This window comes from Neoarius graeffei, chromosome 13 (genome assembly GCF_027579695.1).
Source record: "Neoarius graeffei isolate fNeoGra1 chromosome 13, fNeoGra1.pri, whole genome shotgun sequence".
Lineage (NCBI taxonomy): Eukaryota > Metazoa > Chordata > Actinopteri > Siluriformes > Ariidae > Neoarius > Neoarius graeffei.
Genome location: NC_083581.1, coordinates 75,795,169 through 75,860,256, shown reverse-complemented (window position 1 = coordinate 75,860,256; position 65,088 = coordinate 75,795,169). Strand labels below are relative to the sequence as shown.

Genomic DNA, 65,088 nt, shown 5'->3' with positions numbered 1-65,088 from the left:
CATTTTGTTTTTCTTCTACTCGCGGTATATGAGCTGATATCCTAGTAGTAGAGTAGCCAATCAGAGCATGCGATTGCTCATATCCAGTGAATGTGGATAGAATAATACTGAATATTTTAGCTAATTTCATAAATGTATTTCTGTATAACAGAAAAAGTACATATCAGTAGAAGCTTAAAATTAATAATAATAATAATGATGGCCATAAATTGGCTCAATTATCTTATTTGTTTTATTCTAATCTTTTAATGAGAAATATTTGATACATTCAAAGATATTTAAGAAATATTCACCTTTTTGCAGTGGGTTTACTTTATACAGACTAAAGGACTGATGATTAGATATTTATACTCGCTGTGCCACTACTGTATCTCCACTGCACTTCTTCTAATTTAAGTGCACACTGCCAGATGTCATGATTTAGATTTAACTACAACTGTGAAAATAAAGGAGTCGAACACAATCCTGACATTTTAAATGAATTTGATGGTGAAATGGAAGGAATGGTGTGGGATCATGTGTAGTGTACTGGATATGGCTATGAGAGTGTGGTAGAGTATTGTAATAATAAAAATGTTCAAAGTACGACCTTTTAAACACAGAGAAATGTCTTTGCATCAGTGTGTGTGTGTGTGTATGGGGGGGGGATTTAGGACTCCAGTTGATCTTTCTGGAAACTTAAAGGTAGACTGCCTTTCAGATTTTTCAAGTGTAAGTCATACAAAGAATTTTCCCGACGCCTAATTAGTTTTGTTTAGTGGACCAAAAGCTACTGAATTCGAGTCACAGGCTTCTAATTTTATTTGTTTTTTTTTTTAAATAGAACAATTAATGAATTTCAGGCCACATGGCCCTAAATCTCCGCTATTTTTTCCTGCTTCACCATGACTCAATTCAAGATACTACATCATGTATTATGTGGTGGGCTTTCCCTGTTCACGCAAGGCATTGTGGGATACAAATTTGAAACCGGAGAGAAAAATGGAGGACGTGAGTGTGCGAATGAAACGTGAAAGACTGACTACAGTAACGGAAAGAAAGCGAGAAGAAAAGATGTTATGTTATATACGAAGGAAAGGAAACACAGGACCAAACTAATAAATATGGGCGCTCGGCGAGCACCTCGGTGTGATCAGCTGTTCGTTTAGCGACAGAATGATGGAACTGTCAGTGCACGCTCAAAGGGAAACCTGTAGATGGCAGTAATGCAACACTGTGGATGAAGAAGGTAAACCTGCGCATGCGCACACGGACTTCCTCTGTCTGCTTGACTGCGTGAAGCGAGCGATTTCCTGCACATTATTTGCTTTAATCGCCTCAAATTAAATAACTTCCCAGCCGCAGAATGGCCTGATATTTTGTGAGATATTACAGAAATAAACAGATATCACAATCACCACATTTCAGACGGAACTAAATTTCACTAATTTTATGAAATTGAAAGGCTGTCTAGCTTTAAGGATTTTCTCAGACTTGGAGAGATGTCTCTTTTTCTTCTTCTTTCAAACAGGTCCTTTATTCATTCATCACATCTTTTTCTGTTTCACAACAGATGATATTCGATGCTCTTTTAATCCTTGAGCACGTAGCTGTCCCTCTCGTTTTCTAGGCAGGCTGGATTACACTTGGATTTTCTGAGAAATTGCACAACACATGATTTCAACATTCACTCTGGTAATATAATCTCAGGCAGTGTGTGGCAGGTGCGAGTGCTGGATCAAGTGGTCGGTCTTAGAAACTGATCATCAAAGAAATAACATTTATGACTTTATTTATGTGGCTCGACACCACTTTCATTTCAAGGAGTCAGTCAGGTTATTTGTATCGCGCGTTTAACAACAGACGTTGTCACAAAGCAGCTTTACAGAAAAATAAAGACTTTAAACATATGAGCTAATTTTATCCCGAATAAATGTATTTATCCCCAGTGAGCAAGCGAAGGTGGGAAGGAAAAACTCCCTCAAACGGCATGACGAACAACAGGAACCAGACTCAAAAGGGAACCCATCCTCATCGGAGTGATCAGATAGCGTGATTTATAAATAACTCACTTCTATAACTGTGTCCCACAAAGTATAACTGTGAAACCAGGAAATTCATTGTAGTTAGAGCCCGAGCACCAGAGGTGCATGGCCTTCGGTGTCCACCAGAGGGCGCTGCACCAAGATACAAGGCCCTATTGTTCTAAGGATCTTCTTTTTCTTCAAGACTTGGCCGTAAAAGAAGAGTAAGAAGAGAATCTTTAGGAAAAGAATAGGGCAGGGCTTTTCAAAGTGTGGGGCGCGCCTCCCCTGGGGGGCGCCAGAGTTCTTCAGGGGGGGTGCAACGTGAGGAAAATAAACCAGAATAAGTTACTATTGCGGACATTTAGTGAACTTCAGCTAGCCTTTACCAGAGACAAAATGGATCGATTTTTAGTACCTAAAGCTACAGTGAGTGAGGAGACAGAGTCTGGGCCAAGCAAAAAAACAGACCCTCCAGGATTTCGCGATGTTGCGATTTGCAACTTCAACACAAATTCAACCAATCCCCGTGAATTCAGGGCGGTGTTGCAATTCTATCCAATCACCGCAACTTCCCCGCAAATTTGACCAATCGTTGGCGTCGTCTTGAGGTGACGTCGACAAACTACCTTCCGCCTTACTTCCGTGTATACGTTCAAGAGAAGCAGCATGTGCGAGTCAGTGTTTATGTAGGCTTAAATTCTGTTACTGAAAGTGTGTTATGTTTACAGTGAAGGACTGTGTGCACTTTATTTTTTTTTACTTAATACAAGAAATTAATGGATGCCAACATTTTTGCCAAAATGGTATTTTATTTTCCATTGTTTAGGCAGCTTCAGCATCATACTGTGAGATTCTGTTCAAGTTGTTTTTTTTTCTTCTCTGAAGCCTGAGCCATTTATTTTATTAGTTTATAATTATTGTTTAATTTAGTCTTCAGGAGAGACTGCCTGCACACAGTACTAGTATTAATAGTGTTTTTTCTTACATGAAAGCTGAGGCATTTATATTATATTTTAAGGTAACTTCATGTTGTGCTGTGAGGTTCTCTGCACTTTAACTTTTGAACCAACAGGTGCATTTGGATAAGTAAAGCCTAATTTTCTGCATTTCTGTAGTCCTGGTAATCTTTTATATTGGTAAAGTTGTTTATAGGACCATTTCTCAGTGTCTTTGTTTTTTAATCAATAGTTTTTCAGTAATAACTTAATATTTAACATACTCAATTTTAATCACAAAAAGAGAAAATCGCAACAATTTCTCGCAACTTTCACTTCCTCCCGCAATGTAATCGCAACAAAAACCTAAAAAACAACGCAACTTTCATCGCAATTTTTTGGAAAATCCCCGCAACATCAGACATTTTAGCCCGCAACAATCACAAAAAAGGCCCGCGGAATCCTGGGGGGACTGAAAAAAGAAGGAAGTATGACCACGATTATTTAAAGTTTGGATTTTCATGGACTGGATCTGAAGATGCTCCACTGCCACAGTGTGTTGTCTGCCAAGAAGTGCTAGCTAACGATGCTATGAGATGTTTAAAATGTGTAAAACAAGATGTTTTAAAAAAGCACAGATGTTTAAAATCTCATCTCATCTCATTATCTGTAGCCGCTTTATCCTGTTCTACAGGGTCGCAGGCAAGCTGGAGCCTATCCCAGCTGACTACGGGCGAAAGGCGGGGTACACCCTGGACAAGTCGCCAGGTCATCACAGGGCTGACACATAGACACAGACAACCATTCACACTCACATTCACACCTACGCTCAATTTAGAGTCACCAGTTAACCTAACCTGCATGTCTTTGGACTGTGGGGGAAACCGGAGCACCCGGAGGAAACCCACGCGGACACGGGGAGAACATGCAAACTCCGCACAGAAAGGCCCTCGCCGGCCACGGGGCTCGAACCCGGACCTTCTTGTTGTGAGGCGACAGCGCTAACCACTACACCACCGTGCTGCCCCGATGTTTAAAATATGAAAAAGAAAAAAATGTGTACAACAACCATTTTTTTAAAAATACGAATGGAACATTAAGTATAGCAACAACAAAATTTGTAAAGGGGGGGGGCGCTGTTGTTTATTTGCTCTCCGAGGGGGGGCTGACTCTCCCACACTTTGAAAACCCCTGGAATAGGGCCTTGCACCTTGGTGCAGTGCCCTCCGGTGGACACTGGAAGCTGCGCACCTCCAGTGCTCAGGCCCTGATTATTATTCGTTAGCAAGACTTGGCCATTTTTGAGGTGGTTCCCATGGGCAAAAACTCATGAAATTTGGTACACACATCAGTCCTGGCCACCGCTACTCACAGACAGAGGCTTGGCCCTGGGTGTGTCCATGGGACTCCATAGCACCCCCACATCAATGAGACTTTTGCCTGGTATATAGTTTCACCTATCCGTGCCAAATTTGGTAGGTGTGTGTGGTGCCCCAAGACGAACAAAATTGTAATGTACATTGTATACTCAACAGGAAGCGAGATATTTTTGGTTTTGTGCGTTTTGACGTGTTACTCATGTTTTGACGTTCTCCTCCTCAGCAGTTTGTTGGATTCATGCCGGATTTGGTATACCGGAGGTGCTCGGGCCCTTCATCGCTGCTTGCGGCAATATTTTAAACATGAACTCTATTCATGTTAAAGCACAAATTTGACACCCGTTTCGATCCTGGCTGTATTTATTCTTGATCGTGTACACTGATCGAAGAAAGAGAGATGCAGCATGATGATTATTTTATTCAGTCTTTATTATAAAATACAAAATGGGAACATATTACATAAACACGTAATCTGCACACTGCCTCATAAAACAGTGTTCTTGTTCAACAGAATGCAGCAGGTAAATATTACATCACATCCTGTTTAGTGCGTCTGCTGTCGTTTTAATGTCCGTCCTCGGTGTCGCTCTACTAAAGCCAGCTTCAGTTTTCGGTAAAACTCCAACATTTCTGAAAATAGCAACAGCTTTTCATTGACTTTGGTGTCCATGCACTAAAATAACGTTTGATTAAAATGTTCAGTTACTACACGACAATGAGGCCGACAGTTTAATGTCTTACAACACATTCACTTATAAGGTGCTTCTTCAGTTTTTCCAGACTCTGTGTGTGTGTGTGTGTGTGTGTGTGTGTGTGTGTGTGTGTTACGCCAGTTTTTTCCGACACTCGAACAGTAGAGGGTATATCTGTTCCACAGCCGTGGCAACACTCTGAACATTTGGTCCTGGGAAGAGAGAAAGAGGTTAAAGACATGAGGGACAACTCCTCCAGAACATGTCTACAGATCTTATACGTTTAAAATGGTCCATTTTGATGGATAGAAGAAGTGTGTAAAGTGGTGTGATGAAGTGGTGCGGCTCAGACTACATGGTGTTTAGAATATTGAGTGATTTTGGGTGTGAGAGCCTCAAGAGTGTCAGTGAAAAAAACCTCGCTCTACTTAGAAAAGAAAAGATTTATTTAATACCAAGCCAATACAAAGTTCTTCGACCTGATTACGTTTATGCTATGAGGAAACACGTCTATCCTGATGGGGGTGTGGCTTGTTCCAGGATGGCTCCACCCTCATTTACAGTGTATGAGGGCTTACTGAATTTTATTACTGCTTAGTAATAAGCAGCTCCTTTACTCTTACTATAAAAAATGGACCACAGCTCCGCCTTCTTGCTTTCTATTGGCTCACAAACCCGAGGCTTGTGAATTCACAGGTCAAAGTTCACCACTGTAAAGTCACAAGGAGCAGATGTATCTCTTTTACATCTCGTTTCCTTTGTGCTTCAGTAAAGCCCCGGTCCCACAACACCTATAACTACAACTATAATGATAACTATACATAAATGGATCCCCTGCGGTTTATGTGGTCGGTGCTCACACCAGACCGATAACGAGCCCTATAGCCCAGGCCTGAGTTTATCCGTATTGGTGAAATTACTTCTGGAGCCATTTTTACAGGCCTGGACCTGATCCGATAAAACATCTGACCAATCAGGTAACAACCACGTACATTTATTTCCCTGAGTGTCAGGACCAAGCGATATTATAGCAGGGATTATAGTTGTGGTGTTTCTGCTCCAGACTGGAACTAAATTCAGGCAGAGGGATCATCAGAGTTGGTTATTACACGAAATCGAATCGTACATGAGCTGATCGCCAACTCAGTGCTGTGTGCCTCATTAGCTGTAAGCCATGTACGATGAGATTAAGTGGAATAACTCTTTTATTCTGTCCACATTCACTGGATTTTGAGAAACAGAGTATTTTTGTTTTTATTTTTTGCAAATTCGATAAAAACCAAGAGTGTTAAAGGGATAGTTCGGGATTTTTGACATGAATCTGTATGGCATCCCCATCAATAGTGTCGTGCAAATACACTGACTTACCCCCTGACAGCATCCTGTGAGTCCAGTTCTTGTCCAGTTTTGGTCCAGACGAAAGTAGTCCGGCAAGTTTGTTGGGGTCACGAAAGTAAAACGTTTTTCTTCTCAAAACAGTATGTGTTCAAAAGAGTGATATATTTGCATCACAAAACCGTTGCCAAATAAAAAGTCAGACCTCGAAATCGCTTGGCACTATTTTCCTGCGCGCTGCCGGCTTCATCCAGCTGCGGCTCCAGCTTCAAGGATAAGCTGGAGCCGCATAAGTAGGAGTCCCGGCGGGTGGTTTGTATTCGATTCGTTTATATCCCGACCTTGTTAGCTGTCAGATTTATGTTCATGGACCCGGTAAGCTGGTAAATAATATTTATTTTTTTTTTTTTTCTTTACCAAATTCTAACAGAAAACGAGAGCGCCCGAAAGGGAAAGCTGAGCAGGAGCCGCCTCAGGGCTGTAATGCAAATTGCTTTCCTCCTCAGTATACAAGTGCGCTTCCATGGCAGGGAAAAAGAAACTACCACTGCTGCCTATGTAGTGCCCTATTTATACAAATAGGAGTCATTCAGGATTCAGCCATGTTTTTGCTCCGTGTCATGGCTGAATCCTGAATGACTCCTATTTGTATAAATAGGGCACTACATAGGCAGCAGTGGTAGTTTCTTTTTCCCTGCCATGGAAGCGCACTTGTATACTGAGGAGGAAAGCAATTTGCATTACAGCCCTGAGGCGGCTCCTGCTCAGCTTTCCCTTTCGGGCGCTCTCGTTTTCTGTTAGAATTTGGTAAAGAAAAAAAATAATAATAAATATTATTTACCAGCTTACCGGGTCCATGAACATAAATCTGACAGCTAACAAGGTCGGGATATAAACGAATCGAATACAAACCACCCGCCGGGACTCCTACTTATGCGGCTCCAGCTTATCCTTGAAGCTGGAGCCGCAGCTGGATGAAGCCGGCAGCGCGCAGGAAAATAGTGCCAAGCGATTTCGAGGTCTGACTTTTTATTTGGCAACGGTTTTGTGATGCAAATATATCACTCTTTTGAACACATACTGTTTTGAGAAGAAAAACGTTTTACTTTCGTGACCCCAACAAACTTGCCGGACTACTTTCGTCTGGACCAAAACTGGACAAGAACTGGACTCACAGGATGCTGTCAGGGGGTAAGTCAGTGTATTTGCACGACACTATTGATGGGGATGTCATACAGATTCATGTCAAAAATCCCGAACTATCCCTTTAATATCCCCTGCTGGTGACTCGGCCATAACTCTGGTAAAATGTGACAGAATTGAACAAAATTGCAATATGCGTATTACTGACATACAACAAAGAATACTGTCAAGTTTTGTGAAATTCCTCCAAAAATTGAGAGAGGAGTCGAGTTCAGAAGGTGAGTACCCTTCCCAGGACGGACGGACGGACATCGCCACGACATAATCCCCCTTCGGGCCTCTCAGCCAGCGGGGGATAAAAATTGTGAGGGAAGTTGATTTCAGAAAGTAAGCACACCTTGCTGAAATTGCCAAAGTACAAGTTTGTTAATAATCAAGGGCATAACTCTGGGAAAATTGGCCCAAATTTAACAAAATTTCAATCTGTGTATAACTGTCATATAACAAAGCCTTCTGCCAAGTTTGGTGAAATTCCTCCACAAATCGTGAGAGGAGTTGATTTCAGAAGAACGTCCACCCTCATGAAATTGTCAACATACAAGTTATTTAATCAAGGGTCAAAACTCTGGTAAAATTTTCACAAATGAAATTAAATTGCAATCTGCATATTACCGTCATATAACAAGGCTTTTTGCCAAGCTTTGAGAAATTCGTCCAAAAATTGTGAGAGGAGTTGATGTGAGAAGGCGAGCACACCTTCATGAAACTGTGAAAGTACAAGGTTGTTAATCAAGGGCCGGAACTCTGGTAAAATGCGACCGAATTGAACAAAAATAACAATATGCGTACTACCGACATATAACAAGGCCTTTTGCCAAGTTTCGTGAAATTCCTCCAAAAATTGTGAGGGGAGTTGATTTCAGACAGTGAGCACCCTTCCCGGGATGGACGGACAGACATCGCCACGACAATCACCCTTTGGGCCCTTCAGCCAACGGGGGATAAAAACTTTTTATACAAAACATCTGACAAAATCATTTCTGCTTAGAATGTAAACAAACCTGCGAAATGACAGGAGCAATTTGTGAAAAATGCAATAATAATATAATTAATAATTATTATTATTGGAAAAAAAAGATGTTTTATCATGAAATACTTTTATTCTATATTTTGTTGCTTTTTTTGTGTGTATTTTTGGGGGTTTTCTTTTTCTTCTTTAGGGATTTTTGTCGGTTGGCAAACCAACTTTACCGCCACCGACTGGGCTGGAGTGTGGAACAGGAGCTATTGGGGCGGGGGGTGGTGGGACAGCACCGTATTCTTTTAGCCATTTCTGTTTCTTTTAAATACTTTACAATTTTGGGGGTTTAATTATAGTTACCGGTGTTGTGGGACCGGGCCCGAACTCACCATTTCTGCTGAATTTTATTTGCATTTTGTTTGACTGCTGCTTTATCCAAGAGATCAGAACAGCCTCCTTTTCCACTCCTGTGGATCAGCGCTGTTCGTCCATCCGGTAGAGTCGACTTTGCTCTGATGGAATTCTGAGGTCTGCTGAAGCTGCTCAGACAGCTCACGTTGCCCCAGCACCTCACTAAAACACTTTTTAATTTATCACCTATCCACCATTTCCTTGGCACTGCTGTAGGATGACGGCCTGCATGCTGCTTCCAACTCAGTAAATCTCTCGGGAAGTCTTTAAGCCATGTGCTTAATGCTCCAAGTGGTTTATTTCTCCATTAATACATCACAGGCCAAATCCTGAGATGGATATTTTCTATATATTTTAAAGTATTCATAAGATCTCTGTTACGTTATATAAAGGTCATGAGTTCATACACGGCACAGCTGTGTAGTTCTCATTCCTTCCTTTGAGTATCACTAAAGGTTCTGGAGGAACCCTGGTGGAAACCTGGAGGATCTTTCTACAGGAAATTGTAGTGTGGTGCGGTGCGGTGTGGTGTGTACCTGTAACGGTGATGTTGCCTGTGGAGAACACCTGCACTGTGGTCCGAAGGGTTTTAATTCTGTATGAAGCAGCTGGGTGGATCTCGGGCTCGTAGCTGAAGGACAAAATCCATGTAAAGTACCAGTTAAAAGTTTGTACACCCCTACTCACTCATTCATAAGTTTGTCTGTATTTTGCATTTTCGACATTGTAGAACGATACTGAAGACATCACAACTACGAAATAACATCTGGAACATGTATGGAATTATGTGGTAAACAAAAAAGTGAAATATATGAAATATATTGTTTTTTAGATTCTTCAAAGTAGCCACCATTTACCTTGACACTTTACACACTATCGTCATTCTCTTAACCAGCTTCATGAGGTCGTCACCTGGAATGCTTTTCAATTAACAGCTGTGCCTTTTCTTAAAAAGTTAATTAGTGGACAAGTTTCTTGCCTTCTTAATGTGCTTGAGAGCAAACACTAAATACAACTCCGATTCCAAAAAAGTTGGGACAAAGTACAAATTGTAAATAAAAACGGAATGCAATGATGTGGAAGTTTCAAAATTCCATATTTTATTCAGAACATAGATGACATATCAAATGTTTAAACTGAGAAAATGTATCATTTAAAGAGAAAAATTAGGTGATTTTAAGGGCCCGTTTACACGAGGACGCTGTCGGGTAAAAACGACTAAATATTTTATCGGAAGTGCCTTTCGTCTACACGGGGACGGCGTTTCCGAGGCTGAAAAACGGAAAAAATTGAAAACGCCTTCCAGAGTGGATAAGTTAAAAACAGCCCCTGTTGCATATCCGTCTAAACTACCCAATACGCGAAACTCTGCTCGGATCTGCTCACGTCGGGTACGCGTTTACGTCATACATATGTCATATACTGTACATGCCGGCCCGGGAAGTAAGAAAGTAAGTAAAAAAGTAAGAGCATGTCTGATTACATCGATCCAACGGACCTTCAAGCTGCTCTGGCAGCTTTAATAAACGTCCAGGAGTCCTTCGAACATCTATACCGAATCTGCACACATACCGTTAATGAACAGAGGCGGGTATAGCATGCTCTTACTTTTTTACTTACCATAGCCAGAGTAGTCAAAGTTTTCGTGGCACAGATGTGCAGATCAGAAAAGACGGAAGACGTTGCGCATGCGTGCAGACATAGCGGAGGTCTTTCACAGCACCACCTAGCCGTCTGGCATGCACATCCAATTGAAATCCACACATTTATGCGTCACTGTATAGACGCAGATTTCCTCCTTGAAAACGGTCGTGTAGACGCGGAAAAAAGTGAGAACGAAAACGGACTTTTGCGTTTTTGTTTCAGACCGTCCCCGTGTAAAGTGGGCCTAAATGTCATGACAACAACACATCTCAAAAAAGTTGGGACAAGGCCATGTTTCCCACTGTGAGACATCCCCTTTTCTCTTTACAACAGTCTGTAAACGTCTGGGGACTGAGGAGACAAGTTGCTCAAGTTTAGGGATAGGAATGTTAACCCATTCTTGTCTAATGTAGGATTCTAGTTGCTCAACTGTCTTAGGTCTTTTTTGTCGTATCTTCCGTTTTATGATGCACCAAATGTTTTCTATGGGTGAAAGATCTGGACTGCAGGCTGGCCAGTTCAGTACCCGGACCCTTCTTCTACGCAGCCATGATGCTGTAATTGATGCAGTATGTGGTTTGGCATTGTCATGTTGGAAAATGCAAGGTCTTCCCTGAAAGAGACGTCGTCTGGATGGGAGCATATGTTGCTCTAGAACCTGGATATACCTTTCAGCATTGATGGTGTCTTTCCAGATGTGTAAGCTGCCCATGCCACACGCACTAATCCAACCCCATACCATCAGAGATGCAGGCTTCTGAACTGAGCGCTGATAACAACTCGGGTCGTCCTTCTCCTCTTTAGTCCGAATGACACGGCGTCCCTGATTTCCATAAAGAACTTCACATTTTGATTCGTCTGACCACAGAACAGTTTTCCACTTTGCCACAGTCCATTTTAAATGAGCCTTGGCCCAGAGAAGACGTCTGCGCTTCTGGATCATGTTTAGATACGGCTTCTTCTTTGAACTATAGAGTTTTAGCTGGCAACGGCGGATGGCACGGTGAATTGTGTTCACAGATAATGTTCTCTGGAAATATTCCTGAGCCCATTTTGTGATTTCCAATACAGAAGCATGCCTGTATGTGATGCAGTGCCGTCTAAGGGCCCGAAGATCACAGGCACCCAGTATGGTTTTCCGGCCTTGACCCTTACGCACAGAGATTCTTCCAGATTCTCTGAATCTTTTGATGATATTATGCACTGTAGATGATGATATGTTCAAACTCTTTGCAATTTTACACTGTCGAACTCCTTTCTGATATTGCTCCACTATTTGTCGGTCCAGAATTGGGGGGATTGGTGATCCTCTTCCCATCTTTACTTCTGAGAGCCACTGCCACTCCAAGATGCTCTTTTTATACCCAGTCATGTTAATGACCTATTGCCAATTGACCTAATGAGTTGCAATTTGGTCCTCCAGCTGTTCCTTTTTGTACCTTTAACTTTTCCAGCCTCTTATTGCCCCTGTCCCAACTTTTTTGAGATGTGTTGCTGTCATGAAATTTCAAATGAGCCAATATTTGGCATGAAATTTCAAAATGTCTCACTTTCGACATTTGATATGTTGTCTATGTTCTATTGTGAATACAATATCAGTTTTTGAGATTTGTAAATTATTGCATTCCGTTTTTATTTACAATTTGTACTTTGTCCCAACTTTTTTGGAATCGGGGTTGTAGTAAATAATAAAAACATGCATAATAAAATACCCCTATTCAACACAACTGTAGTGATCAGTATCGTGTCAAGAACTGCTCAACTACGTAAAGACAAACGACATCCATCATTACTTTAAGTCATGAAGTGACTTTTTTTTTTAAATTAAAAAAACACTGAATTCGGAGGCGTGTCCAAAATTTTGACTGGTATTGTATATTAGACATTATCAATAAGCAGCTTTACAGAAATCTGTAAATTTAGATCCCTTATGAGTAAACCAGGTGTGTGACAGTGACAAGATGATACGAGGAAGAAAAGTTGACTCAACCAGACTCCAAACAGAACCCATCCTCTTCTAGGTGACACCGGATAATGATTCCAAATCAGTACTCTTCTTCTACACGGCTCAAACAGTACCACGTATGAGTGGATTGAGTTCTGGTTTAATCACGGGACAGTCTTTATGGCTACAGTGGCAACTCTCGAGTACAAATCTACAGTCTCCGTGTGAGATCCATACGAAGATCAAGCAGAACAGGTGTTCAGCATAGCTGTGTTTGGAGCTACAGCACAATCACAGTCATGAAGGTTTGAAGAACATTTGAGCTCTAACACACTCTCTAAACCTGGAAGTGATCTTGAATGACATCAGTTATCTCTGTTAAACTGCTGGACTCCACAACTGAAATTGTGGTTCCGAGAGCCTGAAGGTCTCTGCAGCCTTCTCACCACCAGAGGGTGCTGTTGTCATCTTCCTCTGTGGCGATCAGTCACAGGATTTTAAACATCCGATAAATCAGTGGTGTTGGGTTAGGATGCTGGGAGTTTAAATCTCAGGGTTGTCAAAGAACTACTTCTGGGCCCCTGAGCCTTTAACCCTCAACTGCTCGGGTCTATGCTCGTATTTTATTCTGCCTTGTTATGAATAAATGAAATAGCGAAACGGCTTATTACTCCGAAGCCGCTCTGGGTGACCAGCATCTGCTGAATAAACAGACGTTTCTAGTGTGCAACAGGTCTCTCATTTCCTCTTAAACCTGTGACATGTAGCCGCACTGAACTTCCTCAGTTTAATGCCAAATGGTTTTGACTTTGAAATCCCAAATTCAATCAACTGTAGCTGATTAGTCTCTCTTTACCTCACCTGCAATTTAGCTGTAGTATATCAAAATACATTTTAATGTAAGGAATAAAGACACTTGGGGTGTGATGTACCATCACCACCCTGAAGTTGATTATTTTCCAATAACAGCACATACTGTCGTGTTTTATTCCTCTTACACGATGGCAATTTGCCAAGAATGTCAATTTACTTATCAAGGCACAACATGACATATTTTCTACGTATTTAACAATTATTTTAAGAAATTGAGTCGTACATCATCATGAGCTAATGGTCAGTTATAATCCATGTATGATGAGATTGAATGGAATAACTTTTATTCTATCCACATTCACTGGATTTTGAGAAACAGAGCATTTTTATTTTTATTCTTTGCAAATTTGATAAATAATAACTTTATACAAAACGTCCGACAAAATAATTTCCGCTTAGAATGTAAACAAACGGGCAAAACGACAGGAGCAATCTGTGAAAAATGTGATGATGATAATAATATACTCAACAAAAATAAAAACTTTACACTCGTTTCAAAGTCAATAATTTGAACATTTTGGAAAATAGGTTTGAAATAACGACTGTATTCAATTATCTTGTCATTAAAGATGCTATAGCGTACAGATCATGTTTGTCATGGAATCGGTTCCACCGGAAATGCGACGACAATGTCCATGATCAAAAACTGTGAGTCACAACTTAATGAAATCAGGTCAATATCGGGCGTGTCCTCCATGGGCGTTCACAACTGCGATACAACGTCTCCTCATGGATTGGATGATGCGTCTGAACACAGCTTGGGGAATGCGCCGCCATATTTGTACCAACATGGCACCAAGCTCCTGCAAGTTCTGTGGAGGGTTCCTTACGGTCGGCTGTGGTGCCAGTTTGATGGAGACGTGTCTGGAGATTATGGATGGTCTGTCGACTGCATCCCATAACCCTCGCAACGTCAGTGACGGATGTTCCCGTATTCAGCATGCCAATGGCACGTTCACGCTGAATGTTTGACAGTCGTGGCATTGCAAATTAACGAATAATTAACCATAAAACCTTGTTTTTCTGAGATGACACTCTACTCTGCTACCGTGAGATCAATTGCACGTGTATCAACAGGTCACGTCACTTGTGTCACGTGGAAACGTGATTTTAGCGTGCAGTGCTCTCGCACGTGCTACGTAGGCCCGACCAGTAGAATGAATGTGTGACGTAATGCCCTTGACAATGCATTTAACCACAATCACAACAAGAACTCTTTCAAGAAAAGTTTCTAAACACTATTTGAAAAATAATGAGTGTCAAGCTTTTATTTTTGCTGAGTATAATAACAATAATAATAGTATGTTCTTATCATCCAATACTTTGTTGCTTTTTTTTTGGTATTTTGGGGGATTTTGTTTTCAAGTAGAGCTTTTATTTCGTCCTCGGTTGGTTCAACAGCACGCTCAGCCATTTTGTTTTTCTCTCCTCACGGTAGATGAGCCGATATCCTAAGTAGTAGAGTAGCCAATCAGAGTGCGCGACTGCTCATATCCAGTGACTGTGGATAAAATAATTGTTACACTGAATGTTGTGGAAGATCCATGAAACAATTTCCGGTTTCAGTTCCTGTTCCCGGCTGTCCCCTCACTAGCCTCTCGTTCGTCTCTCTTGAATTTGAGGCAAAAAAAAAAAAAAACGCAGCTTGTCCCCAAGACGCTGCAAAACCCTCTGTCCTGAAGACTTTCCAACATTCCGAAGTCGGAAAACTTAAGACGGTCTTAACAGAGTTAAAGTTGTGATATTGACTCCTAAAAATGATAAGTCTTCTCGCAGAAAACTTCACCGTATGGCCAAAAGTTTGCGGACACCTGACCATCACACCCATATGTTCTTGTTGAGCATCCCGTTCCAGAGTTAGTCCCTCTTTCCTGTTATAATGAGCTCCACCCTTCTGGGAAGGCTTTCCACTAGATTTTGGGGTGTAGCTGTGGGGATTTGGTATCATTCAGCCATAGAAGCGTCAGTGAGATCAGGCACTGATGTTGGGTGAGGAGCAGAGGTGGACAGTAACGAAGTACATTTACTTGAGTTCTGTACTTAAGTACACTTTTTGAGTATCTGTACTTTACTTGAGTATATTTTTTTGGAAACTTATGACTTTAACTTCACTGCATTTGAAAGACAAATATCGTATTTTTTACTCCACTACATTTCTGTCAAGGTCCTCGTTACTCGTGACTATGAAGCAGCTTTGAAAGTGGATGTTTTTTCTTTTCTCTTCTAAAACGTGATTGGTTTTTCCGCAGGTGACACTGAGACAGCCGATCAGTAATCACTAGGGTCACGTCTCGTCCATAGACTGGATAAAATCAAGTTCACTGATTTCTCAGCAGCGTTATTTGAACACGATCAGTTGATGGCAGAATGGAAGGAGGCGGTTCTTCTGGGGAACGCACACACTCGTGGCCCATGAAGCCATGTTTCAGTTTTCTGAAAGGATTAAAGATTTATTTCATTTTAAATGTTTGCTTTGTTTGCCTAAAATGAACATCACGGCCTATAAAAACTTACTGTCCGACCTGCAGAAGCATATTGAGGTATATAAACGCTTTATTCCAAGAGAAAGCTTGTAATGAAGTTGTCTGTGCTTTTAGAGCTAGCGATAATGCTGCAATAGACCCCTTTCACATGACGTCACTGCGCCGCGAGATTTTGTTAGGCGCCATATTGGAAGACCAAGTACATGCACTCACAATATAAAACAAAGTACGAGCGAGAGTAAAGTGACACGATGGATGATAATTCTGGTTATGTGAGTACATTACCAGCTGCAGAAAGGGCACGGTATGTGGAGAAACTGGCTGTGATTGATGGGTTTGACCCATATGATAAGACTCGGGGCAAGGGAGAATGGAAACATAAGGAGGACCGGACACCAATTCTGCCATCTGTTTGCTACCCAGACATTGTAAACTATTTGTTGTTTACACCCAGTGCCTACACTCAGTGTTCGAACTATGCTGATATTTTCGGGGGGCCCCTTTTTTTCCCTTGGGGGTGTGTGTGCTTGCGCTCGTCTCGGAGCGGATCTCCAAACACATGAGAAGCCTATCTTATGCACATATCACGCGGACTCCACACCTCCACACACGCATCGCATCTGAAGTCATAACTCATCAGGGGAAATCGTGTCCGCATTGGCATGTTCAAAAAACAACCTCACGTCAACAATGATACCACACGCAAGAAAAAAAAAAAAACAGTCAGGCTACTCAACAACCAACCTGGCAGCAGCGAGCAAGCCCCAAACCATCCTAAATTATTATTATTATTAAATTGTAGAAGTCTGGGAGGCTTGCTCCTCATACAGTTATCAACTTGGGGCCAATTTAGCATGTTTTAAATCTGAATTTCTTGCGTTTGCTTACCTCAAAGTGTCCGCAGATCATGCACAGACTTATCCATTATATCCACAGTTTTTTGCCAAGTCTCACACACAGGTTTCTTTCAAGTCTACTGTTGGGCCAATAAATCATAAATAAAACAGCTCAGATTTGTTTGTTTAAGTCGTTTGCCACTCCACTTTATTCTTGTGGGTTCACATACCGCTGCCGTTATTATCCCCTTATCACGAGTTTGTTGGTCTTCCAAAATGGCGCAGGGTCTGTTTACTTCCGGTTTCAGGTGACGTCAGTGAAAGGGGTCTATAGCTGTGCAGTCTGGTTAGTCAAATGACTTTCTATGGATTTGCCCACCAAGTTGCCGTCGCCTTGTCCATGGCTAACGTTAACACATAGCTAGTTAACTGGGACGCTGTTAGTTAGCATGTAAAAATGGAGTTATGCTCAAATGAATAATGTTAACTTATCTGAAATCCTTTCAGTAACATGTTTTAGCATAATCTTGCCAAATAAACAGAATGTAGAAATCTTTCTTTTCTAGTAACGTTAGCTATACAATATGATTTCGAGTTTGAAAAGAGTTTGCTAGCATGTCAGGTGGACCTTCACTGACTAGCGAGCTTAACGTTAAACCACTATGATGCACAGCATGTGTTCATTTTGTGAATTCACATTTCTGTCTTTGGTAACGGCATGAGGTTTTGTAAGCGTTGTGGCAATAATACAATGACACGTTGACAGAAAATGTACTTTTAATACTTAAGTATTTTTAAAAGTAAGTACTTCAGTACTTTAACTTAAGTAAAAATTTGACTGGAGAACTTTCACTTGTATCGGAGTCACATTTGACCAGCGGCATCTGTACTTTGACTAAAGTAATGAAGTTGGGCACTTTGTCCACCTCTGGTGAGGAGTAATGTCTGGGGTGCAATCGGTGTTCCAGTACATCCAAAGGTGTTCAGGGCTCTGTGTAGGACACTGGGGTTCTTCCTCTCCAAACTTGGCAAACCATATCTTCATGGAGCTCGCTTTGTGGACAGGAACACTGTCTGGTTTGAACAGGTTTGGGTCTTGTATGGCCCTTTTCCACTACCCTTTTTCAGCTCACTTCAGCCCGACACGGCTCGCGTTTCGACTATCTCAGAGCAGCACGACTCAGCTCGCTTCAGCCCTGCTCAGCACCCAAAACTCGCACGGTTTTGGAGTGGGGCTGAAGCGAGCCAAACCGAGCCGAGTGGGGCTAGGGGCGTGAGGAGACACTCCCCTGTGCACTGATTGGTGAGGAGGAGTGTCCTCACATGCCCACACACGCCCCGCGAGCACGCTGGGATCTGTAAACACCGTAAACCCAGAAGAAGAATAATTACGAATTACGAGAATTTCTGAAGCCTTATGCGCCTCGCCTCATCTATACGCTCTTGCCAGTATCTGTTGGCGTTGTCGGTGACAACAAGCCACAGCACCAAGACCAGCAACACTAACGACTCCATGTCCTCCATGTTTATTGTTTACTATCCGGGTCGTGAGACTACCGCTTAAAAGATCACTGATGTCACTGTTTGCGCCACTTAACGACATCACATGATGTCCACCCACTTTCGCTAACTCCACCCAATGTGTCCACCCACTTCCAGCCAGCACGGTTCAGCGCGGTTGTAGTCGAAATGCAACTCCAACAGCCCCGCTCAGCTCGACTCAGCACGGCACGGCTCAGCCCGACTCAGCCGCGTTGGTAGTGGAAAAGCGGCATTAGTTCCAGTGAAGAGAAATTTTAACACTACAGAATAAACAAACGTGTGCTTCCAACTTTGACAACAGTGTGAGGAAGAACCGTATACGGGTGTGAAGGTCAAGTGTCCACAAACTTTTTGCCATGTAGCGCATTACATGTTTTTAATCCATTTATGTAGATTCTCTGCTGTACATGTCCATGTATAAGGTGCCACTATAGAGCCGATAACATGTGCTGCTGTTATAGAGTGAGTGAGGAGGTTCTTTTAATGCCATGTCAGCACCTGAGGCTATATCATGGCAAAACATTTCTAGCAGATATTACAATTACTTTATAAATAAATAATTAAAAATAGGGCTGTCGAAGTTGACATGATGACAACACGTTAATGCAAATTCCTTTCAACACCTAATTTTTTTAACGTATGATTAACAGATGTGCATCCTGTGGGGCCCCCATAGTTTGGGAAATCAGGAAGTGACGTAGTGTGAGTGATGTAGTGAGTAGCTGGTTGATGTAAGTCATGATAAAGTGCACTGATGTACAGAATCAACTTATATTGTTGCGTTCTGACTGTTTACATAAAACGCGTGTATTTTTATATGCTTTTGATGGTCCAGAGGGGAGAAAAGAAGACGAGTTAAGGTGTGTGTGTGAGTGAGAAAGTTTGTTTTATTCTGAGAAATGTGTGAGTGCCACTCGCACTCCCCAAAAACATGAAAAGTATCCCTTTAAGGTACATTTAGAACAGATAAAAATGTGCAATTAATTTGCGATTAATCATGAGTTAATTATGGACAATAATGCATTTTAATTGCGATTAAATATTTTAATATTTAAATAAAATTAAATAACGGATAGAATGCATAAAGAAATAACCAAATGAGCTGCTTTAAAAACACATCTGACAGAAACCTGAACATGTTTAGTGGTGGTGCCTTCTTAAAAACATCATCCAAGGTACTTTTCTGAGTAAAAACGTTCTCTTGTGGCGTTTAGGCTGCTGTTAGAGAAAATGAAGACTTCTAACCAATCAATCAGATTTGAGAAATCACCAGCACTGTGGTACAATCAAAAGTGAATTGTTTAAATGAGTTACACTCGACTTTACAGGTTTTGGTTACTTCTGTTTCTAGTTTCACAAGCGATCAGAGTTGTAGTAATTACACACACAGACATATATATATATATATATATATATATATATATATATATATATATATATATACATACACACTTCCTCATTTTGGCTGATGCTTTTATCTAAAAGTGACTTGTGCTCGTGAACCCACTCATGACCTTCTGATCAATAAGCTAAAGCTTTGGAATTGCAAAGCCACCACGCACCGTACCAGGGCCGGATCCGGCTCTCACTAACACGGTGGGCCAGGAAGATTTTTTTTTGGGGGGGGCTCTCTCGCTCTCTCATAATATATATATTAGTGCTGTCAAGCGATTAAAATATTTAATCGCGATTAATGTCGCGACTGTCATAGTTAACTCGCGATTAATCGCAATTTAATCGCGCATTTTTGTCACATAAAAAAACCATTGTAATTCTCTTATCAGCATAAAAAAGTGAATGGGCTTGCTTTGTACCAATGTTTTTTTTTTTTATTGCAAAACATAACACGTCTTGACACAGCCACTACAAAGTGAAACCTAAGCCGAGCACCGGCGCGGGGCTAGCAAGAGAACCATGAGTGAAGTGATCTACTGCTCGAGTGTCTACAACAGGGGTGTCAAACCTGATCCATAAAGGGCCGTGTGGCTGCAGGTTTTCATTCCAGCCATGCAGCAGCACACCTGACTTGGCTCATTCAATCAACTGAACTGTCTTCACACAGTCAAATACTTGCAGCCACACCCACCCTTGATTAAAAGGTGGGTGTGTCAGTTGATTGAATAAGCCAAATCAGGGTGCTGCTGCATGGCTGGAATGAAAACCTGCAGCCACACGGCCCTTTATGGATCAGGTTTGACACCCCTGGTCTACAACTCTAATCAGAGAGATAGGTTACACAGTGACGGTAGCCTTGACATGCTTGATTATAATATAAAGTACACTATTATATTAACTTTAAGTTGTTCGTTGATAAATATTGCATTGAATCTGATCTTTACTGTTTCAGCTCACTTAACACATTTTGTACTTTTACACTTTCTGCCTGTTGATGCGTCGCGCTGTCCAATCAGAGGCGGACAAATTTGCATATTACAGGAAGGATTTCTGGAATAGCATTGAGTTTACAGTTCAGAGGGATCTGGCTTCTTTAGACGCTGTCTTCTTAAAACTGAATAAATATTTAAAAACAGCCAAATTAGCCAGTCTTTTGAACGGCTCTTTTCAAAGAACGGATCACAAAGATGCGGATCCCATCAAAGAGCCATAAATCCCATCTCTACTATCGCGCCCTGCCCGCGCTGGTTCTTTGGGGGAGGAGGGCAGAGGACTCTGGCTGTGCGGGGCGTCGTAGCTGCTATCGGTTTTCTAAGCAAAGTCTCTGTTCCAAGTTCCTGGCAGTTTCAAAAGCTTATGAAAAACCTACATCATGTCACAGAGCATTAATCTCGCGATAAAAAAAATTATCGCCATTAAAATTGAGTCAAGTTAACGCGTTAATAACGCGACATTTTTGACAGCACTAAGATAGATAGATAGATAGATAGATAGATAGATAGATAGATAGATAGATACTCTCAGGTGGGCCTGGCCCCCCTGTAGAGCTGGTCAGCCCTACACACGGACAAACAACAGACAGCAGGTTGATAGTTTGAACTCAGGGCAAGAGAAAGGCCGAATCCCATTTCACCCCTTGGACCAACCCCTTGGCCCTTCCCCTCCATTTTGCGCGTTCACGTGAAGGGGTAGGGGTATCCCAATCCCAGTTAACGCGGAGGGGTAGGGGAAGGGGTAGGGCTTCTGTACCCCTCCAAACGGAGATTTTCCTGGAGCTGACTCCGAACGAAGGGGTTTGAGTGATTTCCCACAATGCCATGCGGATTTCAGAAAGATGGCGGTTCCCGCGGCGAAAGATTGTCATAAATGTATTTTCTCCATTATTTACGTGTTTTAAGTTGTTATCCAGAGGAAACACGCCGCTTGATTCGCTTTCGAGCTGAGAATGAGCAGCGATTTCTGAAATCGAAGCTGCTGCTAAAAAGCTTTGGGAGTGAGTATTGTTTTCGGTTGCTTGACTGCGTACGTTTTGTTCTGTTATTCTCGCTTTTATTGTTTACATGAGTGTTCTGACACCTCATTCTGTCGGATGTGGTGCACGAAGCGCCAAAGATATCCCATTCAGTGGTGTTAGTTAACAAATCACACCCTGCCAGCAGAGATTTCTGGTTCTGCCTCTGGCTCTGACTGTAGCAGCTGGTCGCAGCCAATGACGCATTTGGTCGCGTTTTGCTAACGTAAACGCTGACGGAGGTACGCGATGACGTATGCGATCGTTGAAGGGCTATCCCAATACGTAGGGGTTGAATTTCAAGCCCTATCCCTTGTAGCTCAGTTTCAAGGGGAAGGGCCAAGGGGAAGGGGGAGGGGTAGGGGTAGAAATTAGAATTGGGATTGGGCCAAAGAAATGTGGAACTGACACAAGGAAAATAAAGATCGTACCTGGCTATGGGACGGTTGTTCTTGGTGAACTCAATGAGACGGATCTGAAAAGGCATGGAGCACACTGCCAGCACATTGACAACCTTAAAGTCTGAAAACCTGACCTGCAGGAGAGCACACACAGCCATGATTTAACCCACTGAACAACTGCACAGACAGACAGACAGACAGACAGACAGACAGACAGACAGACAGATAGATAGATAGATAGATAGATAGATAGATAGATAGATAGATAGATAGATAGATAGATAGATAGATAGATAGATAGATCAACCTTGAATCCTATCTTCTGGAGGCAGCGGGCTAACCTCCTGGCACCCAGTTTCGCCTCGTCCTCACTACGAAGAGAAAGATTGAGAATGAATGTGAAGCTTTTATTAGCTTTCTGACTGATTAGGTTAGACGGATATGAGCAGAGACTGAAAGAGTATTCTGTCATTACGACCTTGTTGCTCCAGTGCAAATGATTTTCCCTGATGACCATATGGAGGCAGTGATACGAGGTTTGCGGAGCTTCATCAGAACTTTCTGGAAGGACACAAAATACAAGCGACATTACAATCAGGCTGAAGTTTAAAAAACAAAACACGACATGGGATGTTACAAGACTGCAGTATATTTTCGATATAGTCCTTTCACTGAGTGTGTGTGTGTGTGTACCATATGTACAGGGTTTTACAGTAACTATGACTTTTTTTTTTAAATACTATTTTATGTTGTACAGTGTCTCTTTTCACATGTCTGATAACTTGCTGCTGCAACAAAACAATTTCCCAGCTTGGGATCAATAAAGTAAATCAATCAATCTACAGTGTCTTGCAAAAGTATTCATCCCCCTTGGTGTTTGTCCTGTTTTGTCACATTACAAGCTGGAATTAAAATGAATTTTTAGAGGGTTAGCACCATTTGATTTACAGAACATGCCTACAACTTTAAAGGTGAAAATTGTTGTTTTATTGTGACACAAACAATAAGATAAAAAACAGAAATTGAGTGTGCATAAGTATTCACCCCCTTTCATATGAAACCCCTAAATAAGCGCTGGTCCAACCAATTCACTTCATAAGTCACATAATTAGTTGATTAAGATCCACCTGTGTGCGATCAAAGTGTCACATGATCTGTCATATGATGTCTGAATAAATCAACCTGTTCTGGAAGGACCTTGGCTCTGCTACACTACTAAGCAAGAAACATGAAAACCAAGGAGCCTCCAAACAGGTCAGAGACAAAGTTGTGGAGAAGTATAGATCAGGGTTGGGTTATAAAAAAATATCCCAAACTTTGAATATCCCACAGAGCTCCATTAAATCCATTATAGAAAAATGGAAAGAATATGGCACCACTATAAACCTGACAAGAGAAGGCCCCGCCCACCAAAACTCACAGACCGGGCAAGGAGGGCATTAATCAGAGATGCAACAAAGACACCAAAGATCACACTGAAGGAGCTGCAAAGATCCACAGCGGAGATGGGAGTATCTGTCCATAGGACCACTTTAAGCCGTACACTCCATAGAGTGGGCGGGGCTTTATGGAAGAGTGGCCAGAAAAAAGTAACTGCTTAAGAAATCACGTTTAGAGTTTGCCCAACAGCATGTGGCAGACTCCCCAAACACATGGAAAAAGATTCTCTGGTCGAATGAGACTAAAATGTATCTTTGGCCATCACGGGAAATGCCATGTGTGGTGCAAACCCAACACCCTGAGAAGACCATCCCTACAGTGAAGCATGGTGGTGGCAGCATCATGCTGTGGGGATGTTTTTCATCTGCAGGGACAGGAAAGCTGGTCAGGACTGAAGGAAAGATGGATGGCACTAAATACAGGGCAATTCTGGAGGAAAACCTGTTTGAGTCAGCCAGAGGTTTGAGACTGGGACGAAGGTTCACGTTCCAGCAGGACAATGACCCTGAACATACTGCTAAAGCTATACTGGAGTGGTTTAAAGGGAAACAATTAAATGTCTTGGAATGGCCTAGTCAAAGCCCAGACCTCAATCCAATTGAGAATCTGTGGCATAACTTGAAGATTGCTGTACACCAACGCAAACCATCTAACCTGAAGGAGTTGGAGCAGTTTCGCCTTGAGGAATGGGCAACAATCCCAGTGGCTAGATGTGCTAAGCTAATAGAGACATACCCCAAGAGACTTGCAGCTGTAATTGCAGCAAAAGGTGGCTCTATAAAGTATTGACTTTGGGGGGTGAATACTTATGCACACTCCAGATTTGTTTTTTTCATCTTAATTATTGTTTGTGTCACAATTAAAAAAAAAAAGCTTGCAGCTTTAAAGTGGTCGGCATGTTGTGTAAATCAAATGGTGCTATGCTTCCAAAAATCCATTTTAATTCCAGCTTGTAATGCGACAAAACAGGACAAACACCAAGGGGGACGAATACTTTTGCAAGGCACTGTATCTAATCTATCCACTAGGTGCTGGGAGTCTGTTTCAGTTAACATGCAGACACTAGAAAAATCTACACACACACACACTCCAGACTGTGTTTGAAAGCATCTATGCTGACTGGCCCATGAGAGAAAACTGCATTTTTCTAATATCATTATAAGTGTCATCAGATTTAACACTTCATTGTTTATTTTTCCTTTAAAAATACTTGAGACAGGCGGCACGGTGGTGTAGTGGTTAGCGCTGTCGCCTCACAGCAAGAAGGTCCGGGTTCGAGCCCCGTGGCCGGCGAGGGCCTTTCTGTGTGGAGTTTGCATGTTCTCCCCGTGTCCGCGTGGGTTTCCTCCGGGTGCTCCGGTTTCCCCCACAGTCCAAAGACATGCAGGTTAGGTTAACTGGTGACTCTAAATTGAGCGTAGGTGTGAATGTGAGTGTGAATGGTTGTCTGTGTCTATGTGTCAGCCCTGTGATGACCTGGCGACTTGTCCAGGGTGAACCCCGCCTTTCACCCGTAGTCAGCTGGGATAGGCTCCAGCTTGCCTGCGACCCTGTAGAACAGGATAAAGCGGCTAGAGATAATGAGATGAGATGAGAATATTTGAGGCCTTTTTTTCCTCAGTTTTGGCCAAAAAAGTAGCATTTTTGACCAAACAAATTCAGTGCAGTCCAGGCTCAAACACAATGTTCACACCAAACGTGGCAAGAGCATCAAAATTCTCTCTGGCTTTTCTGCTAATACCACTGGTATCCAGAGTGACATACAGCAATACCCAGAACAGCCTGGGGGGGTTCGGTGCCTTGCTCAAGGGCACTTCAGCCATTCCTGCTGGTTCAGGGAATCAAACCAGCAACCTTTTGGTCCTAAACCTGCTTCTCTAACCATTAAGCCATGGCTTCCCCATGTTAGGGCCATTCAAACCATTCCCAAGTACAACGGAGGAGAACTTGATAATCGCTCTGGCAGGATTCACCATTATTTATGATGCGTCCCTGTTCGCAACATTATTTACAGGCAAGATTTTCTCTCCAGAACACTTGTTTTTAAGCAGGAATTCAATTCATTGGCTCAAAAAACAACAATTTGACCAGTTACAGTAATCAGCCACTGAACTTCGACCAGGAGCACTTTAATGTAACCTACACACAAACTAACATTAAGGGCGTATTCACACCTATGTTGTTTGGTCCGGACCAAATGAACCAAATTTCCCTTGGTCCGGACCTTTTGGGTTGGTCTGAATACAAACCACCGAACTCTGGTCCGGACCAAACAAGCGGACCGAGACCGAGCTGCAAGGTCGGACTCGGTCCGGACCAAAGGAACCCTGGTGCGGACCTTTTGGAGGTGTGAAAGCAGACCGGACCTAATCCGACAGTTTTGCTTTTTTGTACCTCGGGAGCTTCCGTCGTTTGTCGAGCATTATGGGAAACAGAGTCTTGACACTCCACCGCAAAGTGCAAACACTGTTTCGGTTGTCAAGGGAACCTTACAACAGTCATTCAGACCAGTGGTAGGCTAGACTACAGAGTATAAAAAATGAGTAGGGGGCAAACGTGGGCCGAGGAAGAAACGCGTACCCTTCTGGATATCTGGGCAGATGTCCACATATCTGAGCTTTTGGAGAGAACACACAAAAACGCCGACGTGTTTGCTGTATTCAGTGAGAAAATGAAGGAGAAGGGGTTCACACGCTCCCCAGAACAATGTCGGCTAAAAGTGAAGAAACTCCGTCAGACCTACACTAAAATCAGGGACATTCTTTCAAAAAGTGGCGGTACTAGCGACTTGCGTGAAGAGCCAGAACTGTCACAACATGATGTGCGCTCATCAGCGCTATCCTCTGTGACTACTTTTGAACTTAACGCTTTGTGCATGTGTCGTCTCTGACCAATAGCTGAACGGTCTCAGGGCGCGTGGCTTTGTTGACAGATTTTGGTCCGCTTACTAAAATGTAAAGTGTGAAAGCGAACCGCACCAAAATGAAAAAATTAAAAAAAAATTTGGTTCGGACCAAAGCAAGTGAACTATCGAACTATCCTGGTCTGAATACACCCTAAATGTTAATTAAAGACCAAAGCTAGTAACCACGTCCTATAAACTACATGTTGAAATACACTACCGTTCAAAAGTTTGGGGTCACCCAGACAATTTTGTGTTTTCCATGAAAAGTCACACTTTTATTTACCACCATAAGTTGTAAAATGAATAGAAAATATAGTCAAGACATTTTTCTGGCCATTTTGAGCATTTAATCGACCCCACAAATGTGATGCTCCAGAAACTCAATCTGCTCAAAGGAAGGTCAGTTTTATAGCTTCTCTAAAGAGCTCAACTGTTTTCAGCTGTGCTAACATGATTGTACAAGGGTTTTCTAATCATCCATTAGCCTTCTGAGGCAATGAGCAAACACATTGTACCATTAGAACACTGGAGTGAGAGTTGCTGGAAATGGGCCTCTATACACCTATGGAGATATTGCACCAAAAACCACACATTTGCAGCTAGAATAGTCATTTACCACATTAGCAATGTATAGAGTGGATTTCTGATTAGTTTAAAGTGATCTTCATTGAAAAGAACAGTGCTTTTCTTTCAAAAATAAGGACATTTCAAAGTGACCCCAAACTTTTGAACGGTAGTGTATGACTTAGCACTCAGCATCGATATCAAAATCACACACGCAAATAGATTTTAATTAGTTTATACCGTTAGTTTATTTTCTTAACCAAACATGTGATCATAATTGTGCATTATTTTTCTTCATTGATTGATTTCTTACCTTCACATTTGAAAAGATTTCATGAGGTTATCTTGTCAGTCGGCACAAAGATGATAGATAACTCACGTGTCTGCTTTGCTTTGCGGTCATTTTAAATAAATTTTGCAAGACTGAGCATTCTGACTGAACTTGGAGCTGCTTATTTCATCAGCATCAGTGTGTCCATGAACCTCGGCAGTAACGCTGGCAGGGCAGCCAGAGGGAATTTATGATGCTCTCGCTGCGTTTGGTCGGAACGTGTGATGGAGATGAAATAAATGGCTACAAGGTCGTTCAGGATGCTTTGTCAGGAATTTAAATACTGTAAATAAATAGGTTAAAATTGAAGTGCGTAATATATTTTGTGAAAATTGGAGGGAATTGCATGTTAGCTAGTGCAAAAAAGTGTTGGCTATTTCCTGACACGTGACTTGAATGATACTGTCGAACAGCATCATAATACATATACAGTAGAAACCTGTCCAGGTCTGAGCTCAGCCTTTTACATCAACACCAGGATTCAAAGCGACGTTGCAAAACCTGTTCCTTTCCTGGACAGCACGCTGGACCGCTCAGCCACGGAGGATTAGATGGCAAACTGAGGTTGCATAACGTGTTATGTATTGGGATGTCATTCGGTTGTTTTTGATTGTTTACACGTGAATCAGTTTGTTATGCCAATGATCAGCCTGTTGTTAATTGTTAATGAGCGCATATCTAGAACATACCAGAATAATTTGGACTGTTCGGGATATTACAGTGGATTGCTGTCTACGCCGAATTGTGTATGATGTGATGCCACTCTTTCGAGTTCCGTCTGGAAGGTTCAGCGGACTATACCGGTACACAAACAGCGAAACGCAGAAAAGAAGAGAACGGAGTTGACGTCTGGGGAGGGTCACGCCTTTGTGTTTCGAGGTCGAGGGGAGGAGCTGGATGTCATCTTGCTTGTAGTTCCATGCTGGTGTTTTTGAAAATTCAGAAGTCATCCCAATAGCCACATCTCTGTTCCGTCTGCAGACTCGAAACCCGTCGTCAGCCAAATTGCTTAAGGGGATTATCGCAGCGAGGCTTTCGCACAGATGAACCGCTCAGACTTGGAATTTGGCAACGCACCAGGGATCATTTTTCGGATTCTTCGCTTCAGGATATTTCATGGACTCTGAACACAGGCCAGTGTGTTTTTTGTAACGCTGTTAAAATGTTGTCTTGTGTGATATTCTCCTTTATTTTTTATTTAATAAATCCACAAGCTGCATTCTGGTCTTTTCTGTTGCTTGTATACGAGCCAAAATACGTAACAGAAAATTGGGGGCTCGTCCAGGATCTGAACTAGCCTGGGAAATCCCATGCTGCTTTGCACAATCGTTCCGATCTGAAAAGACAGCATGGAAACTATGGTCTAAAGGCTCGCCTGAGTTAGGGAGCCAATCAGAGAGTGGGGAGGGGTGGAAAGACGGTGACGCGTACTACTCGACAAACGGAAGCTTGTAGTTTATTTGGGACTGTTTACGGATCACATTTAACATGGCGGCGAGCGATACGAACCAAACTTTCGATCAAGCTTTAGACGCTGTTCTGAATTAGTCTGGTTAACACCAGACCATATCACAAGTGAAATAATTTCGGTGAAATTGTTTTCCTATTTTTGTTTTGCCTTCTTTTTCTCTTTCCTTCTCTTCTTCGCTCTAACTACGTCACCAGGTACAACTGCCATGATTGGCCATGGGCTACGTATACGCCAAATGATAGACATTCGCAACGTCCAATAAACGGCCGTTGACAATCGTAAACCACACCTCCCCTACGAGAAATTCAATAGGCGGATTCCAGACCATATTTCACTTGTGATATGGTCTGGTGTTAACCAGACTAGATCTGAACTATTTGAACATCTGAATCTTTGATAAATAATTTGTCAATAATAAAATAATTGTGTATTTTGAATTAAACTTGTTTTATTTTGGACATACAGCTTGTAATACGGTGGCACGGTGGTGTAGTGGTTAGCGCTGTCGCCTCACAGCAAGAAGGTCCGGGTTCGAGCCGGACCTTCTTGCTCGAACCCAGACCTTGTGGAGTTTGCATGTTCTCCCCGTGTCCGCGTGGGTTTCCTCCGGGTGCTCCGGTTTCCCCCACAGTCCAAAGACATGCAGGTTAGGTTAACTGGTGACTCTAAATTGAGCGTAGGTGTGAATGTGAGTGTGAATGGTTGTCTGTGTCTATGTGTCAGCCCTGTGATGACCTGGCGACTTGTCCAGGGTGTACCCCGCCTTTCGCCCGTAGTCAGCTGGGATAGGCTCCAGTTCTCCTGCGACCCTGTAGAACAGGATAAAGCGGCTACAGATAATGAGATGAGATGAGCTTGTAATACACTGAATGGCATCCCAATACATAATAACACATGGCACTTACATAGCCAGTACGCAGTGGTGCCACACCGCAGCTGTGGAATCGCTACCTGAGGCTGGCACGCCCATGACAGTCTTAAACCAGGGCTTTGAACTGGTTCAAGGAACGAAAACCGGGAACTTTTTCTATTTCACATGGAACAGAAACGAAACCAGAAACTTTATTATTTTTTATGTTCCGGAACAGAAACGCTTATTAAAAATAATGGTAACCGGTTAATACCGGTTTTTATTTCGTTCCTCAAAGTTTCCGTAGCCTACAAATAAAAAAGTCATTCTTCTCCTGCGCAAGTTTCTATGACCCGCTGGGGTTCACTTCCTGTGTGACGTTCGCTGACTGAATGGAGAGAGTGGGAGGGTGGACTACTATCACGTCTCCATGTGATAATAAGTGAGTAAGTGCATTACTGAGTGTCTGAGCAAAGAAGAGCCTGAACGTTGCAACCTCCCTATTGGCTGTTTGTAAAAATGTATCAATTGTTGCCCTTCCCACGGGAATCATCGCGGGCTCGAGAGACGAGACCTGACGAGTTAGTTCGTTGGTAGCAGAACAAAATGTCTGGACACAAATCGGGTTTTCAGAAAAGGAAAGAAAATAAACGGAGGGTCGAAAATACAAAAAAGGAGGCAGAAAATGCAAAACGAGTTTTAAGGTAGGACAAATGGTTACTTTTTAAGGCAGCCCGCCGTGGCTGCAGGCTTTGTTGTGTCATTGAATGGTTACTTTTCTGAGGCAGCCCGCCGTGGCTGCCTGCAGGCTTATTTACTATAGCCTATTTAGTTAAAATAGTTAATATAAAATGTTATAGTTATGTGATGGTTGTCCTGATTTAGACTGGTGTTTTTTTTGGGGGGGGGGGGGGGTTTGCGCGATGTTGCACCCGGGTCCAGATTAGGGCAGAACCGGCCCTGGCTACATTTCAGGTGTAGTTTGTTTTATGTATGTATGTACTTGCATAGATATGTACTTGGTCTTCCAATATGGCGCCTAACAAAATCTCGCGGCGCGGTGACATCATGCGGTAGCCCTCTATAGGGCCTGACTAGCCTTTGGTAACACACTAAATGAATTATCTTTCCTTTTTGGCACTTTTTCTGTTTGTGTAGATGGGAAGACATACTGAGAATCCAAATCGCCAACATTTGAAATAATAATTGTTTTGAATTATTTCTTGTCTTATTTAATGAAGGTTGTAATAGAATTAGCCTACATTTGGCTTAAGCTGGATGAGACAGAGACATAATTTTATAGCCATTTGTTAAACAGCTGACAGGGAATGTAATTAACCGTTCCGGGAACTAAATTTTTTTTGTTCTAACCGGTTCGGGAACGTCTATTTAATGGTGGAACCCAAAACCGGAAACGTTAAAATTCCGTTTCTGTTCGGAATGAACCAATAGGAAAAAAATTCTGGTTCAAAGCCCTGTCTTAAACACGCGAACTCTGTTAAACATACGCATACAGACAGGTGCTTTTATACGCTTCAGCTAAAGACTGGGCCAAAAATGGGAAGCCATGACCTAATGGTTGGAGAAACAGCTTTGGGGCCAAAAGGTTGGCAGCTTGAGTCTCTACACCAGCAGGAATGGTTGAAATGACCTTGAGCAAGGCACCTCACCCCCAAGTGCTTCCCAGGCTGCTCTGGCTATGAAGTATGTCGCTCTGGATAACAACATCTGCTAAATATCTATAATGTAATGTTAACAATACCATTAAGGAGACCGGGTAGACTTTTTGTTTTTCGCCTTGTTGCAAAAGACCAAAAGTGCCTGTTTTCATTTTAACATATCCAACATCCTCTCATCTCATAATACCTCCCGTTCGGCAGCATCATTCAAGTCACATGTAGGTAAATAGCCAACACTCTTTCACATGCTACGGCAATAGTTAGCATGCAATTCCCTCCTATTTTCACGAAATATCTGATGCACTTCAACTCGCATGAAACATCTACAGTTTCCAACACATTAATCCATTCCTCTTTTTTTTCTCCTTTCTTTTTTTTTTTTGTTAAATTTATGTCCTTGTTTGCAAACAGGGCCACTTCATAAATAAAGAGCAAAATCACCACAGCAATTATAAATTATAAACTGGGAAACCATGGCTTAATGGTAAGAAAAGCAGCTTCGGGACCAAAAGGTTGCTGGTTCAATTCCCTGGACCAGCATGAATGGCTGAAGTGCCTTTGAGCAAGGCATCTGACCCCCAACTCCTCCCCAGGCTGCTCTGAGCATGTTGTACGTCACTCTGGATAAGCGCGTCTGCTAAATACCTATAATGTCAATTTCTCCTCCATGGTAGGCAACTTGAGAACAGTTTGAACGAAACCGAAATATACAGGATTATATTCTCTAGTGCCGATCACTTCTAAATTCCAATTGGTTGCCGCCGAACCACATCACAGCGGTTTTCATCACCATAAAGTTACCTGGACTTCAACTTTATTCTGACGCCACATCACGAGACGCTCACACAGAAAACGAATGGCGTCCAGTCGTTTTGGCTACGTTTGGGGTGAATGCAGGGTAAAAATTATGTATTTAAGTGACGTTAACTATCTACTTGTCTAATTTGATCTCAGTCAAACACACACTGATAGATTTTATTTCACGTTAATGAATTCAAAACATTCTCCATTTACACTGACAGAAAGCAAGGGTGCCATGTCAGAAATAGAGGAGGAGGGGGCGGGGCTTCGTGGCAGCGTCAAATAACGTTGGAGGAGTTCGAAACGTGCACATCTGTCAGCTTTCCAGATTCATCCGTTGTCTCTGTGTACTGTCCTGATGTAGTTTTGAGTGATATCTCGTAAAATTGTAATTGTAATTATTACAATGCTGAAAAGTGGGAGGGTCTGTCCTCCCACCTAACCAATCAGATTTGAGTGGCTTAAAACTTAAAGCCACTCATTCCACAAGATGCCTTGTGTGTTTTAGCTCTGTAAGAGCTTTACTCGGATTCATAACGCACCCCCACTTCCGGTCTGTAGATGACGTTGGTCCCCTCCAGGCCGATAGTGCGCAGGTTTAAATGACACCTGGTCCTGAAGACGGAAACCACGTTTGTGATGATAATGTCCAGCGCCACATCGTTGCTCGCTTCCATGAGGCCTCTTTGGACGGAGTGAGCTTTACACATACATGTCACGTTCCGAAGGAGCCTGAGGAAAACAAAGGCAAAAATTTCGTTATATATCTAATACTGGCAATGACAATATAGTCCTCCTGATGCCGAATCCCAAATAGTTCGTAGCTCCTTATTCCGGAGAGGAAGTGCACTTGATGTCTAATAGGTATTCAGCCGCTGTAGTTAAAGATGTCTTTTGAATGTCGACAGATTTAACTCCTAATTAGCTCATTTTCAATCAGCTGTGACACTAAATATAGGATTCAGGTTTCTGATTATGTCGCCCTGGCTGTGGTTCTATCAGTGATTGCTGCTTAGTTATCCTTCGCCCAAACGAAGTTACTTTCACTGATTCAGCTTGGTTCACCCTCCAGTGTCGCTAGCTAGCAAGCTAGATTTGTCATTTATCTGTACATTCAAAATGCACATTTGAATGAAATTTCGTTCTACTGGCTTACGTAAATATAACTGCTGCATTTAATTATTGCACATAATCCAGTAACCAAAAATACCAAATTTACAAGTAAATACTAACAAGAAGACAGAGTCATCTATATCCCCCGTCCTATATACCAACTATATACCAAGTTTCAAGATATTATTTGTCACATTTTTCAAGTTCTGCTGCAGGAAACCGACCCGACCTCTTTACACTGACCTCAGCAGCCCATGGCATAAACCCACCGGATCTTTGGTCCAGGTGAGCTAAAAATTAACATTTCTCACATTTCTTAGTATCAAAAGGCACAAATACATTACTTAATCAACACATATACCAACTTTCAACACCAAACCACTCATAGTTTTCAAGTTCTGCTCCGGAAACAAAACCTACCCCTAAGACTAACCTGAGAGACTGAGTCTGAAATTGTTTCCATGGAAAGATGAAAAATTTTAATTTCCCAAATTTCTTAGTATGAAAAGGCAAATCTACATCACCTTGTTAACATGTATACCGAGTTTCAAATCCATATCATGAATAGTTGTGGATATGCGCTCCGGAAATGAACACTGCTCATAGAAACTAAATCAAAACTTTATGTTAAAATTTGAAAAATACTTTTTTTTCAAAAATCCAAAATAGCAAAAGGCACCAGTTCACATGTTGCTTGATATGTATACAACGTTTCATGAAGATATCTTCAGTAGTTTTAAAGATATGGCCTGGAAATAAAAACATGACCGGACGGACAGACAGACGGACGGAACCCGTTTCTATAATTAAAAAAAAAATAATAATAATAATAATAATAATTTTTTAAAAACCTTAATAAAATAATATTCTATAGAACAAAATATACTAACTGTACTAGATATACTAAATATCTTGCACAATAAAGAATTTACAGGATTTATACATAGGATTGTTTTACTGCCCAGACTAAACAGGACAATTCTGTACAATATCAACCGCAGTGCCTCACCGAAATTAAAAGAATAAACGAGTTAAAAATGATATTTATGCAGAATGTGATCAATCAATCGAGACATATTTGGCGTCTGATGTGTCTTTGCCCAGAAGTTACATTAAGGGAACTAAACATGACCGGATATGCTCATCTCATCTCATTATCTCTAGCCGCTTTATCCTTCTACAGGGTCGCAGGCAAGCTGGAGCCTATCCCAGCTGACTACGGGCGAAAGGCGGGGTACACCCTGGACAAGTCGCCAGGTCATCACAGGGCTGACACATAGACACAGACAACCATTCACACTCACATTCACACCTACGCTCAATTTAGAGTCACCAGTTAACCTAACCTGCATGTCTTTGGACTGTGGGGGAAACCGGAGCACCCGGAGGAAACCCACGCGGACACGGGGAGAACATGCAAACTCCACACAGAAAGGCCCTCGCCGGCCCCGGGGCTCGAACCCAGGACCTTCTTGCTGTGAGGCGACAGCGCTAACCACTACACCACCGTGCCGCCCGACCGGATATGCTGTTATAGGAAAATAAATCAACAACAAGTTGGGTGATGAAGCCCGACATGAAGAAGAACGACTCTTACCACTGCAAAATGTATTTATTGTACATAACAATATGTCCCTGTGTTTTATTCCTCAGCAATACAACAACAACAACAACTTCAGTTCTGTATGTATTAAATCAGGAGTTCTCAACCTTTTCTCCTTTAAGGCCCACCTATTCATTCTTGTAATGAGTCGGGTCGGGGCCCGTTAAAAAAGATCCCCAATTATTTTGGCTCATCTATTCTATTACAATCTAATAATCTATTGTAAAGTGTATTAATGGGATGCAACATCACTCCCTGTTACAGATGGAGCCCAAAACAAACTGTTTGTAATTGTAGGTGTTGTATTTAAAACTGTACGGATGTGCCAGAAGCCAAACCCATGCATTCTCAGCCAAAAGGGATTAATGATCCAAAAGTGGAGTCTGGTCCATTAACACAAGAACTTACTGCCATGTTTGTGTTCAGCAAACAAGCAAGTTATTAAAACCAAGAAGTGGATATAGAAACCACTCAATGGGATTAGATCCTTACACGCTAACAAAGAAGGATTTTTCCTACGAGTTGGAAAATTATCCGTCCGTTGAGTTCCCCGACATCTCAGACTACCAGGTGCTGCAGACATCGTTCTACACAGACGAAAACCTGGAAGAGCCTCGAGGAGAACAACTTTTTACATGTGACCGGGTTAAAGATCCGGGGATCAGGACACTACAAGATAGACGGCGGTAGACGGATCTAAGTGCAGGAAGAGTGTTTATTAGCAGGCGCGATATTTACAAAAACGAAACACAGAGTATTTAAACAGCGGTATAAACATGGCTAGAAAGAAATGTGACAGTGATAATACTTCAAAGTCTCTGTGAAAACAGCGTCCGTATCTGTGCGTGCTGATTGAGCTCAAATCAGGATCAGGTGTTTCCCATAACGACCGGGTCCCTCCCAACAGCGTGCACAACACACTCCGTGAGTGGGCGTGGCTGCTCGAGCTGCACAAAGGCGTGACAGTCAAATGCTCACCTGCTCTGTAACTTTTAGCTCACGTCATGCATTGCCACCAAAATGCCTCATTTTCATCGATAACCCATCGCAAAGCATCGTAAGCTGTAGTGTCACCGTAGCTTAATGAGGCGGATGTGACATTGGATGCAACCCAGCAATTGTATCCTACTACAAGTAAAAATTATCAACTTGAAAATAAAAAATTTTTTGCAGCCCACTAGATGGCGCATTGCAGCCCAAAAATGGGCCGCGGCCCAGTGGTTGAGAAACACTGTATTAAAGAATGACATGTTAGATTTGATATTTTAGCAATGCATAGTTCTTTTAATGCATTCCCAGCCTCTCTCTCTCTCTCTCTCTCTCTCTCTCTCTCTCTCTCAAAGATCGTAACACAAAACTGCAGCTTGTCACGTTACCGAGAAACTGCAAAGCAGTTCCGAACCACAAAGAGACTCCTTAGAAAAACGCTAAAAACAGAAAATGCAAATATGTAAACAAATACATGCTTTGTTTTCATTTCAAATATGTAAACAAACCAGCACCTTCTGACCAATCAGAATCAGGAATTTAGCACCGCGGTGTAACATCCAAATCGTTTCTATTGCTCCGTCACACCTTCAAATTTGCAAATACTCCTCGTGCCTGATTCTGATGTAGTTCGTATTAGGGCTCGACCGACATTCGGAGCAATATTCAGCATTTTTCCGATTATCAGAATCAGGACTTGAACTTGCTTCCTTGCTGATACAAGCATTTTTTGTTATGCATGTGCAGATCTGATGCAACCACAATAAAAATCCCACATTTCTGTCATCTGGCTCAGTTTTCCATGCACAGACTTATTGGATTGCTTGAAATGTAGAAGACGCATAAAGTACAACTAACTAACCAACCAACCAACACTTCTGTAGTCTGTCTCGATGTCCCGCCTGCACTGGTATAAATGTGGACCACGTGTCAAATAAAACCCATCAAACATGATTTTCCGCATTTGTGAGAAATGCGGGAATGAAGCGTCACCTGCGTTTGCTCCTACAGCAAGAGGAAAAGTAAAAACACATCGAGGTTGAACAACAGTTGACAAAAAGCACTCGATCCTATAATTTCACTCACTCGCTCGCTCTCACATACACACCTTGAGATGATGATGACTGCCATCAGTTATACATTTCGCAGTGTTTGTTCAAAATGCTTTATTGTTCTAATAAATTGAGGATATTACATGGTTGCATGAAGATATGAAATTTATCTTTGAGTGGCGAATGTATATATCACAAGTGAGCGAAGCGAACAAGTGAAATATTTTTCAACACGAGAAGATAAACTTCATATCTTTGCACCACTGTGTAATGTTCTTTGTATTATATGGACACATCCACAAAAAAAAAGAAAAAAAAAAAACACACCACACACACACACACACACACACACACACACACAAGTTAATCAAATTTTGAACCGGTTCGCCATTTTGACAATGCGCGGGAAAACACTGTGAGTGACATAATCGGAGTGAAATATCAAGAATTATTATACACACAGGACACTTTTTCAATGGAATAAAAACGTGTTCTATTCCCTTCTAGTGGGTTTCATTCATTTGGTTCGATAACATGAAATATTGTTAGCGTATCGCTTATCCTACGTGTATTACATCACTCTACCCAATGGAGAATGAGTGCTGAATATGGTTTACGATATTGCACAGTTGTCAAGACAACATGCCGTCACATGTCGGAGATGTAAAACTTCCGCGCTAGCGAGTGACTGGGACAATTTTTAAACAAACATAGCTGCCAGGTTTGCTTCGTTAAATACAGAAGATTTTGAGAGAATTTTGAAAGAGAAAGACGTGTTGAACACCCGAAAGGAATGTGTATTAATAATAATAATAATAATAATAATAATAATAATAATAATAATAATAATGGCTTTTTTCGTGGTCTATCAGATATATTCCATTCAGCTACTCGTCTTCGACTTGTTCAGTATCATGCTAGCTGAATGGAATATATCTGATAGACCACGAAAAAAAGCCAGAAAATATTATTTAAATATGTTACTCAGATCCACGATGATGTATTTTGTATGAAAATGCGAGTTTTTCAACACGAGAAGATAAACTTCATATCTTCAAGGTAACGTGTGATTTTCTTTTTATTATATCGACACATTCACAAACAATAAGTACCCAGATGTATCAAAATTCATTGATTTCCTGAGAAATGTGTCATGGTTGCTGTTCTTGATGTCCCGGATGGAGCTCGTATGAAAAATACAAGTGGTGTATTTCACAGTAAAACACTCATTTCCATATGTTCATTGAATGCAAGTGAGTAAGAACTGGATTAGAAATTTTCAAACTAGCAACATCAAAAATTTATGGTAAATTATGAAAAAAAAAAAAAAATTTACACACATAAATGTGTGTTTATGTGTGTGTGTATATACACACAGTACCCTCCACAATTATTGGCACCCCTTGTAAAGATTTGTCAAAAGGGTTGGGGGGAGCCACCTTTTGGTGAAGTCGCTTCATCTCACACTGAAAAAATGAGAAAAATACAACCTTTAATTGAAAAATTTATTCAGAGGAAAACAAATTAGCACCCCTGTAAATGATCGTGAACGCAATGTACCTGAAGCATGTTTCCCGTTTAAATGATACATGTTCGAGTTGATTCGAGTGTGTAAGAACTTTTTACTCTTTACAAGAGGTGCCAATAATTGTGGAGGGCACTGTATATCGGTTGACCCCAAGTTTGTATGAAGTTAGACTCGAGGCTATAAGCGTCACCTGTTAGCTCCATTAAGCTCATGTCCCCAGTATTAAGTGTCCTAAAAGACCAAACTTCAAAATGACCCCAAACATATGTAGCAAATCAGTAAATCAAAAGTTTGTGGACACCTGCGTATCTCACTCTCGTGTGGCTCTTCCCCAAACTCATCTCATCTCATCATCTCTAGCCATCACAGGGCTGACACAGACACAGACAACCATTCACACTCACATTCACACCTACGCTCAATTTAGAGTCACCAGTTAACCTAACCTGCATGTCTTTGGACTGTGGGGGAAACCGGAGCACCCGGAGGAAACCCACGCGGACACGGGGAGAACATGCAAACTCCACACAGAAAGGCCCTCGCCGGCCCCGGGGCTCGAACCCGGACCTTCTTGCTGTGAGGCGACAGCGCTAACCACTACACCACCGTGCCGCCCTCTTCCCCAAACTGTTGCCATAAATTTGGAAGGCCCAAACCTGTTCCAGCATGACAAAGCGACCTCCATGAAGACATGGCTGAGTCGGAGCAGAAGAACTCGAATGTCCTGCGCCGAGCCCTGACCTCAACCTCAACCTCACTGAGCAGAGGACGAACTGGAACACCGACTGCACCCCAAGGCTCCTCACCTGACATCAGTGCCTGATTTGACAGACGCTCTTGTGGATGAACGATCACAAACCCCCACAGCTACGCTCCAAAATCAATGGAAATTTGAGAAGCTTCCCTGAAGACTGGAGATTAGAAAAGGGGACTAAATCTGGAACAGGATGTTGAACAAACAAACACATATGGGTGTTGACGGTGAGGTCCGAACAGCATTCCTTTAAGATGGTTTTGAAGATGCAGGTAGGGTTGCCACCCGTCCCGTAAAATACGGAATCGTCCTTTATTTGGCGATTAAATCTTGTGTCCCGTATTGAACCGATACGGGATGTATCCCGTATTGAACGTACTGAACGTATCCCGTATTGTGTCCCGTATTGAACCAATACACATGTCTGTCTCACACGTATCAACACTAAATCTAACAATAATGAACAAAATAAAACAGGAAATATTCCATTGCGGGATCTACCCAGGACACAAACCCCTCCATTCTGCGTCCCGCTCTGTGCCTGGCTGCCTGCGTCACTGCGTGTGGCGCTGTCACGGTTGGCTAAAGACAGACAACACACACCGGCGCTGCTCAAAACACCCGAGTTTTACAACAGCGCTTTGAAAGACAAAGAGTTACGCAGTGCAGCAAGGAGTAACAAGAAGTACACTTGGAAAAAGAAGTGAGGGAAATCTGTTGACTGTTTAAATCTGGTCTACTCCACAGACAAGAGAAACACAACAGTTCCTGATGAACTCAGGACTGTTGAGGGAAGGAGTAATGTTTTGCACTTTCTTGTTTTCTGCATTCTTGAATAAGCAGACATACATGTTTGTTGTGTTTTGTTCTCTTTTTTCCTCTCTAAGTAAAAATGTCCCCAAGGTTCACAAAGAGAGTCCCGACGCCAAGAACAGTTATGCACTTACATTTACAGTGATATTAAGTTCTCAATATATGGCCATTATTAAAAAATGTTCTGTTTCCGGTCCACCGGCCGGGTGAGTGCTGTTTGTGCGGTTGAAATTTTTTTTTAACGCCGGTTTTTCGACATTTTTTTCGGGTTCGTAAATCTAAAATTGAACTTGACATTTACGCATTCCGCGCAGGATATAGAATCAAATCAGCTCTGCGCATGCGCCATGTGGTAGGGGTCGACCGATAATCGGCCTGGCCGATATATCGGGCCGATATTCTGCATTTTTAGGGTTATCGGTATCGGCCATAATTTCCACCGATATGCCGATAACATGCCTTTTTGCAGCCATTTCGTTCCTAACGCGACTGTCACTGCACGTCCTTTCCTGCACTCGCCTCTCTGAGTTCAAGAACACGGTCCCGTCCACCACAACATCTGATTTGTTTGGCACAAGAGATATAGCCAATCAACACGCGTAGCTAAACGCTGTGAACTGTTTCAAGGCGGCCGTACAGGCACTCGGGCAGAAGCGGCACAAGGGATACAGCCAATCAACACGCGTAGCTAAACGCTGTGAACTGTTTCAAGGCGGCCGTACGGGCACTCGGGCAGAAGCAGATCCCACTTCAAGGTAAGGACACGCTGCTTTTGCCGCAATAAGTCACAAACACACAAGTTGCAAAAGCACATCATCATTATATGTTTACATTCTTCATCTACTACTCGTTAAAATTGTCCATTTGCATCTGTGTAGCCAGGCAAACTTAGCTTACGGAAGGAAGCACTTGAATTAGCCTACAACCAACTAGTCTCGCTGAAACTACATGTAATGTTGTCCATAGTAAGCAGTCCCCAGCATAACGTAGGCTGCAGTCATTTTTAAATTCCCATCTGGAAACGTTGTGAATGTGTCAGTAGTTCTACTCGAACAGTAGAATGACAGCCATACAGAGAGGTGGTCAAGGGAAGACGAAATAAAACGTAGTGTTTGTGTTCTGTAGGCTAGCGCAAGCCTACTGGCTATTTGTTATGGTGATGAGTGACTTCATGACGTTACTCGTGCTCAAAAAGCGCATTGCACTTGTATATGTTAGGTAACTTTATAAAGCGCTATTTGAACATTTAAACAAGCCAGGTGTGATATGGTGCTAGCAGGCTGTGTAATACTGTAGGGAGTTTGTCAGGACGCTTGTTGTGGGCTCAGTAATTAATCGTGTCGTGGATGCACACTTGCTTGGATAAACAGTAATGAACGAAATACATCAATTAAACTCTTGACTTAAATTTTCTTATGCTACTTCACATTGCGCTGTAATGAACTCCACTAGTATTTATAATTCTTGCGCAAGTGATTCTCCTCGCTAACGCTTCTGATTCGGAAAGCGATATACTCTTAAAGGAGCAGAGCTGCGGCAATTTATACAAAAAACAGAAACCGCCTCAGTGGACAACATGCAGAGCAACTGTGCTTCCTTCACTACAATATAATCCTCCTAAATCGTGAATATTAGGCTTGGGCATTAAAAGCATTAGAATGTAGATGGTTACTTGTTAAGTTGTTACATAATAAGGAGTGATAGCCTACTTTATTTTTGATTTTACTTTTTAAAAATTGCTGCAGGCAGCTCCCTACACTTGATTTGTTATTTAAAGGTCCCATGGCATGACATTTTCACTTTCTGAGGTTTTTTAACGTTAAAATGAGTTCCTCTGACCTTCTTAAGTCACCCCAGTGGCTAGAAATGTCATAATGTGTAAACCAAACTATGCCCACCCTTTGTCAACATTTGAGAATGGCGCGTCAAAATGGCGCGTTGGTAGGCTCTTCCCTTTACTACGTCAGCAAGGGAGATGATCCCCACGCCCCCCCTCTGGATTCCCACCCACTGTATGGATTGCCCGCCCAGCTCAAAAGTTGCCACCGTAGATACGTCACTTCAATTTTGTAGTGAGGAGACCATAGAGGACACAACAACATGGCATGGCACTGTACATGGATGTGACAACACAGAAAGGAGTCTGTTTTTACTGCCGACGGGAGAGCCCCTGAAGACGCAGTGGCTTAATTTTATTTACTCCAATAATACGCCGTCGAGTCTACCTAAGACGGTGTATGTTTGTCGGAAGCATTTTCCTGAGGAATGTTTCCACAACTTGGGACAGTACAGGGCAGGTTTTGCACATCAACTGTCACTGAAGCCTGGGTCCGTACCAAGCATCCCTGCCGCATCAGCCACAAACACCGAACAAGTAAGTGTACAACTGTTAAGTATTTTTGCCGTGTTTTAAAATCGGTGCGTTAGCCTAGCAATGGCTACATTAGCTGTGCAGCTAACCGCTTCCTGCAGTTAGTCAGGTACTCTGCGCTACAAAACTAAAGAACATGCAGCATGCTCTGTTAAACTGAGTTTAGTCTGGAAATTGACTGTAACTTATGAGCTTATGTTTGACTATTGCTCCGCAATGCATGTCTTCTGTTGGATAAGCGATATGTTGCTGTAGTTGCTGCTTCTATCCTCTTTGGTTATGGAGTGCGTGTTCAAGCCTAGGGTATTATACGTTCGTAAACTACCACTCCGAACACTCTCACTCATGCCCGCAGCTTGGTCAAGCCCCTCCCCCCATGGCCTGCCCCCACCCTCTACCCTTCCCCACCTCCATGCTTCTCATTAGCAAAACGACGCACTGGGAAAAGCGCTGAAATGGGGCTTTCTCCCAGGAGGCTATATCTACGTGCCGAGGGTTCATTTCGAGAAAGGCTGCGGATATAACATCCAGAAACCTCCACGAGCCCGTTTAAAGCATCAACAAACCACCATGTCATGGGACCTTTAAAAACTACTTGAAGTTGGTAATTCTTACTTAGTTCTTAGTGTAAAAGAATCCAGAGTGTATTTTCATTTATTTTCCACTGAAAATGGTGAGCTGTAATATAGTAGGGAGTGATTTTTTTTTTTTATTGGTGAATATTTTATTATTATTTTATTTCTCATTTTATTCTAACTAATGTTTGACTTTATTGTACAAATGCTGCTGGCATCTCCCTGCACAAAATTTCATGTTCAACTTTACAATTAAACATACATTTCATGGATATGAAGGTCTGTGTCAGTGTGTGCTATGTTTAATTTCATGTGAATTATAATGTTTACATTTATCGGTTGCACATATCGGTTATCGGCATCCCAATTCCATAATAATCGGTATCGGTCTCGGCCCTGAAAAAAACATATCGGTCGATCCCTACCATGCGGCACAAAAAAATGGCAGCCACCATGAAGGAAGGAGATCCGGAGTTTTCAAACATTTGCTTAAGTGTGAAATCGCAAAATGGTATTCTAGCGAACAACAAAATAGTAAAGATTCAGAAAAACAAATCATTCAGTGATCATTTTAATAGTGTAATTTCATCCGAACTAGGCCGATTTAGAACTACAAAAAGTCCGTGTGTCGGACCGTCACAAACCGTTACTGGAAAATCCGTTTGATCTTGATCCATCCGAGACGTTACAAACAGCTTTTGAGTTTTGTTATGCGAAATTCATTACCTACTTTGTTAATGACCCTGACAGATCTGTAGGAGAACCTAATAGATCTATTCAAAATGAGAACGGAACTGAACTGAACAAAAAAATGCGTTTACGGAACTAATGCAGGTTGGCTGGACAGAATTAAAAACTGTGTCTGTAGCAAATAAAAAGAACGAATTACAAAAAAAAAAAAAATCCCTCCCGCCCTACTGATTTTTTTTTGCTCACCCTGTGGACAGGAAACGGATTTTTTTTTAAGGATGGCCTATTTAGATTATATTTTAAAAGTTCATTGTTGCCCACTTGTACATTATACATTTTTACAGCATTGGCAATAAAGCATTTCAAGCTTTAAGTATGAGTAATTGCTTTCTTGATCACTTCTTTACTAAAAACACCTACAAAATAAAACATACCCCTGCTGCGGGCACCCCACCACCCCATGGGAGTCGTGCCCGGGGTGGTCATGGCCCCAAGGAGCCGTGGTGGGCGTCCCTTATTCTCATTTCTGAATGGTGGCAACCCTAGATGCAGGTGATGCTGAGCTGATGGATGACAGTCGGAGTGACACTCAGGAGATAAACAGAAGTTAGCATGATGGCTAATCTGAGTGATGGCTAATCTGAGTGATGCTAACCGGACCTGCAGTATTTTTAGGAAGCTGTAACATTAATAAGGTTGTGCACAAGACTCCTTTTGTATCCGTGTTAATATGTTAATGTCATGAAACCAGACTTGTCCCTCAACATACTGATTTTTTTTTTTTAGCTTTTAAGAGCTTTAACACAACCTCCTTGTGCGTTCTTTCCTTGCTATTAATTTAATCTTCATTACATATCTTACTAGCGACCAAAATGAAGAAAATAAACCCGTGTAAGGAATCCGGTTTCTATTAACGCGTTATTAATTAATATCGCCTCACTCACTTCACCACATTATTACTGTACAAACCACACAAGCTAGCAAGCTAAATAATTAAACAACTTACTTAAAGCAGAGCTGTTTTTGTTTTCTTTTTTTTTTTAGAAGTAATTCTACGCAGTGGAAATGCTGTCTGTAAAAAAATATATAGCTCTCTGTGTCAAGAAACGAATAAAACAGCTAAACTACGCTCCTTAAACACAAAACTAAACAAAGGCTTCACCGTGCTGCTTCTTACATAGCAACACACAAGCGGCCATTGGTGTACGTGACGTCACTTCCTGTCGTGATGGCGGATGCTGAAGTTCGCTCGCGCCGCGCGGTGGATTCGGAGGAGAATCAGAACCAGAATCGTAATGGTCATGTTTACTGGCCAAGTTTATTGACACACACACACAGGGAATTGGGTTCTGGCAGTTGGTGTCTCTTTATGATTTGATGTATGCATTATTAAAACGACATTGTACAAGAATGACACAATAACATAATAATAATAACACAATACAATACAATACAGGGCGGCACGGTGGTGTAGTGGTTAGCGCTGTCGCCTCACAGCAAGAAGGTCCGGGTTCGAGCCCTGTGGCCGGCGAGGGCCCTTCTGTGCGGAGTTTGCATGTTCTCCCCATGTCCGCATGGGTTTCCTCCGGGTGCTCCGGTTTCCCCCACAGTCCAAAGACATGCAGGTTAGGTTAACTGGTGACTCTAAATTGAGCGTAGGTGTGAATGTGAGTGTGAATGGTTGTCTGTGTCTATGTGTCAGCCCTGTGATGACCTGGTGACTTGTCCAGGGTGTACCCCGCCTTTCGCCCATAGTCAGCTGGGATAGGATCCAGCTTGCCTGTGACCCTGTAGAACAGGATAAAGCAGCTAGAGACATAGGCGGTCTTTCCATTGGGCAAAGTCGGGCAATTGCCCTGAGCCTCGTCCAATCAGGGGTCTCGTCGTCGTCGCGTTACGGTATTCCTGTTTTCCTGCATGCTATACATCATCATTTACTATGTAATAATTCATTGTGATTATACATATTTTCCACTCGACATGAACCACATTGCTACGAAAATAATAAAAGCAATAAAGCATGATTCACGTGTAATCCTACAGCTAGATTCACGATTTCTAAGTGGCAGTGAGAAAAGGAAGAGGAAAAAGGATAGCGAACAGTTTGTTGAAAAGCTACCGAAATTAACAACCTTCTTCCACACAAGTTCTTCCACTACCCATGAGACTGATAGATGGGCACACTGACAGCAGCGCACATAGACAGACAGGCAGACACACACACACACACACACACACACACACACACACACAGCTTATATTCAGATATTCAGTGATCTTTATTGGGTTTTTTTCAATCATTTCCATGTGTTCACAATAAATATTGTTCGTCAGTACGTATGATTCATCATCTCATTATTATTACAGATGTATGGGTTGGGGTTGAGGGGGGCCTCCCAATTGTCCTTTGCCCAGAGCCTCAGATTTCCTAAAACCGCCCCTGGCTAGAGATAATGAGATGAGATGAGATGAGATGAGATGAGATGAGATAGCACAATACAATACAGGGTGGCACGGTGGTGTAGTGGTTCGCACTGTCGCCTCACAGCAAGAAGATCCTGGGTTTGAGCCCAGTGCCCAACGAGGGCCTTTCTGTGCAGAGTTTGCATGTTCTCCCCATGTCCGTGTGGGTTTCCTCCGGTTTCCCCAACAGTCCAAAGACATGCAGGTTCGGCTAACTGGTGGCTCTAAATTGACCGTAGGTGTGAATGTGAGTGTGAATGATTGTTTGTCAGTCCTGCAATGACCTGGCGACTTGTCCAGGGTGAACCTTGCCTCTCGCCCATAGTCAGCTGGGATAGGCTCCAGCTTGCCTGCGACCCTGCACAGGATAAGCAGCTACAGATAACGGATGGATGGATAATAACACAAAGTGCAAGCATTTATTTACATTGTGGTCCAACAGGAGTTACACGATTAACAAGGGAACAAAAGTTAGAGTATACAATAACAAGTGGGGTTAAAAATTATAGAGAGCGGCGGCTACAATTATCGACACCTTAACAATCTTTTAGCTGTTGCAAAAGTAGAAAAGACTTTCAATACATAAATTGCGCATGAATAATTCCTCAAATTTCCACTGAAAAAAAAAAGAGCTAATTCCAGATTACTTAGCGTATCAGATCATGTGACACCATTCCACAACACCTTTGTTCCATTAATCACCAGTTATCGACACTGTTCCACAATTATAGACATCCAGATTATTTTTTTCATTAATATGTGGTATTAAGTTAACAAAACATAGTTTTTTTAATTTAAAATGTGTTTTACATAGACTTACTGTATATTTAGTACAAAATTTCCATCTATCCATTATCCATAGCCGCTTATCCTGTACAGGGTCGCAGGCAAGCTGGAGCCTATCCCAGCTGACTACGGGTGAAAGGCGGGGTACACCCTGGACAAGTCGCCAGGTCATCACAGGGCTGACACATAAACACAGACAACCATTCACACTCACATCCACACCTACGCTCAATTTAGAGTCACCAGTTAACCTAACCTGCATGTCTTTGGACTGTGGGGGAAACCGGAGCACCCAGAGGAAACCCACGTGGACACGGGGAGAACATGCAAACTCCAGACAGAAAGGCCCTCGCCGGGCACTGGGCTTGAACCCGGGATCTTCTTGCTGTGAGGCGACAGTGCTAACCACTACACCACCGTGCCGCCACAATACAAAATATATTTTATATAAATATATGGATGTCGGTGTTTACGTAAATGAGGAAGTAATTCTAATGTTTGTAAACAAATGAACTGATAATGTTTAACCTGCGTCAGAAAATCTTTTTGTTCCATTTTCTAAGGATTTTCATAGATCACACTTTGCTAATCATTCGTTGTTTGTATTAATTTCTAGTTTTGTAGTTTACCAATAAATGTCAACAGGCGATTGATATTATAACCACATGAAAATCCAGGTCAAAGGTTGCATGTGATTCCTCGAACCAAAATATAAAATGTTTACTGATATTGTAATATGTGGTAGAGATTTACAACAAACTGTAAAAAAAAAAAAAAGAAAGAATTCTGAATGGAATAGAAAAATCTGAATATTTCAAGCATGTAATATTTTATATGCTAGGAATTTAATTCTGGTCTAATTCTATTTATTTCATTAGGATTCCAAATACTCTATAAACATTCCATTCTGTTATGAATCCGAAAAAATAATTATTATAAATCGCAGAACTTTTATTTTTTTAAAGTACTTCATCTACTTCAACAATGTTACACAAAGATGGATCCATAACAGTTGTAAATGTCCCTTAATCCCACAGGGTGTCGATAATGGTGGACACTGGTGAAAGTGATCACTATTATCGACACCTCACGTGATTCTCAAACGCGCGTTTAGATACAAAATGGTGGCTGTCAAATGAAAGAGAAAGAAACAAAGTAGGTTTCAACAAGGAGATCATGAAATATCTGTGAATTTGACAAGTAAAAACATGTCTGTGATCTTTCCACCATGCTTACCTGCGATGATAACGTCCGGGTTTTCATCAAATTGCTGATCGTGCTAAAAAAAATTCTATCTCAGGTCAAAGGGCGAGGGCGGGCTTTGGGTTGATTAATTAACTAATAATAACTGTTGGAACTGAAAGTCTCCTTTGTAAAATTGTTTTTTATTGGTAAGTCTGAAAAGGTATCGATAATTATGGACTGTCGATAATTGTAGCTGCCGCTCTAGTATTGAAGAAAAATTCTTTAAACTGAGATTTAAACTGGGGTTTGTACCCGAGGTTCTGTATATGACTAGGTCGGCTGTTCCATAACAACATACTGGTGTAACAAAAAAGAAGATTTACTATGGCACTTCACTGAGGGGATCTGGAGAGATGTGCTACATACAATAGACATAATATACAATACCTATATTATACACAATATGTCTAAAATATCTGCATTAGACAATATCTAGGGGCGGCACAGTGGTGTATTGGTTAGCGGTGTCGCCTCACAGCAAGAAGGTCCGGGTTCGAGCCCTGTGGCCGGCGAGGGCCTTTCTGTGCGGAGTTTGCATGTTCTCCCCGTGTCTGCGTGGGTTTCCTCCGGGTGCTCCGGTTTCCCCCACAGTCCAAAGACATGCAGGTTAGGTTAACTGGTGACTCTAAATTGAGCGTAGGTGTGAATGTGAGTGTGAATGGTTGTCTGTGTCTATGTGTCAGCCCTGTGATGACCTGGCGACTTGTCCAGGGTGTACCCCGCCTTTCGCCCATAGTCAGCTGGGATAGGCTCCAGCTTGCCTGCGACCCTGTTAGGGTTTTGCTGGGATTCGAACCTGGTTCGTTGGTGTGATAATCCAGCAAACCCCCACTAGGCCACCAGGGGGATGACTCAAATGCAGAGGCGTGAGGCGGAAGTAGAAAAAGAATCAAAAGGTTTATTTAAACTATATACACTATATACAGGGCAAAACAAAAGACAAAAAAAAACCAAAGAGTAAAATCCAAAAGAAAAGCAAAGTGCAAAAATACAAAAGCTAAGAAGATCAAAAAACACAGTACAAAGGAAACTGGAGATAAACATAACAGCACAAAGACTCCGTGACAAGAGGACTGAACTCAGGGGGTATAAATAGACAAACTAATTAAGGACACAGGTGAAGATAATTAGGCAATTAACACAAACACAAAACACAGGAACAGTGGCGGCCTCTAGAGGCCAAAATAAACACGACATGAAAAGGAAATAACAGCGGCCTCTAGAGGCCAAAACAGTCCTAGTCCTAACAGGACCCCCCCCTCTAGGAGCGTCTCCTGACGTTCCCAGGGCGATCCGGATGGGCCGAATGGAAGTCCCGACATAGTTCTTTATCAAGGACATCCCGAGCAGGAACCCAGCAGCGCTCCTCAGGACCATAGCCCTCCCAGTCCACCAGATATTGCAACCCGCCGCGGACCCGGCGGGAGTCAAGCAGGCGATTCACAGTGAACACAGTCTGCCCCTGGAAGATGCGGGGGGGTGGGGGGTTCCTAGGGGCAGGGGCATACGTAGATGTCAGTACGGGCCGTAACAGGGAAACATGGAAAGTGGGGTTGATCCTCAGAGTCCGGGGCAACTGGAGCCGGTAGGAGACAGGGTTCACCCTGCGCACCACCTTGAAGGGGCCAATGTAGCGAGGAGCAAGCTTGCGGTTCTCCACCCGCAGTGGAAGGTCCTTAGTGGACAGCCAAACACGCTGCCCAGGGCGGAAAGCGTGTGCAGGTCTTCTATGGCGGTTGGCCTGAGTCTGGTTGGTTCTGGAGGTCTGTATGAGGGTCTTCCTGACCTTGCTCCAGGTCTTGCGACACCGTCTCACATATTGGTTGACCGAGGGCACCCCCGCGTCCTCCTCCTGGTCCGGGAACAGAGGTGGCTGGAACCCGAATTGGCACTGGAATGGCGACAGCTTGGTGGCCGATGACTGCAGGGTGTTGTGGGCGTACTCCGCCCATGGCAGCCAGGTGCTCCACGATGTCGGGTTATCCATAGCCAGGCCTCGCAGGGTGGTTTCCAGGTCCTGGTTGAGCCTCTCCGTCTGACCATTGGACTGTGGGTGAAACCCAGAGGAGAGGCTGGCAGTGGCTCCGATGACCTTGCAGAACCCGTGCCACACTCGGGAGGAGAACTGGGGCCCTCGGTCTGAGACGATGTCCTGTGGAAGACCAAAGACTCGGAAGACATGATTAAACAAAAGTTTTGCAGTTTCAAGAGCAGAGGGGAGTTTGCACAGTGGTATGAAGCGGCAGGCCTTGGAGAATCTGTCAACTAAGACCAAAATGACCGTGTTACCTTGTGACTCAGGGAGACCCGTGATAAAGTCGACTGCCACGTGGGACCAGGGACGCCGGGGAATGGTCAGAGGATGCAGGAGACCCTGGGGACGCTGTCGTGGGTTCTTGGTTCTGGTGCAAACCTCACAGGACAGGACAAATGACCTTACTTCCTTCTCCATGTTAGGCCACCAGAAGCGTCTTTTCAGGAAGTCCAGGGTCCTCCGAGCTCCCGGGTGGGCGGTGAGAGGGGAAGAGTGACCCCACTGGAGAACCTTGGCCCGGGCTTGATGTGGGACGTACAAGAGGCCTGGTGGCCCCGTCCCAGGACCGGGGTCCTGGCGTTGGGCTCGTCGGACAGCCTCCTCAATACCCCAGCGGACAGGGGCCACAATCCGGGACACAGGGATAATAGGCCCGACTTCATTCTCCCTGTTAGTGGCAGAGAACAGTCTGGACAGTGCGTCAGGTTTGGTGTTCTTGGAGCCGGGGCGGTATGAGAGGGTGAAGTCAAACCGACTGAAAAACAGGGCCCACCTAGCCTGTCGAGGGTTCAGTCTCTTGGCTTGCTGGAGGTACTCCAGGTTCTTGTGGTCAGTCCAAACCAGGAATGGATGTTGTGCTCCCTCCAGCCAGTGCCTCCACTCCTCAAGGGCCAGTTTGACCGCTAGCAGTTCTCGATCCCCCACATCGTACCGGGACTCAGCAGGACTCAGGCGGTGGGAGAAGTAAGCGCAGGGGTGCAGCTTTCCTTCCGAACGTTGAGAGAGCACCGCGCCGACACCACTGTCCGAGGCGTCCACTTCCACGATGAATGGTTGGGAGGTGTCCGGGAGAACCAGAATGGGTGCCGTGCAGAAGCGGTCCTTGAGGTCTTTGAACGCCTTTTCTGCCTGAGGAGACCAGCCATAAGATCCACCTGTCCCTTTGGTGAGGTCTGACATGGGTGCTGCCACAGAACTGAAGTTCCTGATGAACTTGCGGTAGAAGTTAGCGAATCCTAAGAACCGCTGAACCTCCTTAACGGACTTGGGAGTAGGCCAGTCCCGGACGGCCAGGGTCTTGGCAGGGTCCATTTGGAGTTGGCCTGTCCGTACAATAAATCCCAGAAAGGAGACCTCGGGAACATGAAATTCGCATTTCTGGGCCTTGGCGAACAGATTGTTCTGTAGCAGCCTCTGGAGAACCTGGCGGACATGGTGGCGGTGCTCCTGCACGGTCTTGGAAAAGATAAGGATGTCGTCGAGGTAGACAAAAACGTATAGGTTAATCATGTCCCTTAAGACGTCGTTGATTAGGGCCTGAAAAACAGCTGGTGCGTTGGTGAGTCCGAAGGGCATCACCTGGTATTCGTAGTGCCCAGACGGGGTGTTAAAGGCAGTCTTCCACTCGTCTCCCTGTCGGATACGGATGAGGTGGTATGCGTTCCGTAGGTCCAACTTGGTGAAGACGGTGGCGCCTTGGAGCAGGTCGAAAGCTGTGGACATCAGCGGAAGGGGATATCGGTTGCGCACAGTGATCTTATTCAGGCCCCTGTAATCAATACATGGTCGGAGCCCCCCATCCTTCTTGCCGACAAAGAAGAAGCCGGCTCCAGCAGGTGAAGTGGAGGGTCGAATAAACCCAGAGACCAGGGCATCTTTGAGGTATTCCTCCATGGCCTTGCGTTCTGGCTGAGAGAGTGAAAACAGTCTGCCACGAGGAGGGGTAGTCCCAGGGAGCAAGTCGATGGCACAGTCGTAGGCCCGGTGCGGAGGAAGAACGGCGGCCCTGCTCTTGCTGAATACCTCCTTGAGATCCCAGTACTCTGTGGGAACTTGAGATAACTCGGTGAGATCAGGGGGCTCGGCAGGAGACACAGGAGAGCTAGAGAGCAGACAAGAGGCATGGCATGCAGGGCCCCATTCCACAACCTGGCTTGTTACCCAGTCTATGCGAGGGTTGTGGCGAGTAAGCCAAGGAAGGCCTAGAATAACTGGGAACTCAGGTGAAGGAATCAGGTGCAGGGATATTTCTTCCTTGTGACCTTGAGACTGGAGGAAGACTGGAGAAGTAACTTGGGTGACTCTTCCATCACCTAACGCTTGGCCATCGAGGGCAGACACAGACAGTGGGACTTCAAGAGGTGCAGTCGGAATATTGATGCTTTGGGCGAAGTGAATATCCATAAAGTTCCCAGCCGCCCCTGAGTCTAACAAAGCTTGACAAGAGTGGACAGACTCACCCCAGGAGATGGAGACCGGGATGTAGATTCCTTGGCCAGGGAGTCCGGGAGAGAGGGTAGGCCCCGTCACAACCCTCCCTCGGCTGGACGGGGCGGTCCTTTTCCCAAGAGTTCGGGACATGATGCTCGGAAGTGACCAGGCTTGCCACAGTAGATGCAGCACTTGTCCCTCCTTCTGCGCTCCCTCTCAGATGCGGAGAGGCGAGTACGACCCACTTGCATGGGTTCTGGACAGTCACTGAAGGAGGTAGACGGTCTCCAGGTAGAGGTAGGGAGGCTGGGGGGTCTCAAGGCTTGGTGGCGTTCTCTCATCCTGTTGTCCAGACGAATAGCATGTGAGATGAGGGTTTCGAGGTCACTTGGGCATCCAATAGAGGCCAGACCGTCCTTGATGGGGTCAGACAGACCATGGTGGAAGGCTGACACCAGGGCAGTCTCGTTCCATCCACTTACTGCTGCGAGTGTTCGGAACGAGATGGCGTAATCTGCGACGCTTCCTCCTTGCCGGATGGACATGAGCTTTCGGGCTGCGTCGGTACTGATGTCTGCCTGATCGAAGACCCGAAGCATCTCTTCAGAAAACAGCTGGAAATCAAAGCACTCAGGTCCCTGTCTTTGCCAGATAGCAGTAGCCCAGGCTCGCGCCTTACCAGCTAATAAGGTGATCACAAAGGCAATCTTGCGGCGATCCGTAGTGTAGGTGGTAGGCTGAAGCTCAAAGGTGAGTTGACACTGGGTAAGGAACTCTCGGCACTCACTGTGCTTGCCGTCATACCTCTGTGGTGCAGGAAGGCTGGGTTCGCGAGGTGAAGAAGGCAGCATTGCAGGAGGCACTGGAGCAGGAGTGGGAGCTGGATCAGGAGCAGGAACTGGATCAGGAGCAGGAGATGCAGGCAGAGATGTCAGCTGTGCCAGGGTTTTCCCAATTTGCTGAAGCAGTTCCTCGTGGCGAGCGAGGGCCTCACGTTGGCTGGTGAGCGTACGTCCATGAGCGTCCATGGTCGCTCCGAAGCGTGTCAAAGCTGCCATAATTCCCTGAAGGTTGGCCGGGTAGACAGTTGAAGCAGCCTCTGCTGAGTCGGTCATGACGGAGTCTTTCTGTTAGGGTTTTGCTGGGATTCGAACCTGGTTCGTTGGTGTGATAATCCAGCAAACCCCCACTAGGCCACCAGGGGGATGACTCAAATGCAGAGGCGTGAGGCGGAAGTAGAAAAAGAATCAAAAGGTTTATTTAAACTATATACACTATATACAGGGCAAAACAAAAGACAAAAAAAAACCAAAGAGTAAAATCCAAAAGAAAAGCAAAGTGCAAAAATACAAAAGCTAAGAAGATCAAAAAACACAGTACAAAGGAAACTGGAGATAAACATAACAGCACAAAGACTCCGTGACAAGAGGACTGAACTCAGGGGGTATAAATAGACAAACTAATTAAGGACACAGGTGAAGATAATTAGGCAATTAACACAAACACAAAACACAGGAACAGTGGCGGCCTCTAGAGGCCAAAATAAACACGACATGAAAAGGAAATAACAGCGGCCTCTAGAGGCCAAAACAGTCCTAGTCCTAACAGACCCTGTAGAAGGATAAAGCGGCTAGAGATAATGAGATGAGATGAGATATCTATCTGTAATAAACACTATCTATAATTAAATAATATTGTCTGGCTTTTTTTCGTGGTCTATCAGATATATTCCATTCAGCTAGCATGATACTGAATGAGTCGAAGACGAGTAGCTGAATGGAATATATCTGATAGACTATGAAAAAAATCCAGCCATTATTATTATTATTACACATTCCTTTCGGGTGTTCAACACGTCTTTCTCTTTCAAAATTCTCTCAACATCTTCCGTATTTAACGAAACAAACCTGGCGGCCATGTTTGTTTACAAATTGTTACAGTTGCTTGCTAGCGCGGAAGTTTTACATGTAATACGTATCTTATGGCACTTTCAATTCACTGCAACAGTTTACTGCAGGCGCCGCCGGGGAACAAAGAAATGCTTACGCAGCAGAAAACTTTCTCCTTGAGTATTTTCATCAGCTCCGACATGTGACGTCATGTTGTCTTGACAACCATGCAATATCATAAACCATATTCAACGCTCATTCTCCATTGGGTAGAGTGATGTAATACACGATATGCGAACAATATTGCATGCTATCAAACCAAATGAATGAAACCCACTAGAAGGGAATAGAACACATGTTTTTATTCCATCAAATAAAATACAATATCTGTATTATGCATTAAAAGTGTATATATCAATAATTATTCCACAAAATCGAGTCGTACATGAGCTGATAGTCGGCTATAATCCACGTATGACGAGACTGAGTGGAATAACTGTTTTATTCTGTCCACATTCACTGGATTTTGAGAAACAGAGCATTTTTATTTTTATTTTTTGCAAGTTTGATAAATAAAGACTTGATACAAAATGTCCGACAAAATCATTTCCGCTTTGGCGGACTTCTTAAAAACCTATCAACGTGGGAGCGTCGTGGATAAGGCGCCATACCATAAATCTGGGGACCCAGGTTCGATTCCGACCTGAGGTCGTTTCCCAATCCCTCTCCGTCTCTCTCTCTCCCGCTCATTTCCTGTCTCTACACTGTCCTATCCAATAAAGGTGAAAAAAGCCCCCAAAAAACTTTTTAAAAAAAACCTATCGATGGCGGCACGAATTGACTTTAGTGCTGTTTTTTTGTAGAAAGTGCCATCTTGCTGTCGTGCCGAGGAATAGAATTTAGGCTTTAGATGTTTATTTAATTCTTTCTTGGACATTTCAGTTCTGTAATTTTCAAATTTCTTTGAGCTTTTGAACCGGGCTAAAAAAATTCAACAAATTTTAATGCTTACAGATGAAGAATGTAAACAAACCGGTGAAATGACAGGAGCGATTTGTGAAAAAATGTGATGATAATAATAATTTTTGAAAAATTAAAAAAAAGATATGTTCTTACCATCAAATACTTTCATTCCATATTTTGTTGCTTTTTTATTTTTTGGGGTTTTGTTTTCGAGTAGAGTTTTTATTTCGTCCTTGGGTGGTTCAGCAACACGCACCGCCATTTTGTTTTTCTCTACTCACGGTATATGAGCTGATATCCTAGTAATAGAGTAGCCAATCAGAGCACGTGATTGCTCATATCCAGTGAATGTGAATAGAATAATAGACAGTATACATTATAAATATGTATGCTATCAACAATATAAACAGTACACCATATACAGACAATATGCAGGATATTTACAGACAAGACACAATATACTAAAAATTTGCACGACAGTCAGTGAACACAAAGTGCAGTGAGGTCGTGTAAACAGGAGTATACAGGAGGTACATGTGGTACAATAATATAATGACAATGATGGTTCAGGTCAATTATTTATGATGTTGATGGCACGGGGAAAGACGCTGCTCTTATGTCTGGTGGTTCTGGTTCTCAGTGCTCTATAGCGCCTGCTGGAGGGGAGGAGTTGGAGAAGGTTGTGTCCAGGGTGTGAGAAGTCCTTAATGATTTTCTCTGCCTGCTTCCTGGTTCGTGAGATGTACAAATCCTGGAGGCTGGGCAGGGGAGCACCAGTGATTCTTTCTGCTGACCTTCCTGTTCACTGCAGTCTGTTCTTGTCCTGATTTGTGGCTGCTCCAAACCAGACTGTGATGGATGCATGACAGCGGTGTAGAACTGTGTCAGCAGCTCCTGTGACAAACCAGACTTCCTGAGTTGCCGCAGAAAGCACATCCTCTGTTGGTCTTTCTTAAAGATGGAGTTGATGTCAGAGTCCCATTTCAAGTCTTGTGAGATGGTCGTTCTCAGGAACTTGAAGATTTACACAGTAACAGGACTGCTGGATATAGTAAGGGGGAATATTACAGAGGGGTGTCTCCTGAAGTCCACTATCATCTCCACTGTCTTGAGCTCCAAGTTATTCTGACTGCACCAGAGCACCAACTGTTCGACCTCCCGCCTGTATGCAGACTCGTTGCCATCTTGGATGAGGCTTATGAAAGTAGTGTCATCTGCAAATTTCAGGAGTTTTACAGTTGGGTCGATGGAGGTGCAGTCATTGGAGTAAAGAGAGAAGAGCACAGTGCTAATTACTAACACAGCACAGGTTCAGCTCATGAATATAAAACATACAAAGGTGGAAAAAGAAAGTAAAGAGAACTTCAGTAAATGTACAGCTAATGTTTCGAAGTCTTACTAAGTTACAAGCAGTTGCAAGTACGGAGCCAAAAATCTCCTTGAAGTAAAAAAAAAACATAGTATACACTCACCGGCCACTTTTATAGGAACTTGTTGTTGATTCTAAAGGCCAATTTATGCTGACAACCCAGTCCTCGCAGATGGCATCGCAGATGGCGTCTGCGTAGCCCCCCCCTTCGCAGACGCTCTGCGTGCACCTCCCAAAAATTGTGACCACCGCAGAAGCCTCGCAGACAGCGTCGCAGACAAGAGGGCTCTGATTGGTCCACTCTACATCCGCTGTACACGCACTTCCGCTTCCCTACTTTCCCGGTTTGGTTTGTTTTCACGACCGGCATTTTTAAAAACACGAGTGAAGATGGAGCAGCACGAAGAGCGGTTGATCGAGGAAGTGAGGAAGTACGTACATCTATACGACTCCAGTTCTAGTCATTATAAGTAACCGGAGGATAAACACTCCACTAACCACACCCACCAACTACTCCTAGCGATTTCGCGACTTTGCGCCCCCTTGTGTTGTGCCAGTGAATAACATCGCGCACGCCTATTACTCCCCGCTCAATGATAAATTACAACTGTCTGCGAAAAGCTATCTGCGAAAGCCTTGTCGCAAGACCATGCAGAGGTGCTAAGATCCCTGTTCTTGGCTGCAGGAGTGGAACCCAATGTGCTCTTCTCTTCTGCTGTTGCATGCTGAGATGCTTTTCTGCTCACCACGGTTGTAAAGAGTGATTATATGAGTTACTATATCCTTCCTGGCAAAAAAGCTCAAACCAGTCTGGGGTAGGTTTCCAGATAACGTTCCCCTTTAGAGCTAAAGAGCGAGTTGAGAGACTCTCTTAAGCAACGAACATTGTCTCTGTACGTGGTTTTCACAAATTCACACATAAAAAGGAGTCTAAAGAGCAACAAGACGAAGTAAGCAATGCACGTCCCCGATATAGGCATTAGTAGTTGCTAAAGGCAATTGTACTGTCGTTGCTGAAGGCATTAGTAGTTGCTAAATCCAGTTGATAAGGTCACATGGCATTTGTTTTCAACCAAAATCTAATGAAATATAAAGTGTTTAAAATAAGATAATATATAGTATCATCTGGAAGCATTACATATATAATATGGTTATTAATTAATTAAACTATTTTATGTTTTTGGGCAACTTTTTTTATTCCAAGCATGTTTTTAATTAAATGAACAAAGGTTCACATGAAAGAATGAGCAAATAATAAGCTAAATAATCAAGTCAATGTTTTCCCCGTGCTCGCTCATTTCACTGTTACCCAAACATGCAGTCAGGATTATTTCAACTGTTATCCACAGTGCCAAGTGGGCAGTGTTCTCCCTTATAATTGTGTGCAGAGAGATATATATAGAGTTTGTGAACCCTTTAGAGTTTTCTATATTTCTGCCTAAATATGACTTAAAACATCATCAGATTTTCACACAAGTCCTAAAAGTAGATAAAGAGACCCCAGTTAAACAAATGAGACAAAAATATTAGACTTGGTCATTTATTTGTTGAGGAAAATGATCCAATGTTACATATCTGTCAGTGGCAAAAGTATGTGAACCTCTAGGATTAGCAGTTAATTTGAAGGTGAAATTAGAGTCGGGTGTTTTCAATCAATGGGATGACAATCACATGTGAGTGGGCACCCTGTTTTATTTAAAGAACAGGGATCTATCAAAGTCTGATCTTCACAACACATGTTTGTGGAAGTGTATCATGGCACGAACGAAGGAGATTTCTGAGGACCTCAGAAAAAGCGATGTTGATGCTCATCAGGCTGGAAAAGGTTACAAAACCATCTCTAAAGAGTTTGGACTCCACCAATCCACAGTCAGACAGATTGTGTACAAATGGAGGAAATTCAAGACCATTGTTCCCCTCCCCAGGAGTGGTTGACCAACAAAGATCACTCCAAGAGCAAGGTGTGTAATAGTCGGCGAGGTCACAAAGGACCCCAGGGTAACTTCTAAGCAACTGAAGGCCTCTCTCACATTGGCTAATGTTAATGTTCATGAGTCCACCATCAGGAGAACACTGAACAACAATGGTGTGCATGGCAGGGTTGCAAGGAGAAAGCCACTGCTCTCCAAAAAGAACATTGCTGCTCGTCTGCAGTTTGCTAAAGATCACGTGGACAAGCCAGAAGACTATTGGAAAAATATTTTGTGGACGGACGAGACCAAAATAGAACTTTTTGGTTTAAATGAGAAGCGTTATGTTTGGAGAAAGGAAAACACTGCATTCCAGCATAAGAACCTTATCCCATCTGTGAAACATGCACTGAAAAAAATGGCCTGTTAAATTAACACAAAAAAATCTTGTACATCGGTTGCACTTATTAAAATCATATCCACTAAGCCCAATTAAGTCATGTTCTGTTGACTGAACATGACTTAATTGGTCTTAGTGGATATGATTTTAATAAGTGCAACTGATGTACAAGATTTTTTTGTGTTAATTTAACAGGCCATTTTTTTCAGTGTGGTGGTGGTAGTATCATGGTTTGGGCCTGTTTTGCTGCATCTGGGCCAGGACGGCTTGCCATCATTGATGGAACAATGAATTCTGAATTATACCAGCGAATTCTAAAGGAAAATGTCAGGACATCTGTCCATGAACTGAATCTCAAGAGAAGGTGGGTCATGCAGCAAGACAACGACCCTAAGCACACAAGTTGTTCTACCAAAGAATGGTTAAAGAAGAATAAAGTTAATGTTTTGGAATGGCCAAGTCAAAGTCCTGACCTTAAGCCAATCGAAATGTTGCAGAAGGACCTGAAGCGAGCAGTTCATGTGAGGAAACCCACCAACATCCCAGAGTTGAAGCTGTTCTGTACGGAGGAACGGGCTAAAATTCCTCCAAGCCGGTGTGCAGGACTGATCAACAGTTACTGGAAGCATTTAGTTGCAGTTATTGCTGCACAAGGGGGTCACACCAGATACTGAAAGCAAAGGTTCACATACTTTTGCCACTGACAGATATGTAATATTGGATCATTTTCCTCAATAAATAAATGACCAAGTATAATATTTTTGTCTCATTTGTTTAATTGGGTTCTCTTTATCTACTTTTATGACTTGTGTGAAAATCTGATGATGTTTTAGGTCATATTTATGCAGAAATATAGAACATTCTAAAGGGTTCACAAACTTTCAAGCACCACTGTGTATATATATATATATATACACACACACACACACACACACACACACACACAGTGGATATAAAAAGTGTACACACCCCGTTAAAATGATCATTTTTTCTGATGTAAAAAAAAAGAGACCACGATAAATAATTTGAAAACTTTTCCCACTTTTAATGTGACCTATAACCTGTACAATTCAATTGAAAAACAAACAAATCTGTTAGGGGAAAAAACATTAAAAAAACCCTACAATAAGCTGGTTGCATAAGTGTGCACACCCTTAAACTAATACTTTGTTGAAGCACCTTTTGATTTAATTACAGCATTCAGTCTTTTTGGGTCGGAGTCTATCAGCCTGCCATCAATTAAAATGACTCTGATTAACCCCAAATAAAGTTCAGACATTTACTCAGTTGCATCCTCCAGCAAAAGCCAACATATACCATGGAGCACAGTGAAGACAGTCATCAAGAAGTGGAGAAAATATGGGACAACAGTGACATTACCAAGAACTGGACGCCCCTCCAAAATTGATGAAAAGACAAAACGAAAACTGGTCAGGGAGGCTGCCGAGAGGCCTACAGCAACACTGAAGGAGCTGCAGGAATTTCTGGCAAGTACTGGCTGTGTACTACATGTAACAACAATCTCCCGTATTCTCCATATGTCTGGACTATGGGGTAGGGTTGCAAGATGGAAGTCTTTTCTTACAAAGAAAAACATCCAGGCCCGGCTGAATTTTGCAAAAAAAAAAAAAAATGCATCAACTCTCCCAAAAGCATGCTGGAAAATGTGTTGTGGTCTGATGAAACCAAGGTTGAACTTTTTGGCCACAATTCCAAAAGGTACACTACCGTTCAAAAGTTTGGGGTCACCCAGACAATTTTGTGTTTTCCATGAAAAGTCACACTTTTATTTCCCACCATAAGTTGTAAAATGAATAGAAAATATAGTCAAGACATTTTTCTGGCCATTTTGAGCATTTAATCGACCCCACAAATGTGATGCTCCAGAAACTCAATCTGCTCAAAGGAAGGTCAGTTTTATAGCTTCTCTAAAGAGCTCAACTGTTTTCAGCTGTGCTAACATGATTGTACAAGGGTTTTCTAATCATCCATTAGCCTTCTGAGGCAATGAGCAAACACATTGTACCATTAGAACACTGGAGTGAGAGTTGCTGGAAATGGGCCTTTATACACCTATGGAGATATTGCACCAAAAACCAGACATTTGCAGCTAGAATAGTCATTTACCACATTAGCAATGTATAGAGTGGATTTCTGATTAGTTTAAAGTGATCTTCATTGATAAGAACAGTGCTTTTCTTTCAAAAATAAGGACATTTCAAAGTGACCCCAAACTTTTGAACGGTAGTGTATATTTGGTGCAAAAACAACACTGCACATCACCAAAAGAACACCATACCCACGGTGAAGCATGGTGGTGGCAGCATCATGTTTTAGGGTTGTTTTTCTTCAGCTGGAACAGTCAAGGTGGAGGGAATTATGAACAGCTCTAAATACCAGTCAATTTTGGCCCAAAACCTTCAGGTGTCTGCTAGAAAGCTGAAGATGAAGAGGAATTTCATCTTTCAGCATGACGATGACCCCAAGCATACATCGAAATCAACAAAAGAATGGCTTCACCCGAAGAAAATTAAAGTTTTGGAACTGCCCAGCCAGAGTCCAGACCTAAATCCAGTTGAAAATCTGTGGGGTGACCTGAAGAGGGCTGTGCACAAGAGACGCCCTCGCAATCTGACAGGTTTGGAAGGAAGATTTTGCAAGGAAGAGTGCCAAGTCTAGATGTGGCAGGCTGATAGACTCGGACCCAAAAAGACTGAATGCTATAATTAAATCAAAAGGTGCGTCAACAAAGTATTAGTTTAAGGGTGTGCACACTTATGCAACCAGCTTATTGTATGTTTTTAATTTTTTATGTTTTTCCCCAGGGCGGCACGGTGGTGTAGTGGTTAGCGCTGTCGCCTCACAGCAAGAAGGTCCGGGTTCGAGCCCCGTGGCCGGCGAGGGCCTTTCTGTGCGGAGTTTGCATGTTCTCCCCGTGTCCGCGTGGGTTTCCTCCGGGTGCTCCGGTTTCCCCCACAGTCCAAAGACATGCAGGTTAGGTTAACTGGTGACTCTAAATTGACCGTAGGTGTGAATGTGAGTGTGAATGGTTGTCTGTGTCTATGTGTCAGCCCTGTGATGACCTGGCGACTTGTCCAGGGTGTACCCCGCCTTTCGCCCGTAGTCAGCTGGGATAGGCTCCAGCTTGCCTGCGATCCTGTAGAAGGATAAAGCGGCTAGAGATAATGAGATGAGATGAGATGAGACGTTATGCAAATGTGTTCCATTATTTTTATTTTTCAGAGCCAAAAGCTTTCTATTGCTGAATTTTGCACTAAATGAAAATAGATAATCATGTGTACAAATCACGTGTATAACAAACTCGTGAAAAATGAAATGTGAAAATAAATCAATCGTGTGCAAATCCTAAGTGAAGATCCTAAGTGAAAAATACTTACACAGGCAAAAACAATCCAGGATTCATTCGGCAGTGACTTGATAGCGAGGTCCTTTACCCAGCCACATACAAAAAAGTTATAAGCCTCCATACTCTTCCATGCTTTCATCTGTTTTGCGGTGTAGAAGGACGTCTGCAACACCAGATAGTTCGAGATGTCGGGGAACTTGGCTGAAGGGTAGTTTTCGAGATCGTATGACGAATCCTTCTTTCCCAGACTGTAGGGGTCGATTCCACTAAGTGAAGTGTTTAAAAAGCACTTGTGTCCCTTTCACATGTCAATCATGTGATTTTTCTGTAAAGGGTCTCTACCTTGCATGTGATGTACCTGGGATATGCTCCAGAGTGAATCAGTCAATCAGTGAATCAGTGTGACTCAGAAAGCAGGTGATAACGATTTCCACCAAACATTATTAAAAAATAAGGGAAAACACATACTTGTTTGAGAACTATGTGTTTAGATTTTGTTTTCTATTCTACTATTTGAAATAGTGTACGAAAAAAATGGCTTCTTGATGGATTCCACAGCCCTAATATTCTGCTTCGACATGTTTACAAAGCCTTGCCTTGAATCCAGCGACAACTACATTTGCACCATTTTCACTTACACTTGAGGGAAAATTGGGCTTTCTCCACACACCCCGAACTCCAACACCGTTCCAGAACACCACTTAGAGGTTTGTTTCTGACACCATTTCTGTGACCGGCTGCAGCTATAACACCCTCTTTATTCACAGCTTTCCACGGCTGTGTTTATTTTGTACTGTCTCACGTCCAGTTTTGAAGGTCAGCAGAATATATTTTTTTGGTCCAAAGTGGACACATCTGGTCCGAGTGCATTGTTTGTGGTTTGCAGCTTTTGGAAAGGTGACAGCGATTGAATGGAAGTGGCGATTTTGACATGGCTGAAACGAAAGCTGGGTGCTGAAGGTTCTCAGCTGTTCTAGTGGACCATGAATGAGAGCAGAGTGCAGGAACACTTTAGTGAATGAACCAAAGAACCAAAGTCTGGGATGGTGCGTCTCTGGTCATGGATTATCGGTTAAACAGATGTTAAGGGAATGCATCCTTTTATGAGGGTATTATCAGCGATGTTCCCGAGAGATATGCGATATTGCTTTTATCTGGCTCTCTTATTTTTTTATGAGAATGTGTTTACAAAGGCATCTGAAGTTCACTTATTTGGACTTTTGTACTCCTTATGCCCTCTCTCTCTCTTTCTCGGAATTGGACCTTTCCCAAGCACAACAACACAATAGCTTTCGAATGATTCACTGCTGTTGTTTGCTCTTCCTTGGTTACCAGATAGTCTTTGTGAGATCTCGAGGGCCACTCTGGCAGAAATTATACTGATGTAAATAAAATAAATTCTGCTTGGAAAAGGACTGTGGAGATGTCCCGAGCTGTTTACTATAAAGCTTGAGATTTAAAGCAGGTTAGGCCAGTGTCGGACCACAAGCGACGCCCGCCTCCCCCCCTTCTCCCCACTGCTGCAGCCTTCAGAGTCTTAAGTGTGTTTATAGACTATAAAATAGAACTTAATGTCATTGAAATTCTCTTCCTGAGAGAAATAATGCAGTGCTCATTGAGATAGAAGATACATAAACAGGCAGCACGGAGAATAAACACATTCTCCGTCACTCCCTTTAGTCCTGAGAGAGGTCAGCCCAAGAACATGGCTCCTTCTCTTCTCTTCCTCTTTCTTCTCGTCTCACTTAATCTCATCTCAATCTTAGACCATCCTGTTTCTCCTTTCTCTTCACTTGTATTCTCATTTTTTTTCTTTTCTCCATATCTTCTCTTCTTCTTTCTTCTCTTCCTCTTTTGTCTCTCCTCACCTTCTCTTGTCATTTCATTTCTTCTCTTCTCCTCACTTTTGTTCTTTCTCGTCTCATTTCGTGTCTGCTCCTCTTTTAGCTTCTCCTCGTGCCTGGTCTTGTCTCTTCTCGACTCGTATCTAATAATTAACAGTTATTCCACGAAATCTAGTCGTACATGAGCTGATAGCGCTATAAACCGTGTACGACAAGATTGAGTGGAATAACTGTTTTATTTGACCCACATTCACTGGATTTTGAGAAACAGAGCATTTTTATTTTTATTTTTTTTGCAAATTCGACCAATAAGAACTTTAAACAAAATGTCCGATAAAATCATTAAACAAACCGGCAAAATGACAGGAGCAATTTGTGAAAATGCGATGATAATAATTCTTGGGGAAAAAAAGGTACGTTCTTACCATGAAATACTTTCATTCCATCTTTTGTTGCTTTGTTTTTTTTGGGGGGTGTTTTTTGGCATTATTTGAGGTTTTGTTTTCTAGTAGAGTTTTTATTTCGTCCTCGGTTGTTTCAGCAACACGCTCTGCCGTTTTGTTTTTCTTCTTTAGGGTTTTTTTTTTGCCGGTTAGCAAACAAACTTAAAGCTGCATTACTGCCACCGACTGGGCTGGAGTGTGGAACAGGAGATATTGGTGGAAAAAAACGACAACAACTATATTCTTTTAGCTATTTCTGTTTCTTTTAAATACTTGATAACAAAGTAATATATTTGATTTGATGCGCTTCGCCATTTTGTTTTTCTCTACTCACGGGATATGAGCTGATATCCTCGTAGTCGCCA

General features: G+C 42.8%; 1 protein-coding gene across 1 annotated transcript; it reads right to left on the bottom strand.

Annotated features, from left to right (window-relative positions):
* Positions 1-4,730: 4,730 nt before the first annotated feature.
* Positions 4,731-44,776, bottom strand: tbpl1 (TBP-like 1). Its single transcript, XM_060938525.1, has 7 exons — positions 44,586-44,776; positions 32,636-32,825; positions 22,531-22,613; positions 22,360-22,423; positions 22,083-22,186; positions 9,459-9,553; positions 4,731-5,224 (listed from the first exon to the last, which is right to left on the bottom strand). The coding sequence occupies exons 2-7, from the start codon at positions 32,801-32,803 to the stop codon at positions 5,145-5,147; spliced, it is 594 nt and encodes a 197-aa protein (XP_060794508.1). The 5' UTR covers positions 32,804-32,825; positions 44,586-44,776; the 3' UTR covers positions 4,731-5,144.
* Positions 44,777-65,088: the final 20,312 nt, after the last annotated feature.

What these genes read in the sequence shown, in the direction of transcription:
- tbpl1 (XM_060938525.1), bottom strand. Translation starts at nt 32,803, where the DNA reads ATGTGTAAAGCTCACTCCGTCCAAAGAGGCCTCATGGAAGCGAGCAAC. An exon ending in TCTACAGACCGGAAGTGGGG is followed by an intron (nt 22,614 to 32,635) that starts GTGCGTTATGAA and finishes GTGTCCTTCCAG; the next exon opens with AAAGTTCTGATGAAGCTCCG. An exon ending in ATTTGCACTGGAGCAACAAG is followed by an intron (nt 22,424 to 22,530) that starts GTCGTAATGACA and finishes TTCTCTTCGTAG; the next exon opens with TGAGGACGAGGCGAAACTGG.